Raw genomic sequence first — 71,105 nt, 5'->3', positions numbered from 1 at the left:
ACTCAACCCGATCCTCAACAAGTGGTATCAGAGCGGGTTATTCTTGTTCTGAAAAATATTTAACAGACATGGCTCACTTCAGCAAAATTCCAATGTTCTCAAAAGAAGACTTTGATGACTGGAAAATCAGAATGCAAGCTCATCTTGCAGCTCAAGATGATGACATGTGGTATGCCATCACAGATGGTCCATTAAAGATCTTAAAACCAAATCCAGCTGTTGCTATCACCGAAGGTGCACCTCAGATGCTGGAAAAACCAAGATATGAATGGACAAGTGAGGACAAGAAGAAAGCCAATCTTGACAACGTTGCAAATGACATTCTGTACAAGACACTCGACAAAAATACCTTCAGCAAAATCAAGATGTGCCCTACTGCCAAGGAAATCTGGGAAAAATTGATTCAGATCTGTGAAGGAAACGAAGAAACTAAGAAAAACAAACTTTCTGTAGTCATGCAGAAGTTTGAGAATATGAAGATGAAGGCTGGAGAAACTATGAATGAGTTTGATGAACGCTTCAGTAGCCTTGTCAATGAACTCTTAGCTCTTGGGAAAGATTTTGGCAACAGGAAAGTTGCATTAAAGGTGATGAGAGCCCTACCCAGAGAATGGGACGTCAAAACGATGGCAATGAGAGCTTCCAAGGATCTAAACAAGTTAGAACTACATGACTTGTTCTCAGATCTGAAGGCATGTGAGTTTGAACTTGAAGTTCGAAGTGGAGAAGAGCCCTTAGCAATTCCACCAACCAAAGCTCTCGCAGCTACTGTTAACTCTACTGCTACAGTTGCCCCAAGTTCATCTTCTGCTACTGCTATAGAAAGTACTTCTGAGAGAAGCGCTGAACAGATAAGCAATGACGCAATTTCATTATTTGTTAAGAAGTTTTCCAGATTCATGAGAAAGAATCACAGAACATTTCAAAGTCCCAACCGCAATTTCAAAAAGGAATCACCATCAGGTGATATGGCATGCTTCAACTGCGGAAAATTTGGACACTTCATTGCTGATTGTCCAAAACCAAAGAAGGATGACCAGAAGAAGAAGGGTGTCAAACGCAATGATAAAAAGACCAGAAGAGACAGAAAGGCAATGATTGCAGAAGAAAGTAAGTCCAAATGGGCAGACTCAAGTTCCGAATCTTCTAGTTCTGAAAGCCATTCAAGTGACAGTGATGAAGATGAGATCAAATGTCTGATGGCAAATATGGAATCAACCTCGACATCCGGAGAGATATTTGACTTTGACTCTGATGAATTTACACGCACTGATTTAGTCAAAGCATTACACGACATGGTAGAAGAGTATTCAAGACTTTCTCAATCATTCGAGAAAGTTATGATTGAAAATCAGAACTTAAGAGATCAGAACAGTAAGTTAACTTGCTTGCAAGTAAACAGCTGTAATGATTTACAAGTTGAGATGAGTAAATTAAAAACTGAGAATGAAAGAGTAAAAGCAGATTACCAGACGAAGCTTTCTGAAAACCAGAAGTTATCGATACTGGTGAATACTTGGAACAAGTCCTCTATTTCACTCGAAAAGATGCAAGAGTTACAAAAACAATCTGGAGACAGGAGTGGTCTCGGATTTTGTAATGATGAAGGCACTTCTGAAACGAATACTAAGCCAAAACTGGATATGTGCAAAGGAAAGTACATTCATTTTGTGAAATCCAGTGTGGTACAGAAACCAGAAGTAACAACTGCTTCAATTGAAAGGAATGTAAATCAGATGAACAAAAGGATTAATTATGGTTTGGGTTATGTTGAGCCTAAGGAAAGAGTTGACCAGAGTTCTGGATCCAGTGGAGGATTCAACTCAGGAAGACAACCTCCGATGAAGGTTAAAAACTACCAGTACTACAATTCTAGACCTGTTCAGAAGAGATACAGGCCAGACAACAGAAACAGAAGGGAAGAACAACATGCTAAGATGCATAATGTTAGAAATAACAGACTCTCTGTTGCACACACCTCCATGGATACCCGAAGTATGAAAATTGTACAAATGTGGGTTCCAAAGGGACTAATAAGGCTTAGACCCAAGTAGATTGGGTACCAGATACTAAAATTTGTGTTTGCAGGTACAGGTGAAGAAAGCCAAGATCAGTAGCTCAACATGGTATTTGGACAGTGGATGTTCCAGACATATGACTGGACAGAAGAGTCTACTATCAGAAATAGTGAGTTGTGTTGGACCAGAGATAACCTTTGAGGACAACTCAAAAGGTAAAACCGTGGGTAAGAGTAAGATTATCCATGGTAACATCACTATTAAGGATGTGCTCTTAGTTGAAAATCTTTGTTATAATTTGATCAGTATTAGTCAATTATGTGATAATGGATTTTCAGTAGCTTTCCAGAAGCACACTTGCACAGTTAAAAATGCTGATGACTCTACTGTTTTAACCGGAGTTAGAAAAGGCAACACCTATAAAATTTCATGGAACATAGATCATATCATTGCTCCTACATGTTTAATTGCATCTCGAAGTGATAAACACTGGCTGTGGCACAAGAGATTGAATCACCTGAATTTCAAGTCTATCAACAATCTCAAAAAGCAGAACTTAGTCGATGGATTGCCAGACATAAATTTTGTTAAGAATCATGTATGTTCTGCATGTCAACTTGGTAAGCAAGTAAGATCTAGTTTCAAAAATAAAGGCAGCAAATCATCCTCAAGATGTTTAGAATTATTGCATATGGACTTATTTGGTCCAATCCCTATCATGAGCTTAGGGGGAATGAGATACACCCTTGTTGTTGTTGATGATTTTTCTAGATTTACTTGGGTAATCTTTCTTGTTGGAAAAGATCAAACCAGTAGCCTCCTGATCAAACTTCTGAAAAAGATTCAAAATGAAAAATCAGTTTCTGTCATTAGAATCAGAAGTGATCGAGGTACTGAATTTACTAACAAGACTCTTGAGATATATCTAGATGAACATGGCATTCATCATAAATATTCAGCTGCTAGGACGCCCCAACAAAATGGAGTAGCTGAGAGGACAAACAGAACACTTAAAGAAGCTGCTAGAACAATGCTAGCAGATGCATACATCTCTCAGCACTTCTGGGCAGAAGCTATTAATACTGCTTGCTACACACAAAACAGAACAATGATCAACAAGAGAAATAATCAGACTCCTTACGAAATATGGAAAGGGAGTAAACCGAATGTATCTTACTTTCATGTTTTTGGTTGTAGATACTTTGTGCATAATAATGGTAAAAATCATTTAGCTGCATTTGATTCAAAATCTGACGCTGGAATATTTCTTGGATATTCAGCAGTTAGTAAGGCATTTAGAATTTTCAATAATAAAACACTCAATGTTGAAGAATCTATTCATGTTGTCTTTGATGAAGACAGCAGTGCTCCCGAGATTACTAACATATCTAATCTAAGTAACAGGTTAGACAGGGTTCATCTGAAACTAGACAGTGAAGATGATGCAGAAGCAAGTGTCAAGGATATTCAAAATCCAGAACCATACATTCATATGGCAGAACCAGCAGCTGACATTCTAGAACCAACAGCTGACATTCCAGAACCAGCAGCTGATATTCCAAAACAATCTACTGCTTTACATAAAGATAATCTAAATCCTTTTATTCGGAGAAAATCTCATCCTCCATCTTTGGTGATTGGAAATCCAACAGCTCCGCTAAGGACCAGAAGACAGATGATGAATGAATACATGCATGCTGCTTTTATTTCTCAAGATGAACCAAAGAAGATTGAAGAAGCTCTTATGGATCCTAATTGGATAGAAGCTATGCAAGAAGAGCTGAATCAATTTGAGAGGAATAAAATTTGGTTTCTAGTACCTAGACCATCTCATCAAGCTGTCATTGGAACCCGGTGGGTATTCAGAAACAAACTAAATGAAGAAAGAACAGTTGTCAGAAACAAAACAAGATTGGTTGCACAAGGATTCAGACAAGAAGAATGAATAGACTATGATGAAACCTTTGCACCAGTAGCTAGGCTCGAAGCTATCAGAATATTTTTAGCCTTTGCTGCTTTCAAAAATTTCAAAGTGTATCAGATGGATGTGAAGAGTGCGTTCCTCAATGGTCTACTACAAGAGAAAGTCTATGTTGAACAGCCTCCAGGTTTTTCTGATAATCTATTACCGAATCATGTTTTTAAATTACACAAAGCATTGTATGGTCTGAAACAAGCACTTAGGGCTTGGTACGACACACTTTCACAATTTCTTATTAATCATGATTTCACTGTTGGTACCGTGGACAAGACTTTATTTACCTTAGTCAAAAACAAACACATATTATTAGTTCAAATTTATGTTGATGATATTATATTTGGGTCAAATAACCCCAAATTATGTGCAAAGTTTGCTAAGTTAATGCAGGAACAGTTCGAGATGAGCGTGATGGGAGAATTAACATTTTTCTTAGGACTTCAAATCAAGCAACTTGATACTGGAATCTTCATCAATCAAGCTAAGTATACAAAGGAACTAGTGAAAAAGTTTGGGATGGAAGCATGCTCTGCTGCTTCCACTCCTATGAGCTCGTCTACCAAACTTGATAAAGATGAAGGGGGAACTCCAGTAGAGGTAACTCAGTATCGTGGTCTTATTGGCTCATTGTTATATCTTACTGCCAGTAGACCCGATATTATGTTTGTTGTTTGCATATGTGCTAGATTTCAATCAGATCCTAAATAATCACATTTCATTGCTGGTAAAAAAATTTTAAAATATCTGAATGGTACTCAAAATTTAGGCTTCTGGTATCCCAAGGACTCATCGTTTAATCTTATTGGATACTCAGATGTTGATTATGCAGCATGTAAACTGGATAGGAAAAGCACAAGTGGTTTTTGTCAATTTCTTGGTGACAGGTTGATCTCCTGGTTTAGCAAAAAGCAGACTTCTATAGCCACGTCTACTGCAGAAGCAGAGTATCTTGCTGCTGGAAGCTGTTGTTCTCAAATGCTTTGGATACAACAACAACTTAAAGACTATGGAGTTCAAGCCTCTGAATCACCTATATTTTGTGACAATACCAGTGCAATTGCTATATCACATAATCCAGTACTCCATTCCAGAACAAAGCACATTGATATCAAACATCATTTCGTTAGAGATCATGTGCAAAAGAAGAATATTCGTCTGGAATACATTCTTACTGATCAGCAAGCAGCAGACATATTTACCAAACCCCTTCCTGAGAATAAGTTTTCGTATTTTCGTAATGTTCTTGGATTAATTGATTTATCATAACTACTATTTATTATCTTCTGTTTTCACGTGTCTTCTGTTTCTTTATTCTAATCCGGTAGAAATATTCAGGAATAAGAACATCACAAGAGGTATGGAAAAACGAAATATTTTATTCATATAATCAGATGCATTACATTACAAGGGGTACAATTGAAGATATCAGCAGAATGATTACACAGATTATCCTACTAAGCTTTTCAGTATCATCGATCCACTAGCACTCTCTTATTGCATTAGAATGCTTATGGAAGGGAATGGTGCTGCATCCCAATCCTAATAAGAGCAAACAATCTTTTTGATTGTTCACATTACAACTCCAGAGGTTTGATCCAAGGATCATTATATAAAGAACGATATCTTCAAACATCTTCTTAGAAAACGCAGCAAGTTGTCTTCTGAACATTCTTGCTTCGGCTTCTGAATCAGATTCTGCTTCTTCATTCACATTAGTTTTCATTTGATCTTATGTACGCTTAACTTTGTTTAACTTGTGCAGGTATTTATAGTGGTATTCAAGGGAGATAAAGATCCTTGCGAGTGTTCATTATCAATGGTTCAGATTGAAAGTTTGCCAAGAGTCGTTTGGAGTTTAATATCCTTTATTACTGCATTAATTGAGGGGGAACATTGTTATGGCATTTATATCAGAAACTGATTTGTCTTTTCGATAAAACAGTGTATCTACCAGAAGTTGTCGAAGTGCTGCATTTGTTTCAGCACTTTACCTTCTTCCAGTAGATATTATCATAAAACGACAAATTAGCTTCTGTTCTTTTAGCAACCGTCTCGGACAGCCCGCCATTTTTTTTACTGAATTTTTTAAAAATTTGAAATGAGTAGAGTAACTGACACTCATGTTCTCTCTCTCTACCAACCATAAACATATCGACACGTGTCCCTATGTTTACTGACGGATGTACATTTCTTTTAACCGTTCATTTTCTCTTTCATTGCACTTTACGAATTCAGATCATTACTTTGCATCTACTGCTTTCTCGCATCTACTGCTAATCTACCTCTAATCTCTTTCAACTCAGAAATGGCCGCAGCTTATACTTTGAATGCTTATCAGGTGAACTTTGCATCTGTTCTCACCATTAAGAATGAGAACCTCGTTAAGATGTTCAAAGCCTTGGAAAAATCTGGACTTCGCAAATTCTTGGAATCGCCTGCTATTATCTACAAGTCTGCTCTTCTAGATTTCTATGCCAAAGCAGAAGTTGTCGAAGGAAAGATATACACAGGGAGATGCATCAATCTCCATTGATGCTGCACTTCTCGGTTCCACTTTCTTTCTACCAATTTCTGGACTTTTCGAGCTTTCGGATATCACAAAGGAAGAGATGTCTACTGCTTTGACAAACTTTTCAAGCACTGGAGAAGAGCTTTCACCTTCCTGTTTCAAGAAGCTATTGAAAATTGAGTACCAGGTACTCGCTGATATCGTGGCAAAAGCCTTGTTGGTCAAAGCTGGAACATTCGACAAACTGACCAAAGAGAAGGTTCAAGTGATGGTGGCCATCACTTCAGAAAAGAAAATGGATTGGGGTCGCTTTCTGTTTCGAATTATGAAAGATATGGTTGTAAGGAAAGGTACTGGATTTGCTGCGCAAATCAGTAAAATGTTGCAAGATGCTGGTTTTCCCAGAACAACAGAAGAGGATGGCTCTTCGGTCACCATGACAGGATGCTGATAGTGTGCTTGCCTTAAGGCCAAAGCCAACAGTTGGTGAGTTTGTGGCTATAAAGAAGGAGATTGGGGAATCTCAGGCTGAGGGGCAGAAGAAAATCAAAAGAAAAAGAGGTGTAGTTTTGTCTGATTCTGACAAAATGGAATCTGAAGAATCAGCAGCACCCACTCAACAAGCTTCACTGCCTCCCACCCCATCCAAGAAGAAGCCTCGCACCACCATCCGCATCAAGAAAACAGTAGCTCTTGCTGAATTAGAGGATGTTCCTCTTCGACAAGTTTTTCCACCAGCTGTCTCATCCACCAAAGCTAAAGCCATTGAATCAGGACCTTCAACTGCTCAATTTTTCAGACCAACTTCTGGAGTGGTCATTAGAGAATCTGCTACTGGTTCTTCTGCTTTCAAACCAGTAGTCCCTGCTACTTCTGGAAAAGGAAAAGGCAAGATTATCGAGTTGTCTCTGTCACCGATGGCCACATCAACCATTCAAACAGCAATCGATCTTCATCTGGAAGAAATTAATAATTCAACCAGAGAAGACATGAAATTCTTTGATGATTGGCTCAAGGTAAGAGTCTACCATCCAATCACTTTTTTGAGGACTCCCGGTGCTTTTTCTCAAACTGTGAAAAATGAGAAAAAGGTTTTTGCTGCTGCCAAGACACAAAATGTGATAGAAGCCATCAATCGCAGAAACTACATTCTGGATCAAGCCAAACAGCAGAATATGGACATTGTTCTGAAAACGTTGAAGTCAAATTTTGACTCTACTGGTCCTACTGCTTTTCATGATCAGAATGTCATTCAAATTTTGTCGGAGCAACTGATAATTTTGTCTGAGCAAATTGTTACCAAGGAGAAGACTATTTCTCAGCCTCCAAAATTTAGTGTCAATACTGTCCCCGCCATATTGAAGAATCAGTCAGTTGAGGAATCGGCCAAAGCTTCTTCTGAAGTCAAGGTTTCTAGTACTTCTGCACCTCAAGAAGCTCCTACCCAATCTTCCTCACTTATCTCTGTTCATGATCTGACATCGGTTGATGAAGTGATCGAATCGATTGTGCAGACTCAAACCGCACCGGATGACACACTGCCAATTATTTCCACTTCTGCTGATCCTCCTCCAGTTCAATCCATTCCAGAAACTGCTACTGCTACTGCTAATGCTAATACTTCTTCATCTCTTCCAGAGCTTGAACATTTTTCAGAAGCTCATCAAGCTGAAATCGCAACTCTGTTGCCTACTTCACCTTTTGCTGTTGAGCCGAGAGCTATTACTGAACCTGCTGCTGATTTGCAACAACCAGAAACGAGGCCAACAGATCAAACTACTGCTTCAGAAGGTCCTTCTGCTGAACCAGAACCAGCTTTTATCACTCAAGCAGAAGATGCACCTTCTATTGCTCTTACTATTTCTTCTCAGCATTCTCCTGAGCGCATCGCCAGAATGGAAGATATTAAGTAACGTGCTCTTGCAGAATCTCCTTCACCTTCTGAGACCTCTGCTCTTGAATATGCCATGGAAACTCTTCAAAGAGGACTTCATAATCTATCTGAGATTGTCAAACAGCTCTCTTATGAACACGTTGATCATAGCGGTCGCGTCAAATCTAGTCAAGAACGTATATCAAAAGAAGTCGCAAACACCAGCGACTCTTTGACGAGATTTGTTATCGAATTCAGTTTGTTCAAGAAGAATATTTTCCACGATCAAGGTCTCATTTTGATTGGTCAAAGTGATCTCATCAAGACCGTATCTGATCATCACTCCTCAATTTCAACAGTTTCCACCAAAGTCGAAGCCTTGGATTCGAAGCTGGAACTCCTTGATACCAAGATTGAATCTCAATTTCAATCTCTTACAAATATGTCAGACAGAGTTTCGAGCCAAGCACCATACTTGGAAATGCTGAATGCGGGAATCCAAACCCTCACAGGCCGAGTTGATGATCTAATCACTCAATTTAAAGAAAGTGATGCCAAAAAGGGGGAAGACGATAGAACTGCTGGAGATAGAACTGGAGCGAGTAGCAGCAGACCTCATTCTTCTGGAAGGGATCAAAATCCAGATGAAGCTATTTTCAGAGATATTGGAACAAATTAGTTTTATTTTCTTGTCTTGATTTTCTGGATACTAATTGCTTTTATCTGCTTCTTAATATGTTTTCTCAATTCTACTAACGTTTTAAGGGACATCTAGGTTTTGGCATCACCACAAAGGGGGAAATTGTTAGAATTAATTTTGTTGTGGAGATGCTGGTAAAAAACCAGTAGATGCTGGCTTAAGTACAAAACCAGTAGATGTAAATAAGCTGAAAACCAGAAGCACTTGTACCGCGCTAAAACTAGTAGCAGCACTTATCAAGTACTGCTTAATCTACTTAAGAAATGACTTCTTAGCTAAAACCAGAACTAGAAGAAATACAAACTCGAAATATACACTAGCAGAATTTTGCGTATCTCAAGTCTTTAAATATTACCGTTTATCTATTAACGTGATACTAGCATTTATTGCTTCATTAAATGCCATTAAATGTTGTACGGGAACATTTAAGACGGCTTACCATTTTTGGTATGAACTGAGACTGATTGCTTTAATGTATTCTGCAGGGTCTATTTTCAGCAATAAAGCTGAACCACTGAAAAGTCAAAAGAGCCGTTCAGATTTTAGAACGTTGGATGAAGCCTATATATGGAGACGAAGCACTTTTCAAGAAAAGGAGAAGAGAACGAATCTCAATCAAAAATTTCATTCGAGCATCGCTTGAACTTTCAGTTATCTCAAAAGCTCAACACTGAAAAAGCAGCACACGCTTCATTGCATACATTTGATCATTTGAGATCATTTTGTGCTAGCTATTTTCTTTATCTCTTCTTAAGCTATTCACTTCACTATATCATTAATAGAAGAATTTGTAACTGGAAAAGAGTTCTTTTCAGAACTTAAAATTATTCAAGTAGTTGAGTTGTAAAACTAAGAGTTTCAGTAGGCGAAGGGTAAGTCCTGTTGAAGTGGGTGTGTACAACTGTTGTACTGTATTCACCAAAGTCTTTTAGTGATACCTTCTGGAAACAGAAGAAGGGGAAACGTATAAGATTCATCTTCGAACTTCCAGAAACAAACCATGTGCCATATACTGCTTTTCTGTTTTACTATTTTTCACCCACTAACCAACAGATCGTTTCCGCACATTATCTTGTGATCTGCTGGTCTTTAAACTTGAACAAAAAACCGCTAGCATCTCTAACTGGATTCTAGCACATCATTCTGAAAAATCGATTAAGTTTGCCGTTGAGTTTATTCACCCCCCTCCCTCTAAACTCAACCCGATCCTCAACAAAAAAAATAAAGATTAAAATAAGACCTATTTTTGGATTTGAATTAAATTGAGCATAAATATAAGCAAAAATTTGTATTAATAACTGGTTATTATTAAATAAGTTGGCCTCAGTATTTTATTTTATTAAATGATATAAAATTGGCAACCGTGTGGCCTTGATCCCCAGAAGGTAGAGCACGCCATGCCGATTCCCACAGTTTCCATTACTTCGTTTGACCCTTCCTTTTACGTATATACAGTACTGGTCAATTTTATTTTTTTATGACAAAATCATCATATTTTACATTAAATTTATTCCAAACCTCGTTCTTCTCAATTTTACAAATTCCAATTTGCCAACGCATTAACAGAAAATATATAATATTGTTCTCAAAAATATTAATTTATCAGAAAAACTTATTGTGAAAATGTCTAATATGTATCTCACTCAACTCAACTTAGCTCATTAAAAAAATATTATTTTTATATAAAAAATATTTTTTTATGATTATAGATTAAATTCATCCATCTCACGAGAAATCAACTCTTCATTTATATATTAAGTGGTTGATGAATACCTTTCTTGTGTCAAATTTTTTGAAAATTATCTTTACAATTTTGTTTTCAAAACAAATAACACTAATAATAATAATAATCATAATTAGCTATGTGAGATTAATTAAAAGAAATATTTGTCCGCAATGTTGTATGGATATGAGTACGAATATCGTATTAAATATAACATGAATACAAAGATACTGTAAATTTTGAAAATATAAGACACGATTTGATTAAGTAAATATATACAATATACACCTTTAAAACGGTTATCTGTTTAAAAAAATCCAAAAAACATCAAATTTTTTTTGTCGAAACAAGTCCGAAAAACGTGTTTGCAGCTTGTTCGACTAATCAATCTTTGAAAAATCAACTACGCCTATTTTTATCATATCTGATATACGTATTCGTATGTCATATACGCGTATTCGATATTTCAAATTTTTGTTTTAGATGTCCGGACGGTATAGTTTGTCCGGAAAAGAAATATAGGCTGGTGTTGATTTCTTGTCACGCAAAGTGGGTAAGTAATTGTCCGTGAGCAGCCGTCAAAATCAAAGTTTGATGATGACTCTGTTTCTTTACATAATATTTATATTTATTAATTATTACTTATAATTTAATATTTTATTGATTTATACTACATTTTTGGGGAGTTCGTTTCCTTTCACTTGTAAAGACAACCCCGCCGCTCCCATTAGTGGAAGCCTTTGTGGCTTTGTCTCTCTCCGTATCCAAAACTTTATTAAATTGTTATTATAAAAAAATAAAAACCAAACCTTTTCAATTTATACACTGTGCAATCTGACTTATTAAAAATAATTAGATTTTATTTTAAAAATATTATTTTTTATTTATATATATATATATATATATATATATATAGAGTTGAATCATTTAATTAATATAGAACCGTGAGATCGTTTTACAAAATATTTATTATTCATTTTTGTTTTCTTTTATTTGTCGACCGAAAAAGGAAAAAAAAAAACGAAGAGCATATTGCTAATAATATTGGATTGTTTTATTCTTTAGGCTTGAAATTGTGTGTGTAACAATATAAAACAATGTATATTCAAATATAACATATCAATACCACATTCTCACATATCATAAAATATATATATATATATATATATATATATATATTCAAATATCATATATTAATATAATAATTTCAATATTTTCTATCTTTTTTATTCACTGTGTGAATAAATTAAAATGAGTGTAAAAATATTTTTATCTTTTAAGAATTTAAAAGCGAGTTATTCATTATTTTTCGGTCTTTGAAAAAAAAACACGTATATGTAAAAAAAGCTGCTGATATATATTTATTTATGATTTGACATTGTTTCAGCTTTGATTTACTATTTCATGAAACTGGAGCAGAAGCCATCGGCCTGGGCTCCAGTTTCAATCCAACGTATAGATAATATTAATTTCGTTATTATTTTTTTTATTCCAATTTATTTTGCTTACGGACAAATAGGAATTCGTATGTAATTTTCTAGTTGCATGCATTCTTCTTACCCTGCAGATTTTCCCAAAATGGACACACACCCTTTTCTAGCTTTACAAATAATTATAAAAAAAATACCAACAAAAACCTTAAAACTCAATATTTTTCCAGTTTTTTCGTAAAATAATTAACGGGGTAGCAACAAAGTAGTCAAGCAGGAAGATATATGACTCTAAACTAATACAAAAACATTAATCTAAGTAAATATTGTACAAGAACATAAGCCGGGAGTGGTTCATTCATGCATATCGACCGTCTCCGTTCACTTGGCCTTACTGTTATTCATTTTTCTCCACCGTGAATGCCGCTGCCGCCCTCGTCCTCGTAGGAGCTTCCGTTGGCATTCCATCCCGTGGATGGTTCTTCTGACTCATCATGCTTTGAACTGCTGAGGGAAGTAGACGGTGTAGAGGGAGGAGCTGTTGTTGGGTCTCCGGCGGTATGTACAATTATTGGCACCGGTTCTGTCAATCTCTGCCCGTCCCTAGGCGGCATGAACACCACCGGCATGTAATCCTCCGCATCTTGGGGGAACTTTGAATTCTTGAAGTGTTCTCTTAATGCTTCCAACCCCTTTCAATGTAGTTATTTCACATCCATGCCCACACAAAATCAAGAATCTTACGAATATATGCTAGCTGCGAATAATCATTTAACTACTGACATAATAATTAATAATTTAACTTCATCACAAACAATTATATACCTGTAATCTTGCGTAGGTGACATCACAAATTTTCCTGGAATTGAAGACTTCCCAGCTTTGATGATGAAATGCCTTGTACAGTCTCAGTGCTGCCTCCGGGGAAGTCATGTTCACGAACCCATATCCCACATTGCATTTGTTGCTTAAAAACCAGATGGATCGTGAAATTCAGGAAAAGATTACGCTAATAAATAAATAAAAATAAAGAAAATTCAAATATTACAGTCCCTTTCAAAAAGTATTCAAAATCAAAAAGAGAGTAGATTACATGAAATCGATAGGCAGATAGACGAAATCGTACGAGGACAAGGGCTGATCATCGCCGTCGGCAATCTGCTCATTACAGTGAATGCAGTGATTGTCCAGCATGTTCAGCAGCAGCTTTTGACTGAAAATTATTAAAAAAATATATATGAACTCAAATTATAAAATATAATATTTTATATATAATATATATTATTGGATATGGGAATGGTAAGATCAGAATATTTTGGCTAAACAAGCAAGCAAACTAGACTAAGGGTATGAAAGACAAGACGATGATTACCTGTACTTGTTGGGGATGTTTTTTATCATAACCGTAGTTCTGGAGTCACTATAGTTCGATTCAGTTATTGCTTCCTCCTTTATCAGGAAACGAGGATCGTAATCTTTTCCCTGTTTCCAGCAGCCGCCTTCGCCGCCCTTCCACGGCTTGCAGCCGCCCTTTTCCGGCTTGGAATTCCCTCCACCACCAGCACAGGATATATTTTTCTTGTACTTAGATTTTATGCTTGAACTCTCCGGATCACATTCATGACCAATGCAAATGGTGGCCATTGATCCATGAAGTGATGATGATCCACGGGAACTCTTGCTCCCGCCCGGGGTAACTTTAGACTGGTAATTACGCGGTGGTGCAAACCGGGCGGAGAATCTCCGCTGTGTGGGCGGCGGAGGGGGAGTTGACGGTGACGATGGTGGAAGCAAGTTTCTTGATGACGTGTGGTTATTGGTTGAAGAATTGAGCAATCCATTTTGAGGACGGCACTTGGAAAATTTCTTGATCTGGCCACCTTGCCGACTTGATTCGATAACAATTTGTTGGCCACAAATTTCTTTTCCATTCATAGTTGCCATTGCTTTTGCGGCATTTCGAACATCATAGAACTCCACGAACCTTTGGTTCCTATTCCTTGGCGTCTCTCTCAGTTCCTTGATGGGCCCTTCAAGGCAAGTCATAACAAAATAGCATAATGCATTGAAAATTTAAATGATAAAAAAAATCAAGTTTCGTCGTACAATCGGTTTAATTATCTTGGGTCAACTTAGAATGCCACAAAAGACATTTCTTTTTCCACATAAATGCAGTCAAGAAAACGACCCATCAAACAAGGAGAACACTTAAAACAAGAATTTGCCCCACAAAAATCTGAGGAGATCTCGTGAATCTTTGAGTATTACAACCTGAAAATTAACATCTGTAACACATCCAATGAACACTTGTACAGACAAACTAACACGAAAAATAATCTCCCCAATCAAGAATATTGCAGAAAAATATTAAGGTGTAGTAAACTAAAATGGAGATGAATCACGTGTTATCATACCAAAGGCTTCGAAAATATGTCGGAGATAAGTAGGCGAAACGACGGGATCGACATTGAATATAACAAGTGTGCCTTGATTGTTTCCATCGGGAAGAGACGAAGTTATTGGAGTGGAAAACTGGGCCCACACGACTTGTCCTGAAATTAGGCCACGCGCAGCCGGAGGTGGCAACGGCGGCGGAACCGCCACAAAACCCATAGGATTGTTCAGCACGGCGTCGTAGTGGCGCCCCAGCCTACATTGTTGCTGCATGTGCTGATCATGAATCGCCACCAAAGCCGCCTGCGCATCTCTCACATCGTAGAAATGGACGGTCACCAAGCCCTCACGCCGCCGCTCCATCTCCACCGACCTCACGTCGCCGAAGACTTCTAGTTCACGCCGTACCGTTGATTCAGTCACGCAAGGGGGCACCAAGCTCAGGAGCAGCGTTCTGGACGGCGTGGCTAAGGAAGGAGGCAAAGAAACCGGCGGTGGTAGATAGGAAGGCACGCTAACATACGCCGGTGCCGCAGAAAACGGTAACGGCAGGTATCCCATGTTTTCGTACACCGGAGGCGGGTAAGGGCAGTAAACTTGGGGTGGAAAAGAACGTACCCCGATGGCCGGGAAAAACTCTTGAGCACCGGGGTCCAGGTGGTGCGCCGTAAAACCCCCGAAACCGGCTTCGTTCATCGTCGGGAAACCGGTTTGACCCAAAAATTAGACTTTCCGATGAGTTTTTTTACTGCAAAAAGAAACGTTGGATATATAGTTGTCTTCAGAATCTTGTGTCGTGTAGATTCAGCAAATATCCTATGGTTCTTTCCTTGTCCCTCTGTAAACAAACTTTCATGTATATAAACATATAACTATGTATCTATCTATCAGCTTCTCTCTTTCTCTCTAGACTCTATAGTGAATAATCCTTCTTTTCTCAGTCTATCAGCTTCTTTCTCTCTCTAGACTCTATAGTAAATAAATTTTTTTTAAAAAAATAATTATATTTTTGTTTATTTCATGAGTAATTAGGGTCTCTACTAATAAATTTTTAAACTTAATAATATTATATATGGAAATCACAATTGCAATATAAAGTAATTAATAAAACGATAAATTTAAATTTAAATTTGAAATGATTGATAAATTTCGTTACAAATGAACGACTGATAATTTCCTACGAGTTTCGTTAAAGTAATTAGTAAGACGATGAATTTAAATTTAAATTTGAATTTGAAATGATTGATAAATTACGTTACAAATGTATGAAAAATAAGTTCTGGCGAGTTTAGTTCATGTCACTAGAACAATGATAAATTTAAATTTGAAATGATTGATAAATTTCGTTACAAATGTACGACAGATAAGTTACGACGAGTTTTGTTAATGTCACTCAGTACAGGACTGAGTAGATAAATTATGATAACTTGTTCAATCATGATATATGGATGAATTGTCATAATTCATTGTTCATAATACGTGTCATGTATTGAGTGAATGATAAAACTATCTATATAGATAACACATATACCAAAACATTTCCACACATGATATTTTAATTGTCGCGAAAAAAATTAAATGTCAACTAATATGTTTGTAAATTTTGGTTCCAAACATAGAAGAAGGTTCATTAAATTACTTGAACTAAATTAAATTAATATCTTTTCACTCAAGTCATCAGATATTACACGATATTTATTCACAAAATTATAAAAATAATATTTTTACAATGAAAATAATATTTTGAATATAAAAAAAAAGTTTAATTTTTACAAATCAGAGATTCATTTATCGAATTACAAAGAATGTATATAGGTGTGTTTAATTTCACGAATATCTTAAAGGGAAAGTGTTATATGAATAAACTCAATAGCCCAACTTAGTACCGATATTAATTTAAGATCGTAGAAATTCTAGCTAATAAATTTTTTTCTAAAATAAATTAAAATTAAATAAGATGAAATAAATTTTTCTTAAATAAATTAAAATTAAATAAGAAGAAAATGTTGTTGTTCTTTGCTTAGTCTTATGCCTCCTATATTCACATGATGTTGTGTTTTCTCATCTATTCTCGTAAAATTCTATATGTTATATATTCTCTTCACGTGCTCTTTTGTTCACGTCTTTTTATCTCAACTTAATGTGCATCGTCTTCCAAATATTTGAAACTCATGTCAAGCTCAAGTTGTTGATAATATTGTAGATATTTTATTTTTAAAATATGATACTTCATATCTATCAAAATTTGCTCAAATTTTTTTCCACAACTCAAAGACTCTCACGTTAATACAATATAAGCATATTTTATTTCATTTCTTTTTATATTTTATTGCCTTTGAAATATTCTTATACAATCATTTTATCTCCAAAATTAGACATTTTTCTCTTTTGTTCAAATCTAAAAAAAATTAAATCTGATAAACACAACATAAAGAATGAAAATTCAAGATAAACACAAACATGAAATCAATTAAATTAGATAGTATTTAGATTTTTCAAATCGCGACAAGGTTTTTTATGTACAAATATAATTAAGGATAAATTATACCTATTTAAAAATTGGGTAAAAAAACTGTGTAAAATCAATTGCATTTAAAATTCTATTTAAAAAAAAAGCGAAGATAAAAACTCTTGCAAATGTGGTATATGTGTTTAATTTTTTAAATCATATGATTAAATGTTATTTGCTTTTAAAAAATATATAAGTGTAATTGTGTAAAAAAAAAAAACCTATTAATTTTATACGTGAATTTTATGATTTTTACCATTTTTACGAGTAAATGCTATTTGCATGATAATTAATACCCAAATAAAAATATAATATACTTTTTTCATTGACTTGTTCCTTGGAGGACCCCAGAAATCCCTGACCGTACACGTGTCCAAATCTGCAAAAGGTACGCCAAATACGTATATTTTGTCAAAAGTATGGAAAACCATAATCACATACGTACTTGAATAGTACTATGTTCGTGCTTTATTTGGTGCAAATTAACATTTTTTGCTTCGTTTCTCTTTTTTCTCTGTGCATTGTATTTAGTTTTTTGTTTTTGTTTTATATTAATTGTCCTTACAAATATTAAGGTTGGGAAAATTACAAAATCAAAGGTTGTCAATTTGGTTCAGACACGGTTTTTGCATAACTGAACTGATAAAAACATAATTTGATAATTAAATTGCTACACTTACGCTTAAGCATCCTCCTTGCATATGTATAAATAAATATGCAAATATTGTTAAGATTGATATTTTTATCTGACTTAACTCTAAATGCTAGCTCAAGGAGGATAATTGTTCAAGTCCATATATGTAACTGTCAAATATTTATCCAACGAATGTGAGACAACTAATACACCCACTTCACGTTCCACGCTCATGAATGAAATTTGGAGCGTGAAGTTTATAAATGACTCAACTATGGGCAGACCAACACATGTAACAGTGGAACATGAGCTCTTATACTGTATTAAGATTGAAACTTAGACTTAACTCAACCCCAAAAGCTATTTCAAATGGGGATGATTTTTCAAGTCCATATATGCAACTCATATGGATTTTATTCAATCGACGTGTGACAACTAACACATATTGTAGAACCCGTAAATCAGTAGACGTATAAGCCATGCATAATTCTAGATTTTTTTAAATTTAATTGACTTCATTGCATGATTATTTTAAATGCATTTATTTGAAGTTAATTATTTATTATTTCAGTTCAGTAATATGATTTTTAGCATTTCAGCATTTTCAGTGAGGCCGGACCGGAGTTGGAGTTTTGAGATAGAATTTAAGATTTGAGAAATATTTCCAGAAGTTAATTTAGCTAGCAAGTAAGTTCATTTAAGTTAAAAAAAAAGAAGTTTAAGGAATTATTTAAGTTAGTTGAGGATTTTAATTTAATTATTTGAGGTGATTAAGAAATGAACTCATTTAAGTTATTAAATTAAGGGGTTAGCTCACTAAATTATTTAAAGGATTAGTAAGGCTTTCAAGGATTATTAGTTGACTAGATAATCAACATTTCCCTTTATTTTATCATGCATTTTTCGGCCACCCTTAGTGCTAGAAGATTCATTTTCCAACTCACCAACTTTGACCAATTCTTTGCATGTAATTAGTAGGATAATTCTAGGATTTTTGGGAGCACAATTTAATTAAATAAATGGACATATCCTAGTCTAGAATCAAGCTAAATTTCGGCCACCACCTCCTAGAAGCATCCACCAACTCATTTGATATCAATTCAAAATTCAAATTCAAAAGGGGAGTGGACTTGGTCTTGATATGATCCTATTTTTGTGCACCCTTCTCCTCACCTTCATAACCATCACTCCCCCTCCACCTCCACCGAAAATAAGACCCCTTTTCAGTAGAAAAAACGTGGATAGCAGCTAGGGAGAAAGGGAGAAAAATCGAGAGCCAAGAAAGGTAGAGAAGCAAGCCACTCCGTCTCCTCCGCGCCGTCTCGTCTCTTCTTTTCGTTTTCTTTCGAAACGAAACCAGGCATGTCTAGATTTCTTTCAAACCTCAATCAAGTCATATTATCATTTATTTTTCAGTACATAATCATGTTTTAGCAAGCAAAAACCGAGATACATGTCAAAATATTTTTGGAACACACATGCAGAATTTCGGCCCTTTCATGACAAGCTTCACGTTTTTCTGAGTTTTGTGGTTTCATGTGATTGGTTCGATTCCAGGCTCCCAAGGCGGCTTGTATACATGTAGTAGGATGCATTAGGACCATGTTGGTCCATTCAAACCAGCCCCATGCTTGCTGGAAATTCAGAATGACAGCAAGTCCCTTAGGTGCAGAAAAATGTGGTTCGAAAATTCAGTTTCTTGTCAAGGGGTTGGATCTGATCTTGGCTGCCCCAAGGGCCTATAGCCATGGTTGGATCACTTCCCTAGCATGTCTAAGACGTGACTAAGTCGCCCTTTTGGTGGCTTGGTCCATGGCTCATCGGTTTTTAAATAATCAACAAGAACAGCCCCTTTCCCCATTCGGCCCTTCCATTTTTCAGCATATGGTTCGTTTCTTTTGTGGCTTGGTGTGGATCTTGGTTGGCCTATGGCCCTTAGCCACGGTTCATATCATGCTCCTAGATGTCTAGATCGTGCCATGGTCAATCAAATGGCCACTGGAACGACGCAAGACATCGATCATAGCATAAACACTACACACGCATGCACGTTGCTCTCGGTTGGACCCTTCGGTTAAGATTTGGTGTGATGCGGATTGTGGCTGGCCTAGGGCCCTTAGCCATGGTTCAAATCATTCCTTGGGATGTTGGTAAGAGTCTCTGGTCGGTGGTTCACGCCCCTAATGGCCGATAGTCTCGAAACCAATGCAAGTCTTGTAGTGCGCAGCTGCTGTATTTTTTTGACAGCAAGTATGCTGCTGTTCAGAAGCGTCGTTTGAGTTCTTGGTTGGCTTTTAGCCCATGGCCTTGGACTGGACAGTGCCTCATTGAGTTAGGAAGGTCATGTTTTCGACCGTTTGTCATTTGGATCATTTTTGAGGTCGTACGAGAATTTACGGTGCAATGTGCCAAATTGACTCTCGAAAGAGCGTTTCCTGTTTTGGCCTCCATTCCACCTAGATTTCGACCCTACCATTTTAGGAACATTATTTTATGATTTTTCAGCGTATTTTAATCATGACTATACGTCGGTTCAGTGTCGGTTCAGGTTGGCTCGGAGTCATGATTAAATGCGAAGTCATTAGGCGTCATAGTCGCATCTTTTGAACGTAAATTGCGTAATTGGTCAAGTTTAAGCTATTGCATATTTTTCATGGCACAGTTAGGTTGCAGCGAGCCTGGGAACGATCCAATCCAATCCAATTGGTAAAATTACAGGAATTTTCATTACGCCAGTTAATTATTTTACGTGCATTAAATAGAAAATGATTATTTTTGAGATTTATGCGATATGGCTTGTGGTTCATTCACTATGTGGGAGTGTTATTTTATACGGTCGCCAGTGACCGATCAGTTCAGTATGGTACCACCCGGTCGCCAGTGACCGGCCAGCTCAGTTCAGTTTCAGCCTCCCCGGTAGCCAGTTACCGATCAGTTCAGCTTAGTGCAGTGGCCACAGGCGTAAAACATAATCTCAACAGAAAATTTTATCAGTTATTTCAGTACAGGCTCCAAGGAGCAAATATTTTTACAGTGATTTCCAGTTCAGTTATGCACGTATTATAATTGCTCAGTACAGATTATTTTCAGTATGCCTCAGGACAGGATATTTTATCTCATGCATATTTTAAATTCAGATTTTTACTCGTTACCTGCGATTTATGCATGCTGAGTCTTTAGGCTCACTAGACTTGATTGTTGTAGGTACTGATGAGGCCAGGGCCGAGGGCGGGGACCAGTGAGTCAGCTTGGGTCGGCAGTAGTGGCACCCGAGGACCTCAGAGCAGCAGTTGTTATTTTCTTCGCAAACAATTTTTATCAGTTGTTGGATATTTTTAAATCGTTGTTGTTGGCAAAAACTTTGATTTTCTTCCGCTGCAATATTTTGAAATATTGAACTTGATTCACCAGTGATTTTATGAATGAGGCCATTTAAGTTCTTTTAAAAAGAAAATTTTTAATTTTCCGCAAATTTTCAAGCAAGTAGTTCGAGGGCCTTCACACATATACATATAATCGATTATGAAAAGTTTTATTTTTTTGTATAAAATTTTTGGACAATTTAGATTTCTTTGTTTTAAACATTTTTTTTTGAAAGAAATTTTTTTTTTCATCTTAATGAATCTTAATTTATTTAAGAAAAATATTTAATAGCTAGAGTTTAATATATGATGATTTGAGTGAAAAGTAATATTTTTAGTGTCAAAAAATTATTTTTCATTGTATGTATCGATCGGATCGAACTATCTCATAGATATAGATATGTGAGATCATTATAAAAAAAATCCTACTCATTGTGTAATATACGTTGATCCGAGTAAAAAATATTGGACATATTAAAAGTATTACTTTTTGTCATCGTTTTTTGTTATTGATGTTATGAAAAAAATATTGTGTAATATATATTGATTTGAGTGAAAATATTAATTTGTATGCTAAAAATATACTGTGTAATATAGATTCGTGGTATTGTTTTTATGACATATATCATATACATATATAAATATAATTAAACTAATAATATTATTTTTACTCGTTAATTTCTTGAGGTGTAAGGCCAACAGACAGATTGATTTCACAAACAAATACTTGAATTCGAGTATTAAATTTTAAAAAATCATTAAAATTTTAAATTCAGAACTAAATATAAAATTTGCTTATAAACAATGTTTATGTCGAAAATATTAATTTATTGTAAATATAAATATTATTGATTTTTCTTACGAATAAGAATCCATAACATTATATCTATTTATTAATTATTATTTTTTAAAAAAGTAATTAAACTTTCTTTTATATATGTATGTATGGAGCTCATGCATACACGTACAAATGGGGTTCAGGGTTTTGCTGGCAATGACAGGACAATACATGATATTCAAAATCAAATTCTTTTGCTGCTTTGAATTTCTCTCAGTAGTATTTTACCTTACTGTGCAAATCTCAGCAGATAAATTACGCTTCTGTTAACCATACAGATGTAATTAAATAAAAAAATTTCCCATATAAAATATTATAATTTGAGAACTTATCGAACGATATATAAAATTTTATTCATTTGCGATGGTAAATACTATATAGATTCACTCCTCACACACTGGCGGGTCTAAAATTTTTTAATATTTTAAATTGATCTACCCGAACTAATATCAAATTTATCCAAAATTATACAAAAATTTAAAAAATTTAGGACCACCGGGCTTTAGTTCCGTGGCTCCACCAGTGTCCCCATAGCCTCCAGAAAAGTAATTTTAATTTTAAATAAATCGTTTAACTATCGATTGAGATGAATGACTTATACTTCAATATGAATAATCTCGATTTTATAACTCGATCGATATTCACGATTATTAGATCCATCCACTTAATAATCGTTTATTTGTTCATGAGATATCATGCATACCAATCACGGCCTTATATTATATACACAAATATGGGTGTATACATGCATTTTTATTTTTCTTTTCCTATAGTGTATATACGTACATTTGTTTAATTTTTTAAAAATATATATATATACATTTTTTTAATAATATATACGTACATTTTGTGAAGCAGTTAGTGTGAATCCATTGGTTGTCTCATTTGTCTGGAAATATTTATTTAAGAGAGTGTCTAGTTCCATTCCTTCTCTCTCCATTAACGTGGTTACGATGTTAGAATTTTTAATTTTTTTTTAAATAAAATAAAAAACAATGTCCGAGTTTAAGCACAGGAAAATTGGTCTTCAGTCGTTCTCAGCCTTCGATTTTTTTTGTGTTCAGTCCCTGGGTACTTTTTTAGTACCACATTTCCACATGAAGTGTACCACATTTTGTATGACATAGTACCACAATTTTGTGGGTAGGAAATGAATCCAAAAAAATGTTTTGATTGTGGATTTTTCATCAACTTCCCCACGATAAAACAACCTTAATTATTGCTCATTTTGATTTTGATTTTGATTTAATTTGATTCTCTTAATTTAAAATATGTGTGTATACATGTTATGTTAAACGCAGTCTTTTAATTATTACGTAGGATGTATTTTCACTTCAGTTAAACGTACAATTATTCTCCCTTTTCAAAATAATTATAATCAAACATAAGTCTTAATGGTGAGAAGTATTTCTCCAAAAATATTTTTGACAACATTGTCTCTCTTAGAACAGAGATTTGGACTTAACTCAATCCCAAAAAACTAGTTCAAAACGGAAGATTGCCAAAGTGTATTTATACAACTATAATGGATATTTTATCCAACCAACGTGTGACAACTAATATATCCCATCACGTCCGTGAATGAACATTTGGAGCGTGAAATGTACAAATGATCCAACTATAGGCAATCCAACACATAACGATGAAGCATAAGCTCTAATACCATGTTAATATTAGGAATTGAGTCTAACTCAACCCCAAAAGTTAGCCTAAGAGAAGAGAATTATCCAAGTCCATACATACAACTCTAAGATATTTTATCCAACAAATTTAGGTCAACTAACATTTCCCAACATTCTTCGACACAAATTTTTTCTGGCATTCCTGCAAAAGATTCAGAATACAAGTAGTAATTAAAAACCAGTACTTCTACCTAAAACTTTGATTTGTGTGCTAGTATTACTCGTTTTATCGATGTTATTTGTACTTTATTTTTTTATTAAAACATACTAAGAATTCTATTTGTATAAAATAAAGTGCGCGTCATGACACAAAATGGAGTCGAAGTAATCAATATTCCTTGACATTTTCGAAAAGAAGCAATTGCCAAATTCATATTCCAACAAGAAAACATAGCAAAACGACCTTTCAAAAACCCAATACTAATTGTTTCTTACGAAAGAAAAAAAAAATTATATGTGGCTCAACTATTTATACATGCAAATCAAATAGTTTGGCGAGAAAATTAAAATTTAAAAACACATTCCACAAAACCCAATATCCTCGTGTTCCAAACAACGTCATAAAATTGAGAAAAATTATTATATAAATTTATAATTCTTTTGTAGGAAGCATGTCAACAATTTTTTTTTATCGTCCTACATTATTATTTATATAATAAAAACAATTGTCATTATTAATTTACCATCGATAAAGTAGTCGAAAAGGACAGTTAAAAAGCAACCAAGAACTCTTCTTTTAACATAAAATGGTCTCAGTTTGCTCCATCACTCACTAACGCACGTGTACTATGGTCAAGAAATTACCTTAAACAAATAAATAAAACATTAAAAAATTACAAAACATAGACAAAAAAAGCTCCAAAAGACCTTCCATGTTTGCCTCCCTTGTTATTAGGAATGCTTCCACCATCTCTTCCTCTAATTGGAGGGTTAAGAACACAATAATTAATTAAATAAAAATAAAATTGATATTTTTCTCTTCCACGGTAAATTTTTTATATTTCAACCCCTCTTCGCCGTCGGCCATCACTAGTTTGCGGCAGAAACGAGTGGTACTCCAGTAGACAGGCAGGTCATGCATGGTGGAATCTTGAGACTCTTGTCCTGTAATTGTCTCCATTCTTGTGATATTTATAGATAATCGTAGATAAAATGGAGACAACGTAACTCTTAGCCTACTGTCATTTCAAGTTTTCAATGCATTATTATATATATTTACAAGTTAGACAATCAGATAATATATTATCGTAGAACTAGTGCTCGCGGAATCGTGCCTGGGAATGTAGCCTCAGTGCCAAACCCAGCAACTTTAATTACGTGTATTTCACTGTTTAACTCGTTGATTTTTATTTGACAAAAATTTGTGTGGAGACGATATCTCACGGGTCGTATTCTGTGAGACGGATCTCTTATTTGGGTCATCCATGAAAAATATTACTTTTTATACTAGGAGTATTACTTTTTATTGTGAATATCGGTAGGGTTGACCTGTCTCACAGATCAAGATTCGTGAGACCGTCTCACAATAAATCTACTCTTTTTATTTTGCCATTTTCACATTTGGACAAACGTTTGTACCTAGAATATTATCTGATGGAGCATTAATTCAACATCATTAATAACATATTTAAATTCCAATCTTTATATATTACATTTACTTTTTTGCATGTTATGCATACTCTAAAAATAATCAAGAATACAAAGTTATTGTATCTCAAATCACACTTTCAACACTTTTACGAGTATGTCAAATAGCGTAGTTGACAAACTATTACATCAGTGTCAGAGTTTCACTGGTACAAAATGAAAATAACGGCCGTGGATTCCATCGTCATAAAAAATATAGAATGTTTTTCAAGAATGAATTGGTTCCATGACACGTCTCTATCGTTAGAATTAGATATGGATCCCAAATTACTTCGAATGGACGATCATTTTACAGAATTTCTGGAGATGAAAATAAATTTTTTTTTAAAAAAAATTATGCATAAAATTTTGTTTATTTTTTATTAGAACTTAGAAGTAAGTCTCACCATACAGAGCTTGAATTTGTTTTGTTTTGTTTTGTTTTTTTTTTACTTTTAAATGAAAAATATCCTATTACCTTTGGGCCTAACCCCTCAGGAAGCTGGCCCAGGATAAGAACTTGCCCTTCTATGTTGGGATTTAGTTCCAAACTGGCTTTAGCATACAGCTCCATAGATGGTAGTCGTGGGCCCATGTCCAGCCCATCCAATAGTTGGACTATGATTCCTGGATTTATTCTATACAACCAATTTATAAATTTATTTTATATTTGTTTTTCAGAAAAAAAAGGTATCCATTACGTATCTATCACTACCTACCCAAAAGATCATTTTCACCCTTCATTCTTCCTGCCAAATGCACTCTTCCAAATATTAAGACACCCAAAATTTGGATTTTAATTTTCATCATATTCTTTAATATATACTTTAAATAAGTGGAGTTCGTTTTTCTATGACGTGAGAATCTACGGTCGTTGCTCTTCGATGGGTATCAGATAAACTCTCTTACCAATGTAATAGTTCGTAAATCGCGTTAATCAAATAAATCACAATGAACAAGTAACGTCAGACAAGTTCGTCAGAGAATGATGGATAGAAAAAAAAAATTATATATATATATATATATTTATTAAACTATTTTAAATAAACACATGATTTTTTTATTTGTCTATATTTTAATTTTTGCGAGTTCAGACAAAAATGTTTTGGCACAACCTCGTGCACCCATTAATGAGAAATTCTGCACCTAACTTAACTTGATGTCCACCCCATTTGACGTCATTTCCATTCCATTTCCCAACTCCAACTTCCGTAGAGCCGACACCACCCCACACTTGCACTCCACCGCCGTTTACTAGTCTTACCCCCAACCCACACCAACAAAAGAGACAAAGATTTCGATGACCTCCACCTAAATTCACATAATTATTCTTCTGTTGTCTCGACTTTTCGTAGAAAAAGGGTCCCGGGAATCGTCGGTTGTTTTCACGCAGTAGGGATCCTTCTCCATCGATTTTTCAAGCTGTCAAATAATCAGATACTGCCGAATCCGATTGATTATGTGGAGGCGGAGGTGATGATTGCATGATTTGCCAGCGGCGGTGATTTGATGGTTTCGCGATGAAATGGACGATATAAAGCTGTCGTTGGTATCTCAACGACCATGATCGCCTGTTTTCTTGAATCCCTTCGGAGAACTCGGAAACATCTTTTTTTTGTGTCTGTGCCGCATGGACCCTGCCACCGGTCGCCCTGCTATAGTAATTGATAATGGAACTGGGTAATTAGTCAAAGTTTTATTGTTCCTTCCAATCTTTATGCTATGTCAGTTGAAGTATTCGTTGAAATGCCCCGATGATTAAGCTGATTTTTCTGCAATTGGCCGTACTTGGTTCATTTTCAGGTGGTTTGCCTAAAGATTTAACTTTTTTTTCCCTTCTTGTTTTGTTTCAGGTATACAAAAATGGGTTTTGCTGGAAATGTAGAGCCAAGTTTTATACTTCCTACCGTAGTTGCAGTAAACGAGTCATTTCTCAACCAGCCTCGAGCTAGTTCTTCCAAGGGCAGCAATTGGTTGGCGCAGCATAGTGCTGGTGTGATGGCGGATCTGGATTTTTATATTGGAGAGGAAGCCTTTTCTAGATCTAAATCTAATAGCATTTATAACTTGAGCTATCCTATCAAGAACGGTCAGGTGGATAATTGGGACGCAATGGAGAGATTCTGGCAGCAATGTATATTCAACTATTTGCGCTGCAATCCGGAAGATCACTATTTCTTGTTGACAGAGAGTCCGTTGACAGCTCCGGAGAGTCGAGAGCATACTGCGGAGATCATGTTTGAGACATTTGATGCTCCGGGGCTGTATATCGCGGTGCAGCCTGTGCTTGCTTTGGCTGCTGGCTACACAACATCGAAGGTTAGGATTCATTTTAGTTGCTTAGGTGATATAAACTCAATCTTTTCTTTCCCTACGTTGTTTGGAGAATTGAGTGTTAAAACTTGCAGATCTAGAATTGCGTTGGAATTGTGATAAATGGTTTAAAGAGCTGCGGAGTTTTTGTTCGCTGAATTGTCATAAAAGTTGTGTCGGATCGAATTGCGTGAACATGCATATACAGAGTTGTTAATATGAATGGAGTCTTGTACTTGCTATCTGACTGAACATTTTGGGCTGAGAGCTGGCCCCTTCTCTAAAAGGATACTGATACGTCTGATCATATACGGATGCTATGAATAATCTGTAAATTGTCATTCACGTAAATATTAACAACGGTCACATTGGAATTGAAGATAGCTCAACTCAGGGAAGATTATTTTTTGTACATTTGGGTGATGAATAGATGAAGTGATACGAAGCCTATAAATTGTTAATATTTTGGTAAGATTGAAGCTAGATATTACAGAAAATAGATATCAATCGAACATAGAAGGAAAAAAAGTTTAAGAGAAGAAAGTATACCGTCTAAGAATACTATTGCAACAACTTCAGACATTTATCTGAAGGAAATAATTTTTTGAGGGTAAATTATGAATCGTGAGTTGATTTCTAGATGATTGTATAATTATTTGAGATCATGACTTGCGGGTTAATTTCTGGATGATCCGTATCTTTAGAAAAAAATACTGTTAATGCCATGTTGCTCAACTAATTAATTCTAGTGCCACGTTTGGAACAAAAGTCCAATTTGAAGTCTGTGTGGAGATATTTAATATTTTTATGATGGGATTTATCTTTAAATGTCGTGCCCAACTTCCTCGTATGTTTTTTTAGCAAGGGGGAAAGGATGAGATCTGAATCCATGATCTTTCTAATAATTGACGAGGCTGTAGCGCTGAACTAAATCGGACGGTTGTCCCTCCTTGTTATGTACATCCTCAACTCCTGAACATGTATTTTCCATTGAGTGGGGACGTTAGAGGATTATATCCCAGAGATTTGTGTTTTTCTGTAGTATTTCTAGCGTGGAAATGTTATCTGAAAATACTCCGCAATTAACTGATTTTGAAGTTTTATTCTATCTTTGGACTTAAAAAAATTTACATTAATTAGAGCTCGCATATCTAATCTGCATTGTGCATTCACATTTCCCTCTCCATGCAACTTTTAGTTGCAGCGCCTAATCGTCAGTTGCATAGAATATGATGAGCATAAGAAACAAACAAACAATAGAAAAAACTATTTATCATATAATTGAACTATGGCTTTTCCTAATAATGTCATGCATAGTTGCCGCCTACTTAATCTTCTTAAACATTTTTTCTTAGTGTGAGATGACAGGAGTCGTAGTGGATGTGGGAGATGGGGCAACTCATGTTGTACCAGTTGCCGATGGTTATGTTGTTGGGAGCAGCATCAAGTCGATTCCAATTGCAGGGAAAGATGTCACTCTTTTTGTGCAGCAGCTCATGCGAGTGAGTACGGCTTCTTTATTATTTTTATGTCTTGTAGTATTGTTATTGATAATAATATATCCATTGATTTTCTGAATAAGATTCCTTTGAGTTCCTGGAGTAGAGGACATTATTTTTTCTTGTTGAGCTTTGCTATTTTACTTTTCCTTGCAGTAACTGTTTTTTACCATGCTGGTCTGATAATTGCTTTACTGCCTCATTTTCAAATAACTTTCTATGAATGTCATGAACACAACTGGCATGGTTGCTTCCCCGTAATTAGCAAGCTTTATAAAGAGTGATCTCAGATGGCAAGCAGGAAACAATCCTCATCATGATTTAAAATCTGTCCTCTTTTCTGTTTGCTCTTTTTCATGGTCTCCAAAAACATCTGGGATTCTGGTTTTTCATAGTCTTTGAAAATTGTATCTTGAAAAATATTTTTCAAGAAACAAAAATTTGATACTTTATATTTTTTGCTGTTTTGCTGAGTCTTGAGATATGAATTGCTTACCCTCAAGGTGAAGGTTCGGACCATTTTTATTTTGTGATTCTTGTACTGTTTGTGTCATTACTCCTGATGTAGTTTCATCTAGGAAAGAGGAGAACATGTTCCACCTGAGGAGTCCTTCGAAGTAGCCAGGAAGGTGAAGGAAATGTATTGCTACACATCTTCCGACATTGTCAAGGTGCGTCTGTACTACGTTAGTATTCAGAATGGATCAAATTTTTCATGTAATATACCATTATTTGCAATTGCCAAGAAATTACTCTAAACACATACATTCATTTCTGATTCGGATGTTAATGGATGGATGGATGATACTGAAAAAAAGCTAACCTACACTGGCATGTTTTGACTTATATTTTTTATAGTTTATATCTTTCAGTGACATACCGAAATTGTTGTTAACTGGTATTTAAGTTTGATAAATTCAGGAGTTTAATAAGCATGACAAAGAGCCGGCAAAATATATTAAGCAGTGGAGAGGTACTAAGCCAAAGACAGGGGCTCCATATTCTTGTGATATAGGCTATGAGCGGTTCCTTGGCCCTGAGGTTTGCTTTATTCATTCACTTTAAGCTTGGCTACCTTATATACAACCATGATATGTCATATAATGGAGCAATTTCCTCCAAAAGCTTCTGAAAAGGATGGCTCACACTTTGCATGTTGATACATCGTTTGTTAGAATTCCACAAATTGTTTGGCAGCCCTATCATCCCAATATTCGTTTCGCTTTTGTTTGCAGATCTTCTTCAATCCTGAAATTTATAGCAGTGATTTCACTACCCCTTTACCAGATGTCATAGACAAATGCATTCAATCAGCACCAATAGATACAAGAAGAGCCTTGTACAAGGTGCCAAGAACTATTTGATCAAATTCTATTGTGTTTTTTTTGTGTGCTTCCTTTCTCAAATTCACTACTTCTGGGGACTGTTGAGAGTTGCTTTCATAATATTGCAGAATGTTGTATTATCTGGTGGATCAACCATGTTTAAAGACTTCCACAGAAGGTTGCAACGGGACCTAAAAAAGATTGTGGACACTCGAGTTCTTGCATCAGATGCTCGGCTTGGTGGAGAAGTGAAGGCTAAACCCGTGGAAGTAAATGTCACCAGTCACCCTATCCAGAGATATGCAGTTTGGTTTGGAGGCTCGGTACTTGCCTCCACTTCTGAGTTTTTCACGGTAAAATTTATTTTCCCATACGGCGTGCAATGCTCAATGACTGTTGACAAAACTTGATACATATTTTCTGTGTTTGGTTGATATGAACATCGGAAAATTGCTTCTTTTGCCCGACTCAGGCATGCCACACTAAATCAGAGTACGAGGAGCATGGAGCGAGCATATGCCGAACAAATCCTGTATTCAAAGGAATGTATTGACATCAAGACAAACCAAACTAAAAGATATCAAAGGCATTTTTCAATATGGATGGAATTGGAACATGACAGGTCTTATCACGCCATCTTGTTTCGGGGTTGATTCTTTAAAGTCCTGCTGCCAAATGTGCTTAAATTTTCATCTCTCTCACAGGTTGGATTCCGGGAAGCAATGTACTATACGTTTTCAGTCTATTGTATGGCAAATGGAGGTTTTCTTGTATTCTTTTCAAAGGGAAGCAACAAATTTTTTTTTCCAGAACCAGTGGTCCCGCCTCTGTTTTTTATTTGGGAAGAACGACTCTAAATCCTTGAAATTCAATAGTTCTATCACTGTATTGTCTGATTGGTCTGTCTGTTGCGGTCTAATGGTATATAGTTTTCCTTCTTGGAGTACAATAATCACGATGCTGTAAACAATTTTCGACGATGATTTAGTTGCTACACACTTGTTACCATTCACCTTACATGTTCCAATCCAACTGATCTTAGTAGTTTTTTGGTAGGGTGTTCAGAAATGTAAAACCAAACCAAGCTGCATGGTTTGGATTGATTTTCAAGTAATTACGGAAATCAAACCAAAAAATTTGTTTGGTTCAAATTTTGATAAAAATGTTACATTAACATAAAAAAATCATGTAAAAAATTATTTTAATTTAGTATGGTTTTTTATACATATGAATATTTTATTTGATTTTTATTTTGTATTATATTTCTAGTGAATTGAAATTTATGTACTACAAATTTCAGCTCAAATAAACATAATTATATCTTTAAAATTTATATTTTTTTGGTAAGTTAGTAAAATTTCATAAAATGCAAATTAACTTTAATATATATTTTTTTAATTATAATTATTCTAGTTCACCATAAACTAAAATGTTTACTCATCTTTAATCAAGGTAATTCCGCTTTTTCCAATTCTGATGTGACTCACATGCACTAATTTATCATGAAATATGTAGCTTAAAATTAGTCATCCGAGTCCAATCCGTTGGTTTGGTCATAAAATTTAATGGTTTTGTTCGAAATTTTGTGAAACAGATATAATATAAGTTGATTCGAATTTTTAGGCAAAAATGAACTAAATTGTAGTTAAACACCCATATTTTTTTGGGTTTTTTTGCATGCACTTTTTAGTGAATTTGACACATGGATTTCTTGCAAATTATAATTTGTATACTTGCAAATGCTAAATACAACAAAGTAGATTTGTGGTTATCAAGCTACAAAATCTGTAAAACCATGTTTTAAAAAATACCTCAAAGTAGAAATAGTTGAATCTAATGGCTTCACGGATGCTAAGATTTAGAGACATCATTAGAGTTTCCAAATGCTTCTCGACACTCTTTGGCAACTTTTGACATAAATAACAATCTAAAACTTTAGTTCATTTTTGAAATGTGGAGTAGTTAATGTTGTATGCTTGTTTCTGATGAATAAGAGTGTATGTGTTTTAACTTAATTACCATTTAGTTACTACTGAATTTTCAAGTATACATGGATGATTTAGAGGATGAAGTCATGCTTTCTCTCAATACCGAGATTGGATACGGTAGCATTGAAGAGCTAGTTTTTCTGTAACCGCATACATCTTAAATTTGTGTCTAATGAAAAGAAATTCAAAAACTTGTGTAAGACGGTATCACGGGTCGTATTTTGTGAGACAGATTTCTTATTTGAGTCATCAATAAAAAAAATATTACTTTTTATGCTAAGAGTATTACTTTTTATTGTGAATATTGGTAGAGTTGACCCGTCTCACAGATAATGATTCGTGAAACCGTCTCACAAGAGAACAAAAAAGTTGACGACAAAAGATTCGTGAAGAGTGTGTCAAGAAGGCAATTCCAACACAATAGATATGTAATTTTCACTCTTTTTGTGGCTTGATTCTTAATTCTTTGGTTTGGGACAAAAAATTTCAAGTTTGTTGGTTAGTATGTTTTCCATTATTTTTAGTTCTAATACCCACTAGATATGGAATAAATTTTGATGTTGGAACAATCCTCAAAAAGCTCGATAAATCCAGCCACCTTAGACTTAAACCAAGCCCAAGTTCACTATCGGGCCAACGACAAACTTTTAAGGCCCATATTGAAGCGATTTTTCGAAACTTGAGAGAATCCATACTTATTTACAAAATTACGATACTGCCACTGACTAGGGCACATTTCTTTCTATAGTTCACTTGCTCCCTCCAACACTCTTTTCATTTCCAAGTTCAAAGATCAGGCCCGAGTATGGCGTTGGCGTTCGACGAATTTGGACGGCCGTTTATCATACTGAGGGATCAGGAGCAGAAGACCAGGTTGCGAGGTCTCGATGCGCAGAAATCGAACATTGCCTCCGCTAAAGCTGTAGCTCGGATACTACGAACCTCGCTTGGACCCAAAGGCATGGATAAGATACTTCAGAGTCCCGATGGTGACGTTACTATCAGTAAGTGTGCAGTTCTCGTGTTGATAATTGGTCTGATTGTGTCTATGGTGAGGACTTGCTAGATTTTTTTAGTTGGTTTTCTTCTTGTTACTGGCAAAGTTTGAGTTTGTAGTCGGTACTTTATATTTTTTTTTCATTTATATCTGTGTTCCAGTTGTGTTGATTAGCGGAGCTCAATGATGAGCTGTTCTGTCACTTGAGTATTTTTAATGAGAAAAATTTGATCTGGTAAATTTCTAGGCTTCATATGTGCACATGTGAATATAAGTGCAATGTATTAGCTTACTTTATTGATATTTGTTGGGTGGAAATAAAAAAATAAAGATCAGAGCGGCATTCTGTGATTAGGGTTTAAGGGGTGATTTTTCGATTGTGATTTTGTGCTGTGCATTTGGGGATCCTTGGAGTACTCTATACTTTCCATGTGCTAAGAATATTGATTTAAGTACTAATCTTATTTTATACCACAGTAGCGATCTCAGATTTTAATCGTGCACTTGGATTGGTGTTTTTGCCGTGTTATAGATAGAAAATATCCTACATCTATATGACTCACTCGATACTTTGGAATTACTGAATGTGTGGGGGTGTCTACTTCCATATGAAATGGAGACATATAACGAAAACAGGAATGTCACTATCTTATTATTATTAGGAAAAGCTAAATTTCGAAATTGTTGCACGATTTAGTTTTTCAACATGCGATTTTCACATAAAAGTTGCTCGCTTTTTTACTGTATGATGTAGCAAATGACGGTGCAACAATCTTGGAGCTGATGGATGTTGATAATCAAATTGCCTAAGCTGATGGTTGAATTGTCACGAAGTCAAGACTATGAGATTGGTGATGGAACAACTGGAGTTGTAGTCATGGCTGGTTCCCTTCTAGAACAAGCTGAGAAACTATTGGAGCGCGGAATTCATCCTATACGAATTGCAGAAGGATATGAAATGGCTTCCAGGATTGCTTTTGAACATTTGGAGCATATAGCCCATAAATATGAATTCAGTGCAACAGATGTTGAATCTCTTGTTCATACTTGTATGACAACTTTATCCTCCAAGATGTAAGTGCCATTTGTTATACCATATCTCAGATCACACCTCTTCACGAGTGTATCTTATAGTGTTCTTGGTCTTTTGCGCATGCTTCATGACCTCCAATCCTACACTATCCCTGTTATTCAGGTGTTTATTTGTCCATGTATTCCAAACTCTTTGCTACAGTTTTGTATGACAAGAGCTTTTACTTATCATACTTGAATTCACGAAGTAAATCGTTTGTGAGTTCCTAGATTTATTTTATTTGCGTTCACGTTCATTCTAGTAATTAAATATTGGTATCTATGAGCTGTAATGTATCTTACAATTTACCTAAGTGTTCCGCTTTGATCCCTATTGTTTATCTTTCATTTCGTTCAATTTCAGTATCAACAATGTTTCATCATTGCAACCTGTTACGGTTAACTTTATAATTTTTTTATGTGTTTTCTTTTTGTTTCTTTTGCCTTTATTGTCTTTACTTAACATTTTGTGGGGTTTTCGGAAGCGGGTGGTGGGGCTGGTCTAGAATGTTTGAAATTTCCCCTTGATTTACTTATGTTTTCTCATGTAGCTATGCAAGTATCTAATGCTTCTGCATTATGTGTATTGTATTATCCCCAAATTTGCTTTGCAGAGTGAATAGATGCAAGCGGAGTTTGGCAGAGATTGCTGTTAAAGCAGTGGTCGCTGTTGCAGATTTAGAGAGGAAGGATGTCAATCTAGACTTGATTAAAGTGGAGGGAAAAGTCGGTGGAAAGTTAGAGGACACTGAACTAATTTATGGGATTATCGTGGACAAAGATATGAGTCACCCTCAGATGCCAAAACAAATTGAGGATGCGAAAATCGCCATTTTGACTTGTCCCTTTGAGCCTCCTAAGCCGAAGACTAAGCATAAGGTTGATATTGACAGTGTGGAAAAATTCCAAATATTACGTCAGCAAGAGCAAAAGTATTTTGATGATATGGTTCAAAAATGCAAGGTAACCCTAACATATTCAGTTGATTTTGAGATTGTTTGATGACATATGTTGGAGTTGAGGTTGTTGGAAGTAGCTGCTGTTTGGGATTTCACTATGTTTGTTTGTAAAGAGAATTAAATGAGGTTCTGTCCTGCATCTTCCATAGGAACGGGGACACACTACCTGATTTTCCTCTCCCTTCTTTCCTTATTTTGTTGAACTTTGTCAGTTAAAATAAAGCAGGCATTACATTGATGGAACTCACTGGATTGCAGGATGTTGGAGCTACCTTGGTCATTTGCCAATGGGGTTTCGATGATGAGGCAAACCACTTATTAATGAACAGAAATTTACCTGCTGTCAGATGGGTTGGTGGTGTAGAGTTAGAACTAATTGCCATAGCAACAGGTTTGTTTCAGTTTGTCTGTTCTATTTCTAAGTTGACAGTTTTGCTGTTCTAGTTCTAAGTTAATTTTTGCCATACTATTTGATTCATGATTGCCAATGTTGCTTGACTTTGGCGCAGGTGGGAGAATTGTGCCAAGGTTTCAAGAATTGACACCAGAGAAACTAGGCAAAGTAATTTCTCCTACCTGTGTCTCTTTATTGTATATATTTTGACAATACCTGTAAGCTCTTCAGTTTGCAAGTTGTTGCATCTCACATCTCTACCCTTGTCTTCAAATTGATTATGCATGGCAGGCTGGTTTGGTTCGTGAAAAAGCGTTCGGCACCACTAAAGATCGGATGATCTACATTGAGCACTGCGCAAATTCTAGGGCTGTAACCATATTTATCCGTGGTGGTGGGTTGTTTATTCCTCTTTTATCCATTCTTACTTTTTTGCTTTCTGCTCTATATATGTTGTGCTAATACTGTCGTGTTGGTTATTGTTTTTCACCTTATTTTGTGTAGCTACTTTTAATCGGTATTATTTCAGAAATTGAGACGATGTATGGATTCTGTATGCTGTATTAGGTAACAAGATGATGATAGAGGAAACAAAACGCAGTCTTCATGATGCATTGTGTGTTGCTCGGAATCTGATTCGCAACAATTCCATAGTGTATGGTGGTGGATCTGCTGAGATTTCTTGTTCAATTGCTGTGGAAGCCGCTGCTGACAAATACCCTGGAGTTGAGCAGGTGAGGCGTAGAAGCTAACATGTGATATATTTGCTTCTCGTTACTTGCATCTCTTAAGCTGAATTTTTTTACATGTTGGGTTCTCCAGTATGCCATTAGAGCATTTGCAGATGCATTAGATGCTATCCCCATGGCACTGGCGGAGAACAGTGGGCTACAGCCTATAGAAACATTATCAGCTGTCAAATCTCAGCAAATCAAGGTAATCTTGACCATCGCCTGTTGGGGTTTTTCCTCGGTGATTGAGCACCCCCACACCCTAATTAGTCGATGTAATCATTTATATGCAAAGTAATTTATGAAATACTTCCTCCAGGAGAACAACCACTGCTGTGGTATTGATTGCAACGATGTGGGCACAAACGATATGCTAGAACAAAACGTATTTGAGACTCTCATCGGAAAACAACAGCAGATTCTCCTAGCCACTCAAGTTGTCAAGATGATCCTAAAAATTGATGATGTCATCTCACCGTCTGATTATTGATTTTACCGGTCATGTACTTGATGCAACAATTTTGCTGTCTGTATGCTTGCTCATCCTGTGCTCATCAGATTCATTATTCAATCACTCTTGTATTGAATTTTACTGAGGTTCGATGGATCGTTTTTGTTTCTTCTATGGAAGGCTTTATGTCACTAAATTGAATTTTTTGTTTTTGAGTCAGCAATTTAAAGGCTAACCCCCATAAAAAATTCAGCCTGCCTGTTTGGAGAATCTGCCTCAAGATTGTTATGGAATTGCCAATTTTTTTCCCCTAAATATGCAATTCATTAATGCATTTTTAGCACATTGTTTTGGGGCGACAACCTTTATGTTCTGTTTTGTGGGTCAACTTTATGTACAAGGTATTGGTGGTACCAATTCAGACTCGATGGATCTGTCCAGTACCATGCTTTGAGGCTGTCTTTTTCTGTCTACCGTGTTTGCTTAGGAAGCTATTCTCCACTCTTTCCTGTCAACGATTACTCACTTTTTGAGTAAAATTATACATCATTTGAAATTTGAAAATCCGCACTTCATCATTTTAATTATATCACATATCTCTGACAAACTTTTCGGTTTAATTTACCAAAATCCGATGAAATGTTACCGTAAGTTACTGGATCCTTACTATAGAACTTGTGTATGTTAAAATTTCAAGGCTTAAAGGGTTGCGGATTTGGTAGCTAGAAATATTTTTAATTGTAGAATATATTATGTACATTCTTTTGACATGTGTGACGAAATCAACATTTATCAAAACCTCCAAGTTAAATGTTAACGTAGAACTAGTTAAATCAATTGCAAACACTCGTACCAACAGCTAATCAAATTCCAAATTTTGATGTAAATTCTTACGATACCGGTCACAAACTGATTCATGCATTCAAACTCCGAAAGCAAAAAGGTGAAGGAAACTAGATTTAAAACCATACAACATTAAAAGAAACGACTGCCTTTTGCATGAAAATTCAGTGAAAGATAAAAATATATTGATCTTTTCCTGAAATGTACAATGAATTAGCGTCTAAAATTGCGGGACGGGATATTCCATTCATACGAAGCTGGATTGCTCTTGACCCTACTGTTAAATTTTATGACATAATGGGTCACACTATTCATCTCATATGCAACTACCGTCTGCGTACTTTGACACTTGGATCATATGTATGCATTATTAATTTACTTGCAGTAAATGTCGACGGAGGCTTGAATTCTTGAATCTTGATATCCTATCTATGGCTAAGTGGGCAACCCCGTGTCTAGAGATGCAAACAAACCAAACCGTTTGTGAGCTATTCGAAGCTCGATTCGATAAAAGCTCGTTTGAGCTCGTTTAATGAGGCTAGTTAAGATAAACAAACCAAACTCAAGCTTTACAGTATTCGGCTCGTTAGCTCGTGAACATGTTCGTTGGTAAGTTCATGAGTAATCTTTAGATGAAAAATAATAGTTTTGATATTTGATTTATTGATTTTGCATATTATTTATGAAATATATAGAAAAATCTATTAAATTTATTTATTATAATAAATTTACCAATTTTAATAAGAATAATATATTTTTCTTTAAATATATAATTTACTTTTTAATTAATTTAATGAAAATTTAAATATATAATTCATATTTATTAAGTTTGTTTAGGCTCGATAAAGGCTTGAATAAGCCCGTGAGCCATACATATATTCGTTAAATAAAGCTCGAGCTCGGCTCGATTATAAACGACCCAAGCTCAAACATTCAAGAGTTCGGCTCGGCTCGATTCGATTACATCCCTACCCGTGCCTTTGCCACCTCCATGTTGTCATAAATAAAGGGTTGGTGGTTTACATTTATGACTCGTTGGAGCCCTTTCACATGGTAACCATCCTTCCGATAACCAGTATGCTAAAATGCATGTCGATAATCATGTCATTATTGATTCCATATATGGTAATTTGAGATAATAATATAAAAATAAAGCAAAAACATATTTGAACTCTCCACTGCGTATCCAACACTTACTACCATTTAATGCACCCATTTGCCGACAGTCATTATATTAGAAAATTTATTATTAATGACTATCGTTTTTGCCTGGGGCCGGAACCCATCTCGACGATAAGAATCCTGAGTCCGCCCCTGATTACACGTGAAAAGAGAATTACATGGCACTCTGTTAGATTTAGTGATAGTTGAGGAGTAAAGACAATAGGCTTTTAACTTTACAATGAAATTTTATCAAATGTGCTGTTATTGTCTTATTGATTGATGGGAATTCCATCCACAGATTAAAACATGGTCCTTTCTGAAGTTGTGAAGTGGCCTAAGTGCTTTTTAGCTTTTGTCTTTTGTTAAATTGATTATCAGCCAATCATTCTCCATGTGAGGAAAACCCCCTTGTGGGTCAATAACGACACCCTTTACCTACTAATTTCTTGAATGATGTGAGATTGGAACGATATAGTTCATACAGAGTACAGAGAAAGATATAATTCTTTGCTTGTTAAAATTTTTGTTCTGCTATAGTCTCTTGGAGTGTCGAACTTAGAAATTATACATGTCATATGCATGATAAACGGACCATTGAAACCCATCCTTTTCTTTTTGAGTAGGAAGAGATTTGCCACAACTGTCTCTCGTTACGACCCTTAACTCGACCCAATGAACATTTTAAACTCGATTAAATTTAACTTTTTCTTGTACTTGCAATTGTAGTCGTCTCAGGTCTGATAGACATGGTGTAGTAGCTAACACTAAATATTTACTTGGACAATCCTCCCTCTTGAGCTAGTTTTTGAGGTTGAGTTATGTATAAGTCCAAATCTTAATATGGTATCAGAGCTCTGACCCACCGTTATATGTTGGTCTGTCATAGTTGAGCCACCCGTTAATGTCTCCACGTTCTAGTTGTTCATTCCTGAACATGGGATGTGTTCCCACATGTTGGAGAGTTAAGTTCATATTGCAAAATATTGAATCGGAAGCCGAACTCTAAGAACTTGATTTCTCATATTAAAATATTTCATTGATAAAGTTCCATGATCAACTCACCAGTCCTTGTTTACACTTTTGACTTACATTTATACTTTCTTAAATGTTTGTCATTTTGAAAGGGACAGGCTGAGGTTGTTACAATTGCTAGTTAAGTAACCGAAACTGATGCATCTATAAAATTCAATTAATAGGCCACATTCTGAAACCCCATTTGTTTTAATGGGCTTTCTCGAGGACACAGCCTGAAGCTGGCTAGCACCGTTTACCTTTCTTGCAACTGAGTGCACCGGCTCCGTCGGTCATGGAGCTCACCAGGGACGATGGTCTCGCACTCAAGCTAGATGCCTTGGCGTAATTAGACGAGGCACCGGCACCAGATGGAGTGAAGAATGCCCCATTTAGCATAAGGTCTCCTTCTGATCTCCAATTCCAGTGCTTCCATTTGCTTTCGGGTGCATCCTCATGCTTGGTCACCTGAAAAAGCAAATTTAAAGCCGTTTTTAAGTTGTGCCGATTTAGGAATTTATGCAAAGGGGCGACTTTTTTAAATTGTCACCTCTTTATTTTCCACCCTGTCTGGTGCAAGAAATCTATTGCCTTGGCTGTTTATTGTAGGATCTGCACTGCCACCAATTGCATACATTTCCCAATGTGTGTAGTCATTATTCACCACATGAAAATACCCATGCCTGCATCTGCAAAACGTGGCAACAAAATCCTAAACTTTAGGCCCGAACCCAAATTTTTGACAGCCTATGAGTTTTTAAGAAACATAAGTCTCATCGCCCTGTAATACCTTGGCATCCTCTGCACGAGCCCTTCTCCGAAATGGTTGAAGGCAATGGTTACTTGCATGTTCTTATCTTGTGTATAACTATCGCTATGCCCCAAAAGCATGACCTTGTCATGATGAGTCAAGTAATTATTCGACAACGTGATAGCCGTGGAGCCGTGAATGGCATCGATCAGGCCATCGCGACAATTAGACAACGTACAATGGTCGACCCAAACATGGCTCCCCCCGAATATCGACACCCCATCTCCGTCGGACACTGTCCTATATCCATAATGCTCGGGTGAATCCCTCACATACGCATTCCCCCCTTGCTTGCAATCATGTATATTTATTCCATGGATGATGATATTTGTTACAAATTGTATGGTGATGCACGGTCCTCCAGCTATGTGTACACTTGCTCCTCTCCCATCAATGGTTTTGAATGAGTTTAACATGAGTTCTTGTTTGAGTTTGATCACCATGTCACGGGTGAAAATGATCCACAATGGCTCGTTTTGGATGACACCATAACGTAAAGTTCCTGGCTTTGGATTCACTGCATCATCCCCCGAGTCCGTGACTACGTAAATCTTGCCATCTCTGCCACCGATTGCGTGTTTTCCGAACCCAATGGTGCAGTCCGCGAGTCTCTGGCGGTTCTTTTCCCAGTCAGGATCGCAACGCCAGCAATCGTCCATCGGGTTACCCGTGCTGCATGAGAGAAATCCCAAGTTCCTTCTTGATACGTTGATTTTCCTGCAAAAAAACATAGAGACACTTTGTTACACTGAATGCATGTTATCGACCAAGAAAATTTGGAAAAACAATAAATATTAAATCATCATGTTTAACTAAACTCGAGAATTCAAGAATGTGTTTCGAGTCCATACTCATTGACTTCTTGGACTACTAGTTCAGGATCTTGAACTGGTGAAGATAATATGGAAGCTGCATTCAAGAATAAAGGAAGTAATATAACAGAGAAAAGTGGGATTTTCATGTTTGGTGAAAATGGGGGGAAATTTGTAAAATGAGGAAGCCTGTGTCTTGTTTGGTTAGAGTTGGTTGCGATGATTTATATATAGGTTGGAAGAATTTAATGATGGGCAATTTGGCCCTACTTTCTCTGTATGATTTGAAATCATGCATCTTTCCATGTGGATATGATGCAGTACTTACAAATATAATGAATCGAGTTTATCAATTAAATTCTCCATTCCATTCCCTTTTATGAAAAGATATAATATTTGATAACGATTTAATTCAAATATTTTAAATTTTGAACTAATCGAAATGACATGTTTACATCGTCTCTTGCATACATTTATAATTTATCACAATGAAACACATCATCTTAACTCAAATACCAAATATAAGATCTATGAACAATGATTTTACCTAAGATGCTTTTAGTTTGTATATATTTATATAGAATAGGTCTCTTGTGAAACGGTCTCACGAATCTTTATCTGTAAGACGGGTCAACCCTACCGATATTCAAAAAAAAAAAAATAATGTTCTTAGGATAAAAAGTAATACTTTTTCATGGATGACCCAAATAAGAGATCCGTCTCACAAAATACGACCTGTGAGACCGTCTCATACAAGTTTTTGCCATTTATATATACATCGACCAAGTTTGTGCTAAATCCGGAGGATTCAGAAAATAATGTCACTCAATTATGATGTGAATTGGTCCTGACTTGTAACTTATCTGATACCGATATCACAAATTTAACAATCTCTCAGTAAAAAAATTATGATGAAAATTTCAAGAAATAAGTATTTTCTGTTTTTTTTTTTTAAAAAAGTATCAAGTCAATTTATTGACCAAATTCATTAAATCGGCTTTGCAAATATATTTTGAGCAAGAATTATGACGTACCCTTTAAAATAAAATAACCTTTGATAATTATTTTAAAGTCCAAAAACTTCAAGAAAGAATATCTTCTACTTTTCTCAAAACATGATTTTGAGTTGTTTGTTATGCAATCCTGGGCCGTTTGGAAGGATATTTGCACCTGGAAACATAATCTTATGAGAATCAACCAGTTGCTTAAGGTAAATTGGGTTCTTTCTTATCTTGATATTAACCATGATAGTTCTCGTATCTTGAACATTTGAGAACTTGTTCATTCTGTTTGTTTTATAAAAATTCGTAATGTTTGTAGAAGTTCAAACAAAGTCGCTCTTTATTTAAAGTATTTTGCTCTATCATATCTTTACCGTTTACTTGGGGTGAAGATAATTATCCACATTGGTTGATGAATGTATCTTCTCATGATTTGTAGATTAGTTTCTGTTTGAAAAAAAAAATTCTACTTTATCAATAAATGAGTATTTTTTTATTAAATTAAATTCAACATATGATTTCTCTGCCCGCCCTGCTCAACAGTCTCACAAAAATCAATTTTGTGCTTCTGCATTTAGAGAACATTTTGAAAATTTCAACTGATTCATTTAAGACAGTAAGACACCATGTGCCGACATTTTTGTAGACAACCCAGTAACATTTTAAAGTAAATGTGGCATGGGAAATTCAGTTGATTATGTCCTACACGAACTCGATCAAATATTAGGTTGTGTTTGAATCGAGTAATTTAATATCGAATATTTTTTAAGTCGACTCGATTTATTTATACAACAGACACCCTGTAATTATTAATATAACCTCGAAATTTAATTATTTAGTTTGGCTCCTAAATGGGAATCGTAGGTCCCCCACTTATTAAATGGCAAGGTAGAAAAAATAAATTCCACATGGTTTTGGGGTATGGCTACTGATAAACCCGGCCAGTTTATATATTTATAAATTAAAAATAATAATAATTCATGTATCGATGTTGGTCAAATTTATGACGTGGAATTTTTAATTGGGCCGGGGAGCAATGTGCTCCCCATGTGGATAGTTATCTGTCCTCACGGCCCACCAAACGTTGTCTCATTTCAAAACAAATCTTAGCCACTATTATTATTATTATTAGTTATTCTGGACACTTGATGTATGTGTATAGAATTTTTATCATTATCGATGGACTAAAATGAAATTTGACAAATTATGAAGGGACTAATTTGATATTTGAATTGTTAAAATAATAAAAATAAAAAAAAGTGTGTTGAATTTAAAAAAAAAAACAAAAGTGTAATATTAGTATTATATAAGAGTAAAGTTGGAAGAAAAAATTGGTGTGCTTCCTAGATGGTTACTATCATGTCCTCACCCTTAATAAAATAGAATAGATATTCGAATTTAAAGAAATAATATTTCTTTTAGTCGAATTGATGCATAATAATATGAGACTAGGTACAATTTTTATCATCTCCAAAATAAACACTAGACATGACATGATTAAAACTAGCAATGTTATATGCCACACACTACGTGTACATTCATGATATGATTGAACGATTGTTGTTATAACAAAAGTTATAGTTATTGATAACTGTGAAACTCAGATATTTTAAACGACACAACAATCAAAGAGTGACGTTTCGATATCTCTTCTTGCGTGGACACTCGTTACTCCCCGAAAATTAAAATATTTGAAATAGAAACAACATATATCCTCGTAGAATTAGAATATTATAACGACAGATCAATTATAGATATTTTGAATTGATTTCTCCATTATCCTCTTTCCAAGGTTTTGGATATATTATACATTAGTCACAAGTTCAATAATTTGTTTGTGTTGGTTGAGTTGGGGAATGCACATGTGGAGATGTGGAGGATAGGGTCATATGTTACTCCATGATAGCAAAGAGCTAAGCACACCCATATTAGAAAGATTCCATACTAATTTCTTGAAAATTAATTATTTGTTCACACTCTTTTGCCATATCTAAAATAGGCAATGCCCAACTTCTCGAAATTAATCATTTGTTCAAAACTTTCTTTTGCTAATAAGAACATGCATTGCACGTAACTCGCACGGTTATCGGGGTCAGCGCGAGGTAAGGCCATCGAGAATGAGTTTAGAGGAGGAAAGTCGTATCAGAATGCTTGTAGAAAATAGATGTTATAACTCTATTTAGTAAATGTAACATTTGAATATGCTATTTAAAAACAATGTTGGAGGCTTCAACATGATTCACTTTGTGTGGTAGATAAAATCAAGGTTTGAATTTGGTAGGGCACCCCTTTCATAGATTGGAGGTCATAACCATGGTTTTAGTAATCTAGTCTGTCTGTACACATCGAAAGATAACAACTACGGGTTCTTTGTCATAATAATTTTTAAACAAAAATAACTATAGCAATTCTTTCATTCATGGTCAGAATCATAAAAACCTTGACAAATGTCTCTTTTTTTTTAGAAAAAATATTTACTGGCTGAGGCAAAGAGCTAAAGAATTTCTAACATTTTTAATAATTCAGCAGCTCCTAAATCCTTCCTACCTTCTTGACAATCATTTGTTTCTATTTACATGAAATACACATAGAAATACAGAGAGTAAATGCAGCAATGTGTGATGGTATCCACATGATTAATAATGATAAATAAAACACAGACGTGCAGCAATAAACACGGGGGACGAGTTGTTACGTGAGACCGATATCGACCATCTCTGGGTTCGACCTCTCGGTTTGGTTTGCAACGAGCTCCACACCCAGTTGTCCTTTGTCACCCGCGCCAAATGCGTATAGTTTGTCAGATTCTGTGAGTGCAAAAGTATGAGCATTCCAGTATATGGAATTTGTGAGGCTGATCTGTACAACCCTTTCGTTCATACGTTTTAGCGAGGATACGAGCTCCGGGCTCAATATGTTTGAATGCCGGTTTCCCTGCGTTCAGAACAAAATCTTCACTTGTTAGCGTTGGATATATTGAGGTTTCCCTGCAACTGGATTTGGCTAAGCATTAATATCATTGTAATAGAGTTTGTGAAGTCTAGTTTAAAATTCACTGTTAGATATTACATTCATATATATATATATACATATGTATAAAGAGAGTGTCTTCGTCTATCGTTTATCCTGCAGTTTGAGAATGAACTTAAAAGATATTATCACAACAAATCAATTGGAATTTTGGAAAAGAACCTGCTCATCAGGAGCAGCGGTATTATGTCCGAGACTGGACGACTCTCCACATCCAAAGGAATAAACGTCGCCACTATCTGAGACGACAAAGGTTGTATAGTCACCAGTCGCGATATGAACTGCTTTGACATTACTTAGTGCTTTGACAACTTTAGGAACCGATTCACAATCTTCATTCCCATGGCCCAAGCAACCATATCGTCCCCAACCCCACGTGCAAACTCTTCCATCCTTTCCGACCACTGCAGCATGCCAGGCACCGGCTGCAACTACTGTTGGCTGAAGATTCAAATTTTGAAACTGTTCAATTAATCTCGGCTGTTTCTCATCAGTTCTAGAGCCGTGTCCAAGTTTCCCACCCAATCCACAACCCACGGAGTACACTGACCTGATATGTCAACCAAGAAGAGCAAGCCGTATCAGAGAAATAAAAAACAATAGAAACCAACCAAAGGAAATGGGCAAATTATGAAAAAATCAAAGTGATAATCGATTCTCACCCGAAATAGACCAAAACTTTTTAAAAGCACGTGCAGAAAGTTTCGAATAGCAACGACCAAATCTATCCAAGATTATATATATTCTTTCCTTAAAACACTTACACAAACAATATTGACGGGGGGTAGATCCAGCCGGGATGAGGGGGAAGCATTTGCACCAAATATAAGAAATTTGAAAGCTTACATGTAATTTTCTAAAAATTATATTTTTCCCTCCACCCCAAAATTCAAAGAAACAAAATGAAGGACTAACATGCCAGAGGGTTGACAAGCCAAAGCAAGAAGGTAGCAGTATCCAGCTGCAATTTGAACAACTGGTATATTTTCAAGCGCCCCCAGCAACAGACGGGGCTCCACGTCACTTGGCTCTGTTTGATGGCCAAGTTTGTCTTCATTTCCCCAAGAAAATGTGTAGACCCTGCCTTCTCTAGATAATATGGCGGTGAAGAAATTTCCAACAGCAGCTTGCACGACAAAGATGTCTTTCAGAGATTCGACAAGTTTGGGAGTAGTTACTAATGTATTTCCTAGAGCCCCATATTCTGCTTCCCCAAATGAATCTTTTCCAGAGGCATATACCCGTCCCGTATCACTAATTAGCATTGTACGATCAGCCCCTGCTGCCGCATGAATAATACGAATGCCTTGCAAGGATCTGCATCACAAAAAGAACACTTGCATTATTATATCAGCAACCCTTGTGTTACAGTTGTCAACTTCAATAACGGTAAATTAGGAACCTGATTAGTTGAGGTCTCGCATCCTCGTTCATGGTTCCATTTCCAAGTTGTCCTGAGCTATTTGAACCAAATGAATAGACGGCTCCTTTAGAAGTCACGACAATGCTATGGCCAGGACCGGCTATTGCTTGTGACTTCTCCCGCCTATAACATGCTTCTCCAGCCAGCAAGTATCTCAAGACTAGTTTCCAAGATCCCCCGCATCTTTGTTTCAAATCTTGACGCTGCTCTAATGTCATAGGTTTAAAAATAGCTCTCTTCTGGCACATGTCAAGAGCTGCAAGCTCTGATAATGAGAGCTCATGGTCGGGAGAAAAGAACGCTGGCTGCCTAAAGAAGAAACATGTTACCTGCAAAAAGAATCATGATAATCAGCAGCATCATCAATTCGAACGCCAAACTCGAGGGGGCTTATAAGAATATATAGTCAAAACACACTTGCCTCAAGTTTTGCAAGATCTTGGGCATCCAGATTACAGCCGGTAAGGACATGAAGAACGATGGAAGGGTTGGCAGACAATGGAAACTCCCCAGGGCTCACATTTCCAAAACAATGACGTTGTTGCCTCTGATATGTTACAGGAGGGGGAGACAGTGAAGTAATTGGTTGCTCTGGAATGTTGTGGTATTGAACACTCGAGGTTCCACCGGTAGAGGCATCCATGAGCACCACTTACTCCTGCAGTGCCTGACTGGGGGAAATGAATATTGAATTCTCCGGAAAACCAAACGCACCTGCATAGATTTTCATATATCCTTCACCATTATGTCACATTATTCGAATTCAAGCTCAATTCACCAAAGAAGCCAGCCCTTATCATGATGGAGTGAGACATACCTTTGAGTTATGAGTTGACCAGAGAATTTTTATCAAAACCTGCAGTAAAACAACAAAGTCATCAAAAAACGTACCTTGATTGAACAATACCAAACTACATTGTTCATACAAGTCCAGATCATTGCATGTAAATTCCCACATCAACATTGTCACTCGGTGTCATTCAGTGGTGAACTAATGCAGGTTTTCACCAAGCAATCAATACATCGTGGACAATTAAACTGAAATAATCATAAAGTCGCAAGCCCATCTGAGGAATCGAAAATATCATATCTTACAATCAAACAAGAAGAATCAAAGCAAATAGTATCTTGCAATCAAACACTTAGCAATTGCATCTTCACAAGAAAGGTTACTTGTAAATTATACGTCTGCTGTAAATAAAGAATACCGTGCCTTTAAGCACACCAAAAGTTCCATATAGCATATTCCACAACCAAAAGAAACGAATTTTCAAACCGAAAAGGTAAAAACAAAAAAAAAACACTCATCATCAAGAAAATCCCAAAGGTTTGCAATACCCAAATTCAGATAGTGAATTAATTTAAAACATTAATAATGATCGGATAACAATTCGACAAGAGTGATCACCACAATCAACCCCTTCCACACACAATTTGACCACAAAAGTCCCAATCTTTAACAATCCACTTGTCAAAGGATCTTCAGATGATCAATAAAAACAAGTCCGATTCTTCATTCAACACCAAAGATCAAGTGACAATTTACACAACTGCAATAAACAGAGCATATTGCTGTACATCGGATATATAAACGGATCAAGAAACAAAAATCAGAAACGTAGTTCACATGCAAAAGGGGCCAATGATTCCTCAAAACCCATGTGGCATCAGTTGAAAAAATCACCAAAAACAGTCACAATTCCGATCAAAAGGAAGAATCTTGAATTGGGTCTCTATCTGATCAAACGATTTTTGTGGTGATATTTTCCGGTGATTTTCAGATATGATATGATTAAAGGTTAAAAAAAATGGTTCTATAGATGGGATGTTTTCTTTGAAGAAATCTCTGTTGAGAGATGTAAATAAAAGATAAAAGAAAATAGTTGCGGAGAAAAGATAGTATGCGAGTGAATATGTGAAGTTATTTATATAAGCCTTTATTTTCTCCTTCGGATGGAATGTAATTTAGAAGGAACACAAAAAAAAAAAAAATGAGGTGTCAGCTTATTTTGCTTTTTGGCTTGTGCATCTTCTCTCTCTTTTGTTTTCTTAAAAGGTTTACCGATGGTGGTTCTTTTTAACCCAATCAGAAGGTTAAATTGAGAGATGCGCACAAGTAAGTAAAGATCCAAGAAAAGGATATCAAACACCAATCCTCAAAACATACTCCACAATATTTTGGTGATTGAGAATCGATCACACGACGTCGGGGAATATCAACTCATGTCATCCTAAATTTTACAAATTCGTCTTGAATAGGTATCTTGTGAGACCTACTGATATTCACAATAAAAAATAATATTCTTACTATAAAAAGTAATATTTTTTCATGGATGACCCAAATAAGAGATCTGTCTCACAAAATACGACCCGTGAGACCGTCTCACACAAGTTTTTGCCATTCATCTTTGCCTCCGAGGTTGTTTGTGAGTTTTCTCTGATACAATTTTTCTATAAGTAAAAATTGTTTTTTTAAGTAAAAAATTACCAATTTTCCTTTTCCTAAATATTGATACATGTTAATTTAAATCTACAGCAATAAATGATTTAAAAGACATAAAAATATAGCCTGAAAAAATTTCGGGAATGATATTATCGTAAATAAGATATACCAAAAATTTTAAAATACGAGCAAAAAAAAAATGACTCAAGGACAACTCTGTTGTATTCATAAACAATAACACACAAATGCCGACCAGACACAAATCAACAGTTCACAAGCAGCAGTTCAAATATAACTGAAAAGGCTCACAACAACATAAAATAAATCTAAATACGTCATAACAACTACAAATCACTATACAAAAGTATGGTGCATCTCTCCGGCCAAACTCCAAATAATAAAGTTGACTAACTGGGAGACTTCAACTTTGGCCACCGAGAAATCCTATCTCAGTCACGAGCTCCACGGGCACAACCTTCTCCTGTTGTTGCAAAACTGCTCTTCTGTACCCAACAAGGTGCCCAACAACAACCACTGTAGCTCCCCAAAATGAAATACTGATGTTACGATTCTTGTATAAAACAGTTCAATAATATCAATAATAAACATAAATAATGCACAAACATATATAAAATGAATTATGCAATGTATGAAACATGACTCAATAACAACATGAGAATATAAGCAAATAAATAGTACGACAACAACATGAGTAATGCTCGAACAACAACACATAAGGGAGCTGCATGACGCTGTCAAGTATGCAAGGTATATCGTGTTGTGTCCAATCAAATACCCAGGACTCGGCCTCTATACAGCTGATAACGATACAACCGGAAGGCACAATAAAGAATAATCTATAATGTCAATATTTCAAGTGCATATCACACAGAAAATATATCAAGAAAATAGACAATAATAATTTCGGTATCAGAGATAATTCAACTCGAAACCCGCCAGTTGATTTCGAAATAACCACATGTGCCAAGTATACAATATAACAATATGAAAGAGTCACAAGAATGATAGCATGAATGCCATAATATCATGTCATAAAAGATGTCAAATAATTTAACATAAAATCAACAAGGCATTTAACTCATATAACTTCACACATAACAACTATAAAACATATAAATATGTCTAAAATATAATTTATATGTTACTTTCGTATGTTACCGAACTGTAAGATACCTAAACCGACTTTAACCACAACAAGGTCAACTTTGATCTCATCGGTCTAATAAATAAGATAACATGTGCAATAAATTCACAATTCGTCAACAAAACTAAAATAATAAACATATTTCCCAAAAGTTACTAAAATTGATTTTATTTACTAAAAATCCAACTTATAAATTTAATTATCAAAACTTCCTCATAATATTCTAAATCTTTGACCAAGTAGCATATTATATCCAACAACTCGATTAAATTTATAACTTTCAACCAATGATATTTTATTAAATAATTATTGCTCAAATCAATTCCAACAATTCAGAAAATCAACTAAATAACCATAATTCAAAAATATAATCACACAATTAATATGATAGTAACTTTTTCCCATTTATCCCGGTTTTGCATATATATAGTTTTAAAACTTTTTGTAGAGTTTTAAAAAGTATATGATATTCAAACTTGACTTTTAAAAAACTCTACAAAAATCTATAAGTATTCAAAATGTCAATAGATAATTAATGACTCCAAGGAATTATATTAAATACAAAAACTAAAGCCTAAAATACAACTATAAAATTTCAAAAATGTATTTGATTCAATTTAAATATTTTGATTGACATTAATTGAAAAATATCTTAAACTCACGTACTCATTGTTAGTGTAATAATTGTCAATGTTGTGTATAACAATTGAAACATGATGCTTGAGCTGCTGTACGATTTAAAAGATTTGAGTTGCGCCTTATCACTAGCTATAGTTTTTGGTAAAAAAGCAAGCGCTCGGTCCTACAATTGGTATCAGGGCAAAGGTCACGAGTTCGATTCATATTGTTTGCAATGAGTGCATCAATTATTGAAAGAGAGATTGCTGTGTGCAATAATTGTCCTTCCTGGGTATAGCAATTGAAACGTGATGCTTGAGTTATTGTACGATTTAAAAGATTTGAGTTGCACAGTTACCACTAGCTATAGCTTTTGGTAAAACGGCAAGCGTTCGATCCTACACTCGCTTTCATTTCTATTAAAAATAATATCAATAAAAACATTAAATTTTCATTCTTCTCTCCTCCATATGTTCTCGAATCTGGCCAAATGTTCCTCTGGGTCTGCGTTGCCATCATAATACTTTATTTTGGCTGATTTAAAGTTCCTGGGAAGAGGTTCCCGGACAATGATCTCAGCAAACAGGCATCCCCTAGAGACGGCCCGGGAAGTGCCCTGATTCTCCAACTTTCCTTCCAGCACCTTCATCTTCTGTCTCAACTCCAACAACTCTTCTGCCACGATAGGAGATTTGGACCCGGCGCTGGATTCCTCGTCTTCTCCTCCCATCAAATCCTCCCTCATCTCCTGCTCCTGCTCATGCCCCTGTCTATCCCCGGGTGGTGTAACATGATGAGACACTTCTTTCCTGGCCATAGCTTGCTTTATGGCATCGGATACAATCTTTTGTAACTCCTCCGGGGTTAAAGTAATGAGATTTGGTCCAGTGTTATTAACACCGACTTGTCTTGAAGTATGCCCTCCATCATCCTGGGCGCGAGAATTACCTTGGTTGGTTCTTCTTGTACGAGCCATATCAACGTCTTGAACTCAAGTTTCCCACAGACGGCGCCAATGATGTAATCTCGCTGAAATGGGTGAGCCGGGTAAGAAGCTCCAACGGATTAGATCAACAATTTATAATGTTTGGGAATTTTGAGTGAGAATAATGGCTGTGGTAGCACCTGCAAACAATGAAAAGAACTCGTGAATGGGCGTCGGAGGGGTATCCGACGTAGCCACTCCGATGATAAAGTCAGCAGGTTGAAGATGAACACAAGCAATATTTGAGAGAAAATATGTGTAATGCTTTAGAGTTAAAAATTTTTTAGGCCCATTAAATGACATTAATACATGCTATTTATAATAAAAAATGGGGTAGGTACCTCGATTCTCGTGCCACCTACTAAGGGCATCCACAATGGGTGGGTGTTATAACACACACCAACTCATCAAAAAGCGTGGGGTCCACTGCCACATACTCATTATAACAACATATCTCTTTTACTCACATTCAAACTCATTATATATATGTCCCACAGTCCACTCATTACATAAATATGTTTTAAATATATTTTTACATTATTTAAATCATTATTCTAGTTTTAACGAGCATCTTAATTTTTAATAAAATAAATTTATTAATTTTAATAAATAATATTAACTTTTTTAAAAATATATGAAATTGAAATAGCAAAAATATATGAAATTGAAATCGAAAAAAAAGGTCAAAATTTAAAAATTTAAAAACAAAATTAAAATAATTCAAAACACGAGGGGCCGTCGTGTCAGCAAAGTAGCGACGAGACGGATGTTGAAAATCCGTCGCTAATAGCGACTGTTTTTCAAAAACCGTCGCAACCTGTCCAATTTTTTTTAAAAAATAAACTGACAGAGGGGCGTTCAAACAAATGAACGTCCCTCTCTCTCTCCTGTAACGCCCACTCACAATGGAGAGGGGATGTTAAATGAGTGTTATAACACCCATTTAACACCCCATTGTGGGTGCTCTAAGTATGGCAAGTCGGCTGCCCATACTTGTAGCTTCTGATGGCTTCTAGGACACTCCAAGCCCAAGTTGTTCTGACAGATTAGACGGCCTGTATCAATCATACTCGAGTGTGGCTCAATTCTCGAGATAGCCCGGGTAGTCGATTATCCGAGTATTTGGATGAGAGCTCGAGCTCTTGATGGTGCTCGGGTCATCGCTGAAATGACCCGGATCCTTATGAGGATATCACTTAACAATAAAATGCTACCAATAACTCGACAATTATGAAATTTTCATCCCGACAAGTAAAATCACTTAACATATTTTCAAAACAATTATTTATTAAAAAAATAAAACAATGCCATATATAAAATGATGCGACAATTGTTTCGTTTTGCTTAAATATTGAGACACGCTTCAAATTGCGATGCAAAATTTCTCTGAAGATTTCTACTTCCCAACAAATAATACAGACATATATAGTGTTTATTGTATAAATAATCAACTTTCCCCACTAAAAAATATTCAACATAAAAACGATAATACAAGAAAGCAACACGTACATATGATCACGAGAGAGAATATTGAACTTGAGGAATAAATTGAAGGGTAAAAACTTTAGGTCGAGCATCGATCAATTAGTCCACTGATCGTTGTATCGTTGAAATATATTTTATAATTAGTATGTCTCTTGTGAGACAATTGCACAGATTTTTTATCCGTAAAACGAATAAAACATAATAATTTTAGCATAGAAAATAATATTTTTCATATGTGACTTAAATAAGAGATTCGTCTAACAAAATTGATTTATAAAACCGTCTCACAAAAAATTTTGTGTTTTACAACAGATGGTGATAGTGGGATAGCATATGTTGATAGGTATGTGAAAAATGTAATTTATATATGTACATTAAATTATTCTTGAAAATACTAAACAGTCATTTTATTTAATTATTTTGTTTAATATAAAGTCGCAACCATTGATCTCCTCAGCAAGCATCACTTAATTAATTAAAGATTTATGCAATAAGGAAGGACTCTGGGTGAGACAACAACTAGGCAGCAGATGGGATAAGATTTTTTTTGTATAATCAAGAAAGAATGTGTCTCCAATAAAGTAACAAAGTTGGTGAAAAACTATATATCATTAACATTATTATAGTTCAGAAAAATAAATGTTATTTTTCCCCAATTTCAAAAGATTTATTATCACTCAATCAAAAAAAAAAAAAAAGGGATTTATAATCACTTACAACAATATGATTTTGTTCTAGATTTCTTCGATTTCAGATCTAAATTTGAGTCATGAACCTTTATTTCCCTTCCATGACCGAGAGATAACCTACCAATTAAATCATTTCAGCCTCGTTTTTTTTTTTTTTTATTAAACTGAAATGTCTCAAATATCTAAATTATTTATTTACTGAAATATTTTTCTTTTAATATTTTGTCTTTTACTTTTTCTTTTAATCTTTTTGTCTGTATCCGAAATTATAAATCCTCCTCGAGATACCCTGATCCAAGATCATTTAGATTTTGAAGTCTCATCCTTACCAATAAATCGAGGGATCTCAATAGGCCTGAGTATCATATGTATAGCTGTAGTTATTTAGATAAATAGAAAAGAGTAGGTACAATCTCATGAATCTTTATCTGTGAGACGGATCAACTCTACCGATATTCACAATAAAAAATAATATTTTTAGCATAAAAAATAATACTTTTTCATGGATGATCCAAATATGTTTTGATACAAAATGGATAAGCTTTTCCATCCTCTAAACTGGGACTATACTTACATTCTCTCCCTACCACGATTATATAATACGTCAACTTATATATATATATATATATATATACACACACGTCCAACTATTAGTTGCGTGCATATTTAATCAAATCAGGTAATTATATAAAATGATATGTGATTATATTAACTATTTTGACTCCAGAGTTCATCTTTGAGACGGTATTAAATCGAGAACGATATCAAAGTACGTATAGATGGTAATTACTATCAGCAACTTTATTGATGGATGGCAGACAATGATTTATGGTGGTGGCTGAGGCAGGTTTTGTTGAAAATTACAGATGGAAGGAAACTGCCGATACGCGGTTTTACACGGACGAATATATCCATTCATCGAGTTCTTTCCCCTCATTTAGATATCATCCATTCATCGAGTTCTTTCTCTCATCATATAACATTTGAGTGTTTAGTTCTATAATATTTGAAAGGTATTTGTTCTCCCGAATTAAGAGTGTCATAAAATATTATAATGGATTTTTTTTTTATCTTGTCCGTGGTTTTTACCCTTATAATTTTAAGAGTTTTCCACGTAAATCTCGATGTCCAGTTTTATATTTTATTTTCATATTATTATATCAACTTGCAATACGTGAGACCAACTACATCCATGTATATTATTGCCAGTGTATCAAAGGTGAAGATTACTTGGCTATGTGCTCAAATGCATAGTCGTTTGTAATGATCAATGCCTTGAGGTTGTCCTCAGTGACTCCACACATGCTTTCTTGCACGGTCAACATTTACTAATCATAATTAATAGTTGATTTCCGCCCACAATAGAGAATACCACAAATTTTTTTTATTCAACCTGTTGATAATAAAACTAAAATAAAGAATAGCAAAAAATGTAAACCCCAAGTATAGTTGGGATGCTATGGTAGGACGAACACCTACCAAAAAGTCATATGTTCAATTCTTTTTGTGTCTATCTTCCCAATTTGAGCCTGCCGTATTGAGCCGATCAACGTGATTCATATTGAGCCGATCAACGTGATTTGCAGACTATTGTGTTGATCTTTTGGGTATATCCAGAACCCATAAAAAATAATAATAAAAAAACAAAATATATCATGATAAAATGATTATGTGATTCGGTCCTAATTTTTTGGATTTCCTATATATATATATATATATATATCAAACATGCAGTAAAGAATCTTGCGATTCACGGTAGGCATAACTTGAAATCCAAATCTTCGGTGAAGAGAATTAAAATCGTTAATGCCGAACATGGAGCCGTGAGCGTATACATAGAAAGCGTGTTAATTTCTTTCTTAAGTTCTCTAAAGTCAAAAGTATCCTGGTTGTGGTTTCATAATCGGCAAGCAATGGCAATCATATTTTATTTGAATCGACACCACCACCATCAAATGCTTGTAAGAAATTTTTCATACTTTACCACGAGCTACATTCTATGTCTTCGACAGAGTAAAAATTGGAAAGCTATTGTTTCTCAAAACTTACAGTTGCAATAGATGCTACAGATTTTGTTGATCCTCGTATTCGTGCCTCACTACGGTCATCTACGTCCAGCCTCTCTGAAAACATAGCAAGGCTAGAAAATCATCACTCCTTCGCCAACTTTTAATAATCTTTTGACAACAAATGGTAGGATTTCAAGCAGTGCTATTGAAATGGCTCGAGAGGAAATCCGTAAGCTTTTGAAATGGATGCTCTGAGAGTCTATTGGCTGGATGGCTGCAATCTTTTCCACAGAAACACACATTCAAGTCTTCTTATGTGTCATTCCTTTTGAGTTATAGGCACCTTCCAATATTCTAATGACATCAGCAAAGAACTTATTCCTGGAGAGTTGAATCAAAAACAGAAAACAAAACCCAAGTTCTTAAGAGAGATTATGAGCTGAAATGTGGCACAAAGATCGAATTATGAAGTTATATAATTTGAATTACACCAATTGACATGATCTGAAGCTTTCAGTACAATAACGCATGTTCAATCCTAAAACTGATATAAAATCCAAGAACAAGCATTCGCGTCCCATAAGGTGAAATTATAGTAATTATCAGGAAATGGGATTGTCTCATGAGGTGGAATTATAGCAATTATTAGGAAATGGGAATATGGACCCCGGTAATTTCCTCCCAGTCTCGTGTGGTTCGTCTATGTAGTGCAATGATTAACACGCGGTATAAGGGTATTCTACAATTTAAAATAGTTGAGTTATATCATTACCAGTTACATACTAAATTTTTTGGTATAAAGGTATATGCTCTATCATACAAAACTTCAGGTCGCTTTTAGAGTGAAGGATTTGGATTTGAGGAATATTTGAACGATGAAATTTAAATTACTCTTTGTTGGGATGAATTTGATATCTACTCCAATAAAACAAAAAATCACTAGTTGGGATTTGAATCCATTGTCAAGTGAAATTTACCAAACCACTCAATGGATTTGTTATTACGAATTTGAAATCCCTCAATCCAAATGCAACCTTACAGAAATTTATTTTTGTAACCCATGTAATCCAAGAAGGTAAGAATGAAACAACGTACCTTTTCAACATTTTCGCAGAGATGCTGATCATCATTTTCCTTCTTGTCATCCTCTGAATCAGCCCCATCACCATTCACAATAAAGTCATTAAGTGGACTGGCTTCTTTAATTACTTTCCCGTTTGTTACTTGAATTTCTTTAGCTACTGTTTCCTTGCTTTTTCTTTTCTCTTCCTCTCTTTGTCGTCTTCTCTGGTCTTCTTCCTCTTTCAATCGTTTAAACCTGGACAATGTAGTACAAGCAAGACAAAAATAACATAATCTGACCATAAACAAAATATTGATTATCAGGTAAACTACAAATTTTAAACCTTTCACCAGGACGAAGCCCTTCTGGCGCAAACTTCTCGTCTTTCTCAACTACCTTAGAGGCTGTGGGAGATGCTTCAGACATTGACTTAAAGGATTGGGATTTTTCTTTCTTTACCATGTCATCACTAATTTGCTTGACAGTATTTTTCGCACCACCAAATTTCCGTAGCCAAACTTGTTGAGCGGTACTTAGTATGTTGTTTGTTAGCCTAAAATTACACATGCCAAATTATTATTTACATCGTAAAAATGAAAACAATATGGTAATGGCCTAAAAATGATCAAGGAAGAGAAAAGGGGAAACTTTCACACAAAATCAGTCACCCCAAAAAGTAATTGGGCACTTACCAGTAGAGACTTAAGCCAGAAGGAACTGATAAAGAGAAATAGCCTATCATCAAGGGTAGCAATTTGGTTATGGCTTGGGAATTCTTTACGTTTGGATCGTTGCTCTGAAAGTGGTTAAAGAAAAATCCCCGTCAAATCTAAATTTGTAATCACAACCTTACAGGATTTCAATTTTTAGACTCCTAAGTAATTTTAGCAGGTCATGTAGTAAGAAATCGAAGCTGCAACACAAGAAAATTGAAAAAAAGAAGCAAACCATCCGATCAGACAGTGAGTTGTGATCTAAATTTCCACCACACAACACTGAAGTATGTAAACACAAAAGCCAGAACAGCTTATTAATTCTATTTGAAAAATAACTAAATAAATATATATTGCCAGTGAGACAAACCTGTTGAGGTTGTATAATCTGTATAGAGATATATTGAGTGGCAATCAGGAGCACAGGTAAAACGAGATATGACAATGTATCTGACCATCCAAGTGGAGGATGACCATCCTACGATGAAAAAGAGGACAATGTATCATTTCCAATCTAACATACCAAGGCCTGAACGGACACCACTTAAAGTATGAAAAGAGTACAGCGCATGTTAGCATAGGATTTTATAAGAAAGGTGTAACAGAATCACAAAGAACACGGTTTAAAGTAAATCATCTAATACTTGTAATTCTATTCAATAAAGAAGTTGGGTAGTACGATTCCAGCAAGTAAGATGCAACCTGCGAACTTGACTCATTTGTAAAATAAGGTTGATTATTGTTAACATTCACCTAATACACTTCTTAAAGTTAATATTCTGACAAACTGTTTTTGAAGTAACTAAACCATCAATGTAAAATGGGAAGGATGATAGATTGTCTTACAATGAATGGGAAAAGCCAAGTTGTGCCCCCACCAGTTTGTCTAGCAGCAATGGTCGTTGGGCCAGATAGAGAGGGTATCCAAAAGAAGCCTTCCGTTAAAAGTCCCTACATGTTACATCAACATTCCCGTCAAGACATTAACATTGTAGGGTAGAGTGAGTAGATAAAAACTAGAAAAAAATTGGAAAAAGAAAGGAGGGATGGATTAGATGGTAGTAAAATTTACCTCATCTGCCACATTTGAAAGCGCTCTATAAAGCCCAATCCATATTGGGATGGTGGCAAGTGTAGGAAGACATCCTGGTGCAAACAAAAAGAAGAAGGGAAAGAAATTTAGAACCGCAAAGTATGTATGTAATGGTAAACATAGCAAACAACTCAATGTTCATATACAAGTACAATTACAGCAGAATTGAGTATGCTAAACATAGATTATAAAAATTTACTATATTCCTAATGTACTATAAAAAAAGAGAGTTCTAGCATTCGGTTTAGTACCTGCGAGTGGATTTACACCAGCTAATTTATATAATCGAGCCGTTTCAAGTTGAATCCTCTCCTGCAAAGAAAGCAACAGAAAAGAAAATGACTATAGGTATCTAAGGAAAAATTTACTGGTAGCAAAAATACTGATATTAGGTCAATCAACCTTCATCGACTAAGTTTTAACAAATCTAAGGATCTTGCCATCTAGATTTTTTTACTATTAAAGAAAAACTAACAAGCTCACTATTTAGATCACAAAGTAATGATACTCAGAAGGATAAACAGTGACCTGATCCCCTGCATATCGTTCCTGAATAGCTTTAATTTGAGGTCCCAAAGACTGCATTGCCATCGTTGATTCCACCTGAACATCACAGTTTCTGAAAGCACTTAGTGGAGATTGCTTAAAGCTAGTAAGTCACACAGGCAAAGTGAGAAAACATTTCACTCAGAGAGACTAATCAGCAGCAAACAAAGTGACTCCATACACACAATATGTTTCAAACCATAAGCCCATAGCAGATTGAAGTAACCTGTTTCTTTGTCAAAGGAAATGTGGCAGCTTTAACAAGTACAGTCAGTAAGATGATTGCAAAACCATATGCATAGGGAACGTGTAGAGTAGAAAGCCCATCTTTCAGAACCTGTGATACAACAAAACCTATGTTAAATTTTTGATAAAAAATAATCTTTTTCTAGTCAATAAACTAACCAACAACACATATAAACAGTCAACATGAAATGATTTTGGTTTAATACTCAATAATCCAATGGTTAGAACTGATGCATTTCACGTAGATTCCATTTAAATTTGATTAATCAATATAAATACTTAAATATTTGACAGAGAACACGGTTCCCTCAATGAACCAACATCCTTCTCCTGCAAGCTTAAAATTATCGCACATAAAGCTTAAAAATTCCAACAGTACCATCAAATCAAGAGTTCATTAACCCAAAAAGAAAATCTCAAATCCTTCCATATACCTTGTCAAAAACCCCAACTTCCTCTCCAATAACCCGAAAAAACTTTTATTTGCACAAATTCACAACTTTATGTTTCAACTCACTTCTATATAGTAGCTCACGTCCAAACTCCAAACAATCACGTTCACATACCACAAACAAAAAAGAAGATGGAAAAGCAAATAAAAATCAGAACTTTTCCCGTTCATAAGTTTCTAGACGCGAGACAACAAATTTAACAATCAAAACTAGAACAAACCTTCAACACAGCCTCCATGGCATTAGTAATCCCAGAAAGCCAGTCACTACTCTGCTTTGTAGTAGCAGCTCCATCAACTGTATTTAAAGAATTATTAACTGCAGAATCAGCAATAGTATAAAGAAGCCCTTCAACTCTCCCAAACAAGTCCTTAATCACCAGCTCAGTATTGTCCGGGTCAGGAAATGGAACCTGACCCAATCCAAAACGGGTCACCCCAAGATTTCCCCTCAAAAAGGGTCTCTGAATCTTGAAATCACTGAAACGGGTTCCGGGTAGAACCGGGCTCGGAGTTCTTGTTCTGCCTGGAAATGGAGATGCAACTAAATTTGGGCCGATTGAATACAAGAAAAATGACATCTTCTTCCCTTATTTGTGCGTCGGGTATATGAATCTGAATTCTTGAAGCCCAATAAATTACTTCGATAATCTTGGAGAAAGTTGGGATTTTGGAACACGTGGGAAGAAGGGTTTGCCTTCAAAAAATCCGTTTGCCCAGGACACAACACTACACAATAAACGCCTATACGCCTGTATGTTTATATCTTGAACCCACAAATAAACGTGGTCTCTCGAAGGAACTTTAAAGGGAATATTACAGAACTCTTTCAACTGTTGAGTGTAAGAATTGACACTCAATAAAAGGTCAGTCATAATTTTCACAGACAACTTTTTTGAATTTGGCTTCGTAATTATTATTAAAAGTAAAAATCCGTCTCACATAATTTTATGAATCGTATTTTGTGAGACGAATATTTTATTTACGTCATTCATAAAAAAACTTACTTTTTATGCTAAGATTATTACTTTTTATTGTGAATATCCGTGAGTTTGATCTGTATCACAGATAAATATTCGTGAGACCATCTCACGTTTACTCGTTATTAAATCTCAATACAAACTAGTGTCTGGCATGTCGATCTATGCATACATATTTACGGTTAAATTAAAAAATATAGATAAAAATAGAAAAATATTTTATTATGATATATTAGTTATATATTACTTACAAATATACTGAAATATGTTTTATGATATTTTTGTTAAATGAAAATAATTTTTTTATTAAAACAATATCATAATACTAAAATTAGTTATTTAAGTCTCTCGATATTAAAACTAGCGTAGATATAGATTTCTTTTATTAAAACAATATCATAATACTAAAATAGAAAAATATTTAGGATTGTTTCGTTCGATCATCTTTTTGATCTGAACGTTGGCTTGTTTTCTCGTTATTATGGATCCAGATGAAATCTCTCGTCTAGTTGAAGCGATGAAACTCTCTCCACCAAAGCCAAACGAGACTATTCTATTGGATGATTCAGAGATACACATGGGAAATGAGCGACTATCTACGTGCTTGGTGGCTAAGGTCCATTCGCCTAAAGCAATAAATAGAGACACCTTCCGACAGCAGATGCCCCGGATCCTCCAAGCATCGAGGAAGATCAATATCGAGGCTATGGGGGACAATATATTTGTGTGCGACTTCAATTCCCAACGAGACAGACACCGGGCACTCACGGATGGCCCTTGGAATTTCTTCCGTAGTCTGGTGATTTTTAAGGAACCCGTGGGTTGGAAAAATCCAACTGACATGGTTTTTGACGAGATAGGGATCTGGGTTCAATGCCATAATCTTCCATTGGCCTTCATGCAAGGGGAACTCCTGCACAAAGTGGGACGTCATATTGGCCGAGTAGAAGAGGTGGACTCGGGTGAAAATGGACTTTTCTTGGGCCGTTTTGCGAGAATTCGGGTATGAATAAATATTGCTCAACCTTTAATGAAATTTATTCGTATAAAGGCTAGGGGAGTGGAGGAAGAAATTATAGTTTTGCTGATATACGAGCGCTTACCGGACTTCTGCTATGCATGTGGACGAATTGGACATACGGTTCGGGATTGTGATGATAGTGGGGCTGATAAAACCACCCACGCATATGGAATTTGGCTACGTGCTTCGACACACATCGGTCGCGGAAGAAAAAACTTACCCCGTAAAGATAATTCTTCCCCTAATCCCGATGAGGGCCCTTTGCCTGAAGCCACTGGGGATGAGGAAAATATTGAAGAAGGTAATATGGATTCAGAAAGCCAAGCACTTGTGACAACAAACACACCATCGGGCAGTGCCCTGCTGAGCACTCATCTGCCGACCATTGACATTTCGAACGAGAAGACCTCAGAGGAGCCAAAACTTATTGTTGCCACTACAAAGCAATGGAAACGTCGGGCACGAGCAGTCGGGGAGCATAGGACAGCGAATATGATCTCATCATCAAAAATAATGGCCAAACGTTGTCAACACACTACAGATGATGAGAGTACCTATCAGGAGCATACAAGTCCAGTGAAAAAGAAACTGAGAAATGGAACGGTGGATTCTAGTTCAAAGGACATAGCGGCGGTGGTTGCCCAGCAACCCCGCCGATCATCATGAATCTTATATGTTGGAATGCTCGGGGGCTTGGGAACCCACGAGCATTCCGTGAATTACGGCGACTCATCGTCGAAAAGGACCCAACTCTCTTGTTTTGGAGCGAAACAAAAATGAGGGCGTCTAAATGCAAGCTATGGAAGAGTAACCTAGGATTTACAGGATGTTTTATGGTGGATTGCATAGGTAAAAGTGGTGGTCTTGTACTGTTCTGGAAAAACCCAGCTGAGATATCAATCAAATCTTATTCTATTGGGCACATTGACTGTGTTATTCATGAATCCGGAAACTTGTGGCGGTTTACGGGTTTTTATGGCCAACCAGACGCATCATTACGTCATTTCTCATGGGACCTCCTCAAAAGACTTAAGAGTCTACGAGAACTTGATGGCATTCCTTGGTTAGTAGGTGGAGATTTTAATGAAATTTGTTATGAAAGTGAAAAGTTGGGCGGTAATCGAAGACCACTCCCACAGATGCAAGCCTTCCGGGACACACTTGAGGTATGTGAGCTCCAAGATATATTTTTTCACGGAGATGCATATACATGGGTCAATCGACGAAGAACGGAAAGTTTGGTTTTTGAAAGGCTGGACAGATTTGTAGGCAGCCTAAATTGGAGATTATTGTACCCGACGGCCCACGTTTCCTCCATGGAATTCTATCACTCTGATCATCGGCCTATCTGTATGAAGTTGACAAATGCGCACTCACAGGGGTCAGCAAAGAATGCTTCCTTCAGCACAATGTTCAGGTTTGAACGGTTCTGGTTGACAGAAGAGGAATGCGGAGAGATAGTTGAAATGGGTTGGGGAGAGGGTAACCACTCTATTCCACTCCCAACGTGTATTCGCCTGTGCAAATAGTCACTACAAACTTGGGCCCGAGCAAAATTTCAAAATGTACCAAAGATACTAAAAGAGAGGAGATCATCACTAAATGCCCTACGCACAAGCAAAAAATGGGACTCATCTGTCAGTCAAATACACAAACTTGAGGAAGAAATTGAACAGCTGGCCACAAAGGAGGAATTATATTGGCGACAACGCAGTCGAATATCTTGGCTGAAAGATGGCGACCGAAACTCTAAATATTTCCACGCTACAGCAACTCAACGGCGAGCTCGCAATTCCATTCATGGTTTGATATCATCTCATGGAGATTGGTGCACTGAAAGAGATGGTATGGAAAAAATTGTGTTGGACTACTTTGGGTCTTTATTTACCTCGGATACACCTACTGAGAGCAACATGCAGCCTATTCTTGAAGTCTTGCAGCTGAAAGTTGATGATCACATGAATAATTTCCTTTGTGCACCGTTCACTGCAGCTAAGGTCAAGCGTGCACTGTTTGATATGCATCCGGACAAATCCCCTGGCCTCGATGGGATGCCCCCCCTGTTCTATCAGAAATTCTGGCATGTTATTGGTAAGGAAGTAACTGAATCAGTTTTGCATATTCTGAACGACAATGCCGATTTTGAGTCCTGGAATGAAACGCTGGTCACACTGGTTCCTAAAACAGCAAATCCGATGCTTATGAAGGAATTCAGGCCGATTAGTCTATGCAATGTTTGTTACAAGATCATATCTAGAGCCATAACCAATTGTTTTAGGCCAGCGCTTGCAAAGATTATTGATGAATTCCAGAGTGCGTTTATTCCCGGGCGACAGATTACAGATAACATAATAGTCGGGTTTGAAACAATTCATGGGATGAGCAACAGAAAATCTGGAAGAACAGGTTGGGCAGCGTTAAAGCTGGACATGAGTAAAGCATATGACCGTGTGGAGTGGGTTTTCTTACAAAAACTTATGAATCGATTGGGTTTTGTCCGAAACATGGATTGATAAAATCATGAGGTGTGTGCGATCAGTCAAATATTACTTTCGAAACAATCAAGAAGTAGTAGGGCCCATAATCCCTACACGAGGACTGAGACAAGGAGATCCGTTATCACCTTATCTATTTGTTTTATGTGCATACTGTTTATCTGCTCTATTTACTTCGTATGAGGCAAGAGGGTGGATCCGGGGTGTGCGTGTTGCTTCATCTAGTCCATCGGTTTCTCATCTTTTCTTTGCGGACGATAGTTTGGTGTTCTTCAGGGCTTCGTTGGAAGAAGGGGCTCGTGTTAAAGAATGTCTACATGCCTATGAAAGAGTATCGGGTCAGTTGATTAACTATGATAAGTCAACGCTATCCTTTAGCCCAAATACCAACTCATCTCTTATTGAGTCAATCAAAATGGTTTTGACCATTCCAGTAGTTCAAAGACATGATATCTACTTGGGACTACCCACGGTTTCGCTGAGAAGCAAGAGACTCCAATTCCGATATCTGGTGGACAGAGTGGTTAAGAGAACCCAAGGATGGGGACATAAATGTTTCTCGGTCGGGGGAAAGGAAGTACTTATCAAATCTGTACTCTAATCTATCCCTACTTATGCTATGTCCTGCTTCAGAATTCCTAAGTCAATCTGTGATGAGATCGAGAAAGAATGTGCAAATTTCTGGTGGGGAGTGGAGAATGGAAAGAGGAAATTGCACTGGAAAACTTGGGATTTTTTATGCAAACCGAAAATGAGGAGAGGACTCGGCTTTCGAAGAATGGATGAATTTAACCGAGCACTGTTGGCCAATCAATTATGGAGACTATTGCGAAATCCTGAATCCCTAGCAACCAAAGTCCTTAAGGGACGGTACTTTCGACATGGAGATATTATGACCGCAGGGACAGGTACCAATCCGTCATTTATTTGGAGATATCTTGTCTGGAGCAGAGAAATTCTTGATAAGGGATTGATTTGGCGAGTTGGAAATGGACACTCAATAAGAATCTTTGAGGATAATTGGGTTCCAGGTTTGACATCAAAATTATGCATTCCCAATGAAACATGGCAGAATGATGCGAAAGTAGAGTCCTTGATTATAAATGGAGTTTGGGACACTTCGGCGATATCGCACAACTTCAATCCATTCATTGCCGAGAAAATAATACAGACTCCTCTTCTTGCTCAACATACTGGTGATACCAGATTTTGGCGTTTTGATACGAAATGTCACTACTCCGCGAGGGATGGTTATCGTCTACAGAGAGGTCTTTTTTCACCCCCGGGGAACCAATCAGAGCATTCAATGCAAAAATGGTGGTCCTTTATCTGGTGCCTCTCCATACCCCCGAAGGTACGCATTTTTTGGTAGCGGGTAGCCCATGATATCATTCCCACAAACCTAAATCTACTCCACCATCATGTGCCAGTTAGTGGGCAGTGTTACTTATGCTATTCCCAACATGATTCTACATGCCACTCATTATTTTTTTGTGAGGCTGTCAAGAAGCTATGGAAGGACACAGAATATTACTCAATGCTAAAATCTGTCAAAAGAGCCTGCACGATGGACTTGTGTTGTTGGATGAGCGAACAATTATCCCATAAGAATTTTGAAAAGTTTGTTATACTATCCTGGGCAGTATGGAAAGAAAGGCTAAAGATCCTACATGGCAATGACGGGCTACTCAATGAAAGGGTAATTACTTGGAGCAATACCTTTCTAACCGAATTCCAAGCTGCTAAATCGACTGCTCAAAGTCCTCCTCAAGGGCGAGCTCTGACCAGCAAATGGAAGCCACCAGAAGCAAATGATTTAAAGATGAATGTTGATGCATGCTTCAATGAACACCTGAATCGATACAGTATAGGTGGAGCACTACGAGACAACCAAGGTAGACTACTCCTGGCCTTTGGGAAACAAATTTCGAAACCAATATCAGTGCTTATGGTAGAACTAGAGGCAGTTCATGCAGGTATCAAGTTATTATATGACAAACATATCCATGATGTCCAAGTTACAACAAATTCCTTATTGGCAGTGCAAGCAGTCACGACCTTTAAGGATGACATTAGCTATGTAGGATTACGGGCTTCGCTAATCAAAGATCTGGTCAAGAAGCCGGTAGTGTCAAGTCTTACTTATGAGAATAGATTGGCTAATAATGTGGCCCACAGTATTGCTCATTTTTCTTCTTGCTCCCACTCATACTTTGTCTGGAAGAATGGCGAGTTTCCTCTGTGGCTAGTAAATCTTGTAACTCTTGATCTTTCTCAATAAAATTACAAGTTTTTGCTGTCCAAAAAAAAAAAAAATGTTCCACTAGATATTATATTATTTAAATGTTTGACCATAAGTCACCACTTTACACAAAAATTTTGGACAATTTTAATTATTTATTATCAATAAGAGTGATGCAGGGAGAGTTTTAAATTTAAATAAATTTTATTACCTTTCAACAATACTGTGAAACGCATCGAAACATTTCCCCTCCAAATTATACAAAAATTTAATTAAATAAAGTCAAAAACTTGTGTGAGATGGTCTCACGAGTCATATTTTGTGAGGCAGATCTCTTATTTGGGTCGTTCATGAAAAATTATTACTTTTTATGCTAAGAGTATTACTTTTTATTGTGAATATCGGTAGGGTTGACCCGTCTCACAGATAAAGATTCGTGAGACCGTCTCACAAAAGACCTACTCTTAAATAAATCATCACCAAAAACACAAGATCAGTTTCACGAATTTTTATTTCTGAGACTAATCAATCATTCTCATATTTATACTAAAAATAATAATTTTGAAATAAAAAATAATAATTTTTTATGGATAGCTTAAATAAGATATCGTCTCACAGAATTAAATCATGAGATCATGTTAAAGTTTTTGTTTAAATTATAAGTGCATCTTCACTTGATCTTAGTCACCACAACTTTCTGGCTTCATGGAATGAGTGCACTGAAAAACCGGGATCACTTGTAGGAATGACATAATGCTAATTCATGTTCTACACGACCAAGGAAGTATCGGTTTTTAATCTCATTATGAGCTCCTATCTCTTAGCAGGAAAGGATCATTCAGGATTGGACTGCTTCATCAACATTTTGAACATGAAATTTCCTCTTTTGAGGTAGCAGAAAGGCGAGAAAGACTAATCTTCGGATTCCGCTTGAAAACGAGTCTCTGTCTTTGCTTTTCTAAGAAGTTACTATACCCTCAATGGGCAGTACGATAACCGCAAATTAACGACCATAGATTGTCAACCAACAAAATCTGAATCCATGGTTTTGACTCAACCAGATGTCAAACACAATAGTGACATGGACGGAAGGGTGATAGCCGGTTAAATGAGAAAAAGTCCGTGCATGGTGAGTGGCAAGCAAAATGCATACAAGAAACGATAGCAAGCAAGATACACAATAAACTGAAGTCACAAAAGTGCAACTGGCATAAATCACACACAAGGCATCAAGAGTTTTGATATTGATCTTGAGATCAAGTTTGTAAACAAGAGGGATAGAGAGTGCGATTGTGTTGTACAAGAAATCGATTCCATAAAGTGATATTGATATTTCTTCCCGATCATTTACGTTCGAACCACGTAAATTATATTATCGTTAGCATTCGTTTATTTTTTATTCTTCCGCTTTGTATGAGTGATTAAAAATTTCTTGATTCCTTGGTGCATTGAGTTATCTTGCATGATCTACCAATCGATCAAAGAAGGGGTCAAGTTTCTACTATTGGTACAAGAGACATGTTGAAATTCGATCAAGAAACATGACCAAGAAGATTGAAGTTGAGAGATTCAATGGCACGTACGTGTGACTCTTGGATCTATGGAAGGAGAATGTACACAATTCTGCTGCAACAAAAGTAGGCTAAGGCGTCGAGAGGAATTGAGTGTCTTCCGGAATCTCTTACATTATCTTTAAGTCATGTTCAAAGGGCTTTGAAATCAAAAGAAACAGATTTTTTGAATGGAAACCTGACTCCTAGTAATGGTGAAGGCATGAATATTAGTGGTAGGAGACAGAAACCAGGAATGACAAGAAGTTTTCCAGGTACAGATCTTGGAGTAAATCCATAAATAAATCCCCAAAGGGCAAAGTGCTTTCACTGCCACAAGATGGCTTCACACCATCGGATTCCGCCTCACAACACTGTTCCTCACCGATCAAATTTTGAAAATTAAGCAGCTGCACTGCACGTAACGCAGCGTCCGTCAGGGTTTAACGACAACGGATTAACGAATATTTTGTTGAAAAATAGAAATCTTGATAATGTATGAGCCGATATAGAATATGGGCTTCCCTTGCATGTAGTAAATTGTCAAAATGGAGCAGATTGTCAAGTTGGCCCACCCCGCCTAATAAACGGGTTGGATTGACAATTTCTTAGCCATGGTAAACAGTTGGCTGTCGTCAAATATAACTAAAAATTGACGACCGTGACAATTCTAATTATCATTCCTTAAGTATGTGCTGCGTTATACTCATTTTTTTCTATCCTACAAATCTTAAATTTTGTATAATTATAGCTAGTGATAAAGATAGATAGTTAATATTTGAAAAGTGAGAATATGAGATATGATAGTTAGAATATTATTAATTAATTTACTATAATATGTTTGATGACGATTTTTATTAAATCAAAGAATGTATACTTTTTTCCATTTACTTGAAAGAACCAAAATCAGTTCTCTAAACGGTTGATTCTTGATAATATATTAGCATAATTTGGCATGTAACCCGTGCATACACGTTAAAATATTTTAGTATCAAACAATTTTTTTAAAAAATGTAGAAATTACATTAAAAACAAAAATATAAGAATCATAAAAATTTCGAATAATAAACAATAAAAACTATGAGTATATCGTATTGAAATTAAAGCGATGCAACCTGTTGTAAACAATAAAATAAGGACCAAGACAAATTGATCAAGTTATATTAACTACAAAAGTCGTTGTCTTCCAATCGAAAGACGCCAAGTGTCGAGAAGAAAATCAGGCAAGATGGAGGCGAAGAACCACTGGATGGAATGCGCCCAATAAGGGGTGCATCTCGATTCGTGCCCTATCCGCCTAATTGCTGCTTCCACATAATGTTGTGCAGTTGGTATAAATACCGATGGTTTCTCCACAAATGCAACACTTGCTGCCATTTTGGTTGAGACATATAAAGGTACCTGTTTAATATTTTTGTCATTTATTTACGATCGCGTATGTATCTAAACGCGAGAACTCGTCCCAAATTTGAAACTTTGCCGTCAAATAAGCTACAAGCCATTGGCAATCCGTTGTGTTATATTGAATACACTAAAACCAGAATGTGAAAATTCAATCATCTAAACAGCCAGGTATTGTAAATTGGTGTCGAAAATCTCGTCACCGTATTGTTTCTTTGAGATTTGATACATCAGTGCATGAAATTATGCCGAAGAAGAACATAAATATTTTTATATTTTATCTTGTAATTTTTAGCACAATCTGTCCAGAAAATTATTTGAAGTTTTGGGTAGAGTAAGAAAAATTATTTTTTAATTCTTTGAATTAAAAATATTAGAATATTTTACTCGTACAGTAGTTTATGAGTTAATTATACCTGGCACTGAACGTCGATTCCACGGTGCTTGTATTCCATGTATAAGCTTCTGGAGAACTGATCTACGTACCTGCATGCCAGTTCAAAACTACGATGTTTAATTTAATAAACGATATTATAAAAAAAAATTAATTTTTTAACTTCTATATATAACGTAGAGATCTTATTGATTTATCAAAAATCTTTTGAATTAAATACAGACAAAAATAATTAGATAGAAAATAACAAAATTATCATATTTTAATAATTATTAAAATTTTATAAGCATTCGACGCATGCAAAGGGATAAATGTATATTAGCAATGCTCATATCATATGTTATATAACAGTTAGATATATAAACACAAAAAAAACTCACGTGAGACGATCTTACGAGTCAATTTTATGAAAAAAAT

General features: G+C 35.8%; 7 protein-coding genes across 19 annotated transcripts in view; 2 read left to right on the top strand and 5 right to left on the bottom strand.

Annotated features, from left to right (window-relative positions):
* Positions 1 to 12,456: 12,456 nt before the first annotated feature.
* LOC142524777 (protein terminal ear1 homolog) lies at positions 12,457 to 15,564 on the bottom strand. The gene is made up of 5 exons (XM_075628876.1): positions 14,646 to 15,564; positions 13,604 to 14,261; positions 13,325 to 13,444; positions 13,057 to 13,198; positions 12,457 to 12,923 (listed from the first exon to the last, which is right to left on the bottom strand). Exons 1-5 carry the CDS (start codon positions 15,319 to 15,321, stop codon positions 12,633 to 12,635), a joined length of 1,887 nt encoding a protein of 628 aa, XP_075484991.1. The 5' UTR covers positions 15,322 to 15,564; the 3' UTR covers positions 12,457 to 12,632.
* Positions 15,565 to 26,406: 10,842 nt separating this feature from the next.
* On the top strand, positions 26,407 to 31,462 carry LOC142524365 (actin-related protein 3-like). 2 transcript variants are annotated; one of them, XR_012814876.1, is made up of 9 exons: positions 26,407 to 26,956; positions 27,130 to 27,595; positions 28,945 to 29,091; positions 29,667 to 29,759; positions 30,010 to 30,129; positions 30,324 to 30,434; positions 30,542 to 30,766; positions 30,886 to 31,035; positions 31,118 to 31,462. XR_012814876.1 is itself a non-coding variant. In XM_075628319.1 (8 exons), the coding sequence occupies exons 1-8, from the start codon at positions 26,907 to 26,909 to the stop codon at positions 30,964 to 30,966; spliced, it is 1,293 nt and encodes a 430-aa protein (XP_075484434.1). In that variant the 5' UTR covers positions 26,408 to 26,906; the 3' UTR covers positions 30,967 to 31,462. The 2 variants fall into 2 exon arrangements, 1 of the variants encoding a protein (XP_075484434.1); XM_075628319.1 differs by having other exon boundaries at positions 26,408 to 26,956; positions 30,886 to 31,462.
* Positions 31,463 to 33,129: 1,667 nt separating this feature from the next.
* LOC142524682 (T-complex protein 1 subunit epsilon-like) lies at positions 33,130 to 37,208 on the top strand. Its single transcript, XM_075628734.1, is given in 10 exon segments — positions 33,130 to 33,405; positions 34,153 to 34,205; positions 34,207 to 34,472; positions 35,084 to 35,432; positions 35,687 to 35,819; positions 35,938 to 35,990; positions 36,114 to 36,216; positions 36,390 to 36,556; positions 36,645 to 36,758; positions 36,873 to 37,208. Coding segments are annotated over 10 exon segments (1,608 nt in total). The 5' UTR covers positions 33,130 to 33,206; the 3' UTR covers positions 37,044 to 37,208.
* Positions 37,209 to 40,019: 2,811 nt separating this feature from the next.
* LOC142525224 (putative pectate lyase 5) lies at positions 40,020 to 41,870 on the bottom strand. Its single transcript, XM_075629437.1, has 4 exons — positions 41,685 to 41,870; positions 40,813 to 41,550; positions 40,573 to 40,711; positions 40,020 to 40,490 (listed from the first exon to the last, which is right to left on the bottom strand). The coding sequence occupies exons 1-4, from the start codon at positions 41,792 to 41,794 to the stop codon at positions 40,269 to 40,271; spliced, it is 1,209 nt and encodes a 402-aa protein (XP_075485552.1). The 5' UTR covers positions 41,795 to 41,870; the 3' UTR covers positions 40,020 to 40,268.
* A 3,271-nt stretch (positions 41,871 to 45,141) lies between these two features.
* Positions 45,142 to 49,011, bottom strand: LOC142525223 (ultraviolet-B receptor UVR8-like). 11 transcript variants are annotated; one of them, XM_075629428.1, is made up of 8 exons: positions 48,727 to 49,011; positions 48,508 to 48,649; positions 47,917 to 47,955; positions 47,521 to 47,813; positions 47,079 to 47,428; positions 46,592 to 46,993; positions 45,839 to 46,226; positions 45,142 to 45,580 (listed from the first exon to the last, which is right to left on the bottom strand). In XM_075629428.1, the coding sequence occupies exons 4-8, from the start codon at positions 47,740 to 47,742 to the stop codon at positions 45,338 to 45,340; spliced, it is 1,605 nt and encodes a 534-aa protein (XP_075485543.1). In that variant the 5' UTR covers positions 47,743 to 47,813; positions 47,917 to 47,955; positions 48,508 to 48,649; positions 48,727 to 49,011; the 3' UTR covers positions 45,142 to 45,337. The 11 variants fall into 11 exon arrangements, with proteins under 11 accessions (XP_075485543.1, XP_075485547.1, XP_075485542.1 ...); XM_075629432.1 differs by having other exon boundaries at positions 47,521 to 47,834; positions 48,508 to 49,011; XM_075629427.1 differs by having other exon boundaries at positions 48,508 to 49,011.
* A 7,429-nt stretch (positions 49,012 to 56,440) lies between these two features.
* Positions 56,441 to 61,425, bottom strand: LOC142524378 (ALBINO3-like protein 1, chloroplastic). Its single transcript, XM_075628337.1, has 11 exons — positions 60,827 to 61,425; positions 60,135 to 60,245; positions 59,891 to 59,965; positions 59,614 to 59,674; positions 59,342 to 59,415; positions 59,116 to 59,220; positions 58,640 to 58,747; positions 58,249 to 58,352; positions 57,900 to 58,109; positions 57,589 to 57,811; positions 56,441 to 56,874 (listed from the first exon to the last, which is right to left on the bottom strand). The coding sequence occupies exons 1-11, from the start codon at positions 61,184 to 61,186 to the stop codon at positions 56,869 to 56,871; spliced, it is 1,437 nt and encodes a 478-aa protein (XP_075484452.1). The 5' UTR covers positions 61,187 to 61,425; the 3' UTR covers positions 56,441 to 56,868.
* An 8,552-nt stretch (positions 61,426 to 69,977) lies between these two features.
* LOC142524379 (very-long-chain 3-oxoacyl-CoA reductase-like protein At1g24470) overlaps positions 69,978 to 71,105 on the bottom strand; it is a 2,939-nt gene continuing 1,811 nt past the window's right edge. The window contains exons 2-3 of one of the 2 annotated variants that reach the window (XM_075628338.1): positions 70,711 to 70,798; positions 69,978 to 70,294 (exon numbers count right to left, since the gene is read on the bottom strand). In XM_075628338.1, coding sequence (XP_075484453.1) covers positions 70,061 to 70,294; positions 70,711 to 70,798 — 322 coding nt within the window. In that variant the 3' untranslated portion in view covers positions 69,978 to 70,060. The remainder of the gene's footprint in view (positions 70,295 to 70,710; positions 70,799 to 71,105) is intronic. The other variant, XM_075628340.1, reaches the window with a different exon arrangement.

This window comes from Primulina tabacum, chromosome 14 (genome assembly GCF_025594145.1).
Source record: "Primulina tabacum isolate GXHZ01 chromosome 14, ASM2559414v2, whole genome shotgun sequence".
NCBI lineage: Eukaryota > Viridiplantae > Streptophyta > Magnoliopsida > Lamiales > Gesneriaceae > Primulina > Primulina tabacum.
The sequence above is the reverse complement of the archived record's forward strand: the minus strand, read 5'-3'. Positions and strand labels throughout refer to the sequence as shown.

Bases quoted from the DNA above. Each gene is read 5' to 3' on its own strand.
- LOC142524378 (XM_075628337.1), bottom strand. From the start codon at position 61,186: ATGTCATTTTTCTTGTATTCAATCGGCCCAAATTTAGTTGCATCTCCA. The intron at 60,246-60,826 runs GTTTGTTCTAGT...GTTGTATCACAG, and splicing joins CCATGGAGGCTGTGTTGAAG to GTTCTGAAAGATGGGCTTTC. The intron at 58,748-59,115 runs GTAAGACAATCT...TTTTCATCGTAG, and splicing joins CTTGGCTTTTCCCATTCATT to GATGGTCATCCTCCACTTGG.
- LOC142524777 (XM_075628876.1), bottom strand. From the start codon at position 15,321: ATGAACGAAGCCGGTTTCGGGGGTTTTACGGCGCACCACCTGGACCCC. The intron at 14,262-14,645 runs GTATGATAACAC...CTTGCCTTGAAG, and splicing joins ACATATTTTCGAAGCCTTTG to GGCCCATCAAGGAACTGAGA. The intron at 13,199-13,324 runs GTAATCTACTCT...CTGGTTTTTAAG, and splicing joins TATCTGCCTATCGATTTCAT to CAACAAATGCAATGTGGGAT.
- LOC142525224 (XM_075629437.1), bottom strand. From the start codon at position 41,794: ATGAAAATCCCACTTTTCTCTGTTATATTACTTCCTTTATTCTTGAAT. The intron at 40,712-40,812 runs GTATTACAGGGC...CACGTTTTGCAG, and splicing joins CTCGTGCAGAGGATGCCAAG to ATGCAGGCATGGGTATTTTC. The intron at 40,491-40,572 runs GTGACAATTTAA...TTGCTTTTTCAG, and splicing joins ACAGGGTGGAAAATAAAGAG to GTGACCAAGCATGAGGATGC.
- LOC142525223 (XM_075629432.1), bottom strand. From the start codon at position 47,742: ATGGATGCCTCTACCGGTGGAACCTCGAGTGTTCAATACCACAACATT. The intron at 47,429-47,520 runs GCAAGTGTGTTT...TTCTTTTTGCAG, and splicing joins AAGATCTTGCAAAACTTGAG to GTAACATGTTTCTTCTTTAG. The intron at 46,994-47,078 runs GTTCCTAATTTA...TTTGTGATGCAG, and splicing joins GCGAGACCTCAACTAATCAG to ATCCTTGCAAGGCATTCGTA.
- LOC142524365 (XM_075628319.1), top strand. From the start codon at position 26,907: ATGGACCCTGCCACCGGTCGCCCTGCTATAGTAATTGATAATGGAACT. The intron at 30,435-30,541 runs GTGCCAAGAACT...ATAATATTGCAG, and splicing joins CAAGAAGAGCCTTGTACAAG to AATGTTGTATTATCTGGTGG. The intron at 30,767-30,885 runs GTAAAATTTATT...TGCCCGACTCAG, and splicing joins CCACTTCTGAGTTTTTCACG to GCATGCCACACTAAATCAGA.